The sequence below is a fragment of the Panthera onca genome, chromosome E2, assembly GCF_046562875.1.
Source record: "Panthera onca isolate mPanOnc1 chromosome E2, mPanOnc1 haplotype 2, whole genome shotgun sequence".
Taxonomy (NCBI): Eukaryota; Metazoa; Chordata; class Mammalia; order Carnivora; family Felidae; genus Panthera; species Panthera onca.
Window position 1 is genome coordinate 2,249,170 of NC_138353.1, and position 60,948 is coordinate 2,310,117.

The following is a 60,948-nucleotide window of genomic DNA, read 5'->3' on the forward strand; positions in this document are numbered from 1 at the left end:
GGCGCCCCTGGTGGCTCAGTCATTTAAGTGTGCAACTCTTGATTTCAGCTTAGGTCATGATCTTACGGTTTGTGAGCTTGAGCCCTGTGTCAGGTTCTGTGCTGACAGCACGGAGCCTTCTTGGGATTCTCTCCCCCTCACCCTCAAAATAAATGAATAAACTTAAAAATAAATAACAGTCAAGAGAATTCTGGAGAAGAGGAGTAATGGGAAGAGGATTAGCCCTTCCACATTATAAAATACCATAAATGCCCAAAGACAAGGCAAAGATTTCCCCAAACATGCTTTATACCATAAATTATTTCCACAATCTCCAATATTAGGATACCCAGTGAGATTTTATTCAGACTTCCCAAGCAGAAGTAGCTTGATAAAATGCTCACAGCTGACAAGTTAAGGACTCAAGACTGACATGTGAGGAGAAACAACAATAAATGCTAATCTAGACTGCTCCCAGGTTACTATAATCTGCCAAGCATAGGTTCTGGTAAACATCCCACGCTTTTGGTTGAGAACCCAAAGGAAGGACTACACCCCAGAATCGATGGTGAGCCAGAAATAACGCAGCTTTCAGAAGGACTGAGCCCCTGCCTCTCAGCATTTCAGCTCCTGCCTAGACTGAATTGTGCTTAGCAGAGCTGTGTGCCTGAAGCAAAAGTGAACCATCCCCGCCACGGAGAAGTGGCTCACTGTAGGACTCGTGTGGAAGGATACAGGATAACCTAGATATGCAGCGTCCAAGTCAGTGTTCAGCACACAAAAAATACCCCGCAACGACAGGGTGTGTCACCAGGACACAGGAGTCGCTAAAAGAGCTCCTAATGCCAAAGCTAGAATGATGTGAACAACAAAATAAAGTAGTATTGGATTACAACCTATGGTACAAAATAAATATGCGTGAGTCTACGCTGATACAAATAAGTGACTGCATAAATAAGTAGAGGAGAACAGACAAATGTCTGATACAGAAGGGTTCCAAATCATTTACTCAGATGCTCCACTCTCGAGAGAGAACACAATTTCCTGCTTCTTTTTTTTTTTTTTTTTAAGTTTATTTAGTTTTGAGAGAGAGAGACAGAGAGAGAGACACACAGCATGAGCGGGGGTAGGGCAGACAGAGAGGGAGGCACAGAATCCGAAGCAGGCTCCAGGCTCTGAGCTGTTAGCACAGAGCCTGATGTGGAGCTCAAACTCACAGACCACAAGATCATGACCTCAGCCGAAGTCAAGAGCCAAAGTCAACAGCCGGACGTTTAACCGACTGAGCCTCCCAGGAGCCCCCATAACTTCCCACTCCTTAGCTGTGGGGTGCGCATAGTGACTTCCTTCTGAAGAGTACAGTATGAAAAAGTGGAACAAAGAGTAACCTTACATTGGGGAAAACTGACAAACACTACCTCTACCAAGTAATCAGGGACAGTAATTCATCACATTGATGGCGTAAACCTTTGATATATGATGAAAATGGAACTTTACCTCTGTGATCTTCCTTCAAAAAATATATTACTACAGTCTAATCATGCAAAAAACAGCAGATATGAGAGACATTCTACAAAATACCTGAGTACCCCTCAAAACTGACAAGGTCAATGAAAAAAAGGAAAGTATGAGAAACTATCGCAGCTTTAGGAGATAGAACTACTAATGTAATGTGGTCTCCTGGGTAGCATCCCGGAACAGAAAAAAAATACATTAAATAAAAACAGAAAATCTGAACGAAGCATGAAGTTTAGTTAATAACAACATACCAATATTGGTTCATTAACTGTAACAAATGTACCATACTAACTAATGTAAGATGCTAATAACAGGGGAAGCTGACTGTGGTGTTTGGATGCTCCTAGTACTGTCTTCGCATTTTTTCTGTTATAAAAAATAAAGTTTACTTTTAAAATCTATTTCCAAAAAGTGAACACTATCAAGAGGAAGATGTCAAAGCTTCAAATTATCTCTAAGATTTTTTAATATACAAAGTCTAGCACTTAACCCCAAATAATGACACACATGAGACAAAATCAAGAGGAAAAAAATATGAAAACAGAGGGGCGCCTGGGTGGCTCAGTCAGTTAGGCGGCCGACTTCGGCTCAGGTCATGATCTCACGGTCCGTGGGTTCGAGCCCCGCGTTGGGCTCTGTGCTGGCAGCTCAGAGCCTGGAGCCTGCTTCAGATTCTGTGTCTCCCTCTCTCTCTGCCCCTCCCCTGTTCGTGCTTTGTCTCTCTCTCAAAAATACATAAACGTCAAAAAAAATATGAAAACAGAAAGAAACTCACAGGAGATCCAAATGACAGAATTATCTGACAAGTATGGCAAAAGAATTAATATTTCTAAGGAATTAATACAAAAGATGTTGAACTTGGGCAGAAAATGGGGAATTACATTAAACAATCAAATAGACATTCTAAAACTAAAAATGCAATAATGGAAGCTTAGATTTGAAGATGGATTAACAGGAGATTGAAGAGTTGAAGAGGCACACTGAGTTAGTGCCCTCTGGGAAAACTGGGAACCAGGCCCTTCAAGGCCGCTGTGAATCAGGGAATTTTCAAAAGAAAAGAGGCATTATTAAATCCTAAAGAATAAGACTGCCTTCCTCGGATGAGAAAGGAAGTAACTAACCTGGGATATGGCTTTCACTAGTTCAACAGTCATCTCTGCCTTCCCTTCCTGGCTTCTCTCTTGGAGAACGGCAGTGTCCCAGAGGACAGGGCTGGAGGGACAGAAAGGGGAGTGAGAAGGTGAGGCTTGCTCTGCACTCTCAGAATCATAAGCCTGAAAATTGTCTTCCTCTTCTTCCTCCCTGCTCTCTGTGATTCCTCCGCCCAAATAACCCGGAGATTCCAGGCACCCTGCGGCCACAGAGGACTGTAACTTACAAATGTCTCTCTTATGCTCAAGGCCCTAAATTTAATGTTTTTCCTAAAAGTTGCCTTCCTATTTTTTTGGCCTTATTTTTATAGGTAGAGGCAGACCTTTCCCTCGTTGTATCTCTGCTTCATGCTTTGACATGGTCTACAGTCTGAAAATCTGACTCCTAAACGCACCGGAGGCCCTCCACCCAAACCCCCACAGGCTTCGCCTGCCTCCCTCCATGGGACAATGGTCCCTTTAGCGTCCCATTCTGCCAGCTTCACTCTCACCTCCGCCCTCGGTCCCTTCGTGTGCCCTCCTTTTTGGCACCCAGAACTGAGGGTGTCTCCTTCTCCGGTCAGTCACCCCACCTATTGCTTTTTACTGGAATTCTTGAACGGGGAGCAGGGAATTCTGGTCTAGGAGTGTCACCTGAGCAACACACAACACCAAATCCCAACACACATCAAGAAGGTCGTGCTATCCACCTTCCCAGTAGTGTCCCCCTACACGTCAGTCACTCGGGGCCAGCTCTGAGCATACAGGGTGACGCGCCAACACGGACACGGGATCTCACCCACTTCCTGACCACAGAGGACAGAATCCCAAGAACCCACATCCCGAGGAAGGCACCTCAAGTGAGGTCACATACACCACGGTCCCAGAGAGGCCCTGCAAGCCTTCAGGGGACAATCGACGCTTCACGCGGTCTCCCCCCCTGCTCGCTTTGGTCTCACACACAACCACACCACTAGGTTTCCTCTCACACACAAACATGATGGTCTCTCCCACTCGAGGCTCGCTGGCGCACGTGCGCGCACACACACACACACACACACGCTCTCTCAGTGGACTCCTTCGAAGACTCCTGGGTTCCTGTCACATGCAGATACTGTTCAAGAACAAAATTCAACTGGGTGAAGTGTAAATTTCTAATTGGCTCCTTTCATCAATTCCAGAACAGGCTACACCGCGTCCTGCAAGTGGAGGGGAGCTCCGACCGGTTGTACAAAACCGGTGTTTCAATGGGAAGGAGGTGGGGCAGGACTTTATCAGAAAAAAAGGGAAAGGACTGTTTCAGGCGTGGGGGGAATGGCCGGGGGTCTCACACAGATGACCTCTTCTTCCTTTGTGGGAGGGAGAGGGCCCATGCGACAGACTGCCTCATTGGTACCGTCCAGAAAATTCTTGACTGGCCAGTTAAAACTCCATTTCGGGTAGGCTGAACCTGCAATTAGGTTGGGTATTAACCGCCCATCTGGGGACTCGGCCTAAGTGGTGCCAACTTGGGCCCGGGGCTTCCTTTTTAACACGACACAAACACACCCTGCTCTCCAGTTGTCACTGCGCCCCTCCCCCCGCATCTCACACACACTAAATACGGAATGCCCGCTCTCACACTCAGACACACACACACTCGTACCTCATAGGCCAAACACACATACTGCATGCAGTCTCACACACTCACACCAACATGCTCTTGGCACCTCATGCTTTCTCTCACACACACACCTCCCACCATCTCGGGCAGCTCACACTCACACTTTCCACCATCTCGGGCAGCTCACACTCACACTTTCCACCGTCTCTGGCAGCTCACACTCATCCCACTCAGCCTGTCCTCGAGGCTCGCACGAGAGCTCACTTTCCACACGCTCGCACCTCCCTTGTCTCACACACCCGCCAGCATACCCCTGTAGCGCCGGCCTCGCGGGTCCCGTGGGCCCCGCGCGCGCGCACACCCCGCCCCCCGGCCTCTCTGCGTCCCGCACACGCCCCCGCCCCGCAGTCTCGGCCTCCGCGCACCCGCCTCGCGGGCCTCTGGGAAATGTAGTCGGCACGGGGGATGCTCCGCAGCGGCGTCCGGACTTAGGCTCTGCCGTCGCGGTCAGGGCGGCGCGCCCCGCCTGCCCGGCCCCCGGCCTCCGGCTCCTGACCCGCCGGAACAGCCCACCGGTCTCCGCCCGGAAACCACCGGTCTCAGCCGAGGCGCCTCAGTGAGCAAACGCCCGGGCTCCGAGCGCGCAGGCGGCGAAACTCCCGAGGCTGGCGGGGCGAGGGGGCGGAGCCCGAGCAGCGGTGGAGGGGCGGGGCTTGGCGGAGGGGCGTGTCCTTCTACTCGGGGAGGAAGCAGAGCGCCGAGCGTACACGCCTCCTTCCAGCGCCTCCGTGCTCGGAGGGCGTGGCCCGGGGGGGTCAGGGCCCTGGCGGAGTTGGGCGAGAGAGTGCGCAGGCGCGCGGCGCGCGCTTTCCCCCTCCCCTCGCTTGGAGACCGGAAGCGTCCCTAGTTACCTGGTCACACGTGCTATCTTACCGCGTGGCAGCCGGTTCCCTGGCGCGTTCAGGGCAGCTTTGCTATGCGGCGCCTTGTCCGTGTGAGCGCGGGGTGGCTCCGGGCTTGGCCCGCGAGCCTGGCTCGTGGGGGCGTGGTTTTCTTCCTATGCTAAGTTTTGCCACGGAAGAACAGCGTCCGGGAACTCCGGCTGTGTCCTATCACCAGTGTGACGACGACGACGACAAATTAGTAAATGTCTCTCCTGCCAGGCGTGTCAGTCAGTATTCTTACTGTTCGGAAGCAGTCTCTGCAGCCAGACTGCCCCTGACAGTGGAAGCGGCCCCTGCAGTCGGGGGAGACTAAGAAAACTATAGAAGTCATGCAGGGGGACACATCAGGGGAAAAACAGGCAAAATTCCCTGGCCTCTTAATTAAGATCTGACTTTTAAGTGAATGAGCAAAATAAATGGTATATGCAAATGAATTAGGAAAATAAATAGTATATCGAATGGTGGGAAAGGCTATGGAGAAACAGCAGGGAAGGGGGATAGAGAGTGGAGGAAATTAGACTGTTTACTGTGGAGAAAAGAGGAGTGAAAAAGGAGGGAAGGTATCATCCATAATCCCACAACTCAGAACTACTGCGAACACAATTAACATTTGTAGCTTGTAGCTTAAAACATATTTTCCTTTCACACCCCGGTTGAGATCTCTGTACGTAAATAAACAATTTAGAAAAATGGGACCGTAATGGTACATAATTCCGGTAACATTTTCCTCCATTATATGGTGAACACCTTTCTATATCACAAAGCATTCTTCTTTAGTCCATTCTTTTTAGTTCAATTTTTAATAATTGCAATGTTAGAGGTGCCTGGGTGGCTCAGTCGGTTAGGCATCTGACTTTGGCTCAGGTCATGATCTTGTGGTTGGAAGGTTCGAACACTGGATCAGGCTGTGTGCTGACAGCTCAGAGCCTGGAGCCTGCTTTGGATTCTCTCTCTCTCTCTCTCTCTCTCTCTCGCTCAAAAATAAACATTAAAAAATAAATAAAATAATTGCAATGTTAAAATTATTGATTGCCACAAATAATTTGAGAAAAGTGCTCAAAATCTTGAATACTAAGCAAATTCTTAGTCTACTTCTAGCTCAAGTCTTGGCCAACTGACCCTCCTGTCAGTGTAGTGTGGATGCTTGATGAGTAAGTGTCATTCATTTCTGGGGTCAGAGATGCTCAGATTTGTGAGGATATATGAACCACAGAGAACTGCATACTGTTATTTGTTACTGGAGAACTACAGAAAGCATTAGGATGAGAAAACAATACATTCTACTACCCAACATCTTGGTCTACCCTCCAGAGATTCTGGCATCCGACTATCTGGACCAATTCTGCAGAAAAAAATATAAACTCTGCACAAAATAGGAAAAACAGTTACCTGAAAGCACCAGAGAGTTACCAAAGGAGGCAACAATTGAAAACATAATGACCACAATTTTCTCAATTTGATGGAAGCATAAAACTGCAGATTCAAAAAGTTGAGTGTGCTGGGGAATCCTGGGCAGAGAGGGGACTCAAAACTTTTACAGTTGGATTCAGAAGCCCTCGCATGTAGCCCCATGGCAGGAGGCAGTGCTGGGTGCTGAAAATGGGGGGGGGGGGGGGGGGGGGAGGGGAAGTCTCCTCATTGAGTCCTCCATCCAGACTACCCTCTCCTTCCCTTACTCCTCGCCCTTCTTCAACCTCCCATCAAAGAACAGCTAATCTCCTGGCAGCTTCTGCATTTCCGTGGGAAAAATAAAGTGCCCAAATTCAACTGATAGGATGTAAGCAATGTTTGCAAGGGGGATTAAAGCTAAAGTGATCTTGATTTAGCGTATAATGAGAAAATAGCGGGGCCCCTGGGTGGCGCAGTCGGTTAAGCGTCCGACTTCAGCCAGGTCGCGATCTCGCGGTCCGTGAGTTCGAGCCCCGCGTCAGGCTCTGGGCTGATGGCTCGGAGCCTGGAATCTGTTTCCGATTCTGTGTCTCCCTCTCTCTCTGCCCCTCCCCCGTTCATGCTCTGTCTCTCTCTGTCCCAAAAATAAATAAAAAACGTTGATCAGGAGGATTAAAAAAAAAAAAAAAGAAAATAGCAACATCTAGCCATCTAATGTCCTTTCATCATGCTTTGTGATTGCTATTGTACTTGTTAGTTTATATATTTACTCATTTGTCTGTTTATTGTCTCTCTTCCTAGTGTGTGTGTTCTACGAAGATAGTTCTGTTTGTTTTACTTCTGTTTAGAACACTTCCTAGCATAAAGTGGTACTCAATAAATAAAATAGGATGAATTTTTTAAACTGATGTGTTCTAACACAGGAAACAAAAGATGTTGGCAAGGATGTGAGAAAGGAACCCTCTAACACTCTCTGTTGGTGGGAATGCAAACTGGTGCAGCCACTCTGGAAAACAGTATGGAGGTTCCTCAAAAAGTAAAAAATACAATTACCCTACAGCCCAGTGAAGGATCCAAAAATACTGATTTGAAGACGCACATGCACTGTTGTGTATAGCAGCACTATCAACAATAGCCAAACTATGGAGAGAGCCCAAATGTCCATCGATTCACGAAGGGATAAAAAAGATGTGGTGTATATATACAATGGACTGTCACTCAACCATCTAAAAGAATGAAATCTTGCCATTTGCAAGAGCTAGAGTGTATTATGCTAAGCGAAATAAGTCAGTGATAGAAAGACAAATACCAGGGCGCCTGGGTGGCTTAGTCGGTTGAGGGTCCAACTTCAGCTCAGGTCATGATCTTGCAGTTCGTGAGTTTGAGCCCCGCATCGGGCTCTGTGCTGACAGCTCGGAGCCTGGAGCCTGCTTCCGATTCTATGTCTCCCTCTCTCTCTGCCCCTTCCCCGCTCATGCTTTGTCTCTGTCTCTCAAAAATGAATAAACATTAAAAAAAAAAAAAAAAAAAAAAAAGAAAGACAAATACCATATGATTTCACTCATGTGGAATTTAAGAAACGGAAACACGGGAAAATAAAAGGAGAGAAGGGTCAAACCATAAAACAGATTCTTAACTATAAGAGAACAAACAGGGTTGCTAGAGGGGAAGTGGGTGGGGGATGGGCTAAATAGGTAATGGGTATTACTTGAGATGAGCACTGGATGTTACATTTAAGTGATGAATCACTAAATTCTATTCCCAAAACCAGTATTACACTATATGTTCACTAACTATAATTTAAATAAAAACTTAAAAAAATAATAAAATAAAAATTGATGTGTTCTATGTGTATTCTAAGTGCCCACAAAGGACCAAAAGAGCTTGTCCGATGCGGAGATCACCCCATGTAGAGATGACTCCTGTCCCCTCCCGGGTGAGCTAAAGAAAACAAAATGAAATCCCTGGATGAAAGAAAAAAAACGGACGCATTAGAGAAGAGAATGTGCTGAGAGACTGTTTCGCAGTACAGCAGCGCCACCTGCCGGACAAGGCGCCAAATACAACAGCCCCATCTCCTGGGAGCTGAGCTTTCTCGCAGGGCGGCCTGGGGATTCCCCCCTTCCCCACGCCCCGTCCCCATTCCAAGGCCACTTAGACTGAATGGTTAGCAAGCGAGGGACGCAACAGGCTTTGCCGGCCAGAGGAAAATAGTCCATTCAAGAGTGGAGCCAACCTGGCCCTAGCGTTGTCTCAGTTTTATGTGAAGGAGTGGCAGACACCCTTTCAGGGAAGCTTTATCCTTCTCCCTAAAGATCCAGTACCTCAGGGGGGATTTTGAATCGCAGAGGTTCCCCCCCTCCCCGCCACCCGAAGTGCCTAGGTGCAATTCATTGATGGTCCAGCTAGGTGAAAGCGTATGGTATCTGTCAATGGTGGCATCTACCCAAACCTCTGCAGTAGGGTCAGGTGACAGAACAGGCCCGGAGGAAAGCCATCAGCCTTGCCTCGGACAAAACTCTAAGGACTAGCCCTCACAAAACATTAAGAATCTGGAGGAGCAGTGACCTACTTACTACCCAGGCAGGATATAAAAGAAAGGGCAACTAGTTCTACTGGTAATGTTACAGAATTTAAAAATCACAGCAGTTGAGGGGTGCCTGGGTGGCTCAGCCGATTAAGCGGCTGACTTTGGCTCAGGTCATGATCTCGCGGTTTATGAGTTCAAGCCCCAGGTCCAGGCTCCTTGCTGACAGCTCAGAGCCTGGAGCCTGCTTTAGATTTTGTCTGTCTGTCTCTCTCTCTCTGCACCTCCCCCACTCATGCTCTCTCTCAAAAATACACATTCAAAGAATGAATGAACAAATCAATGAATGAATGAACAAATAAAATAGTGAGAAGGGAAAGGGGTGGAGATATTTACAGGAGGACAGATACCAAATTGAGGCCCTTGCAGGTCATGTCAGAGACTTGAATCCTCTCCTGTGGTTGACAGAGAGCCACCAAAGGCTTCTGAATGGGGCACAGACACGATGACTTCTGCATTGTCCTGGTGGCAGGATGGAGCTGGGGGAAGAGGCAGGTAAGTCAGCCAGACAGCCAGCTCATTTCCTGGCACCCTCTGCCCTTTGTGTCCAGGGAAGACTGGCATGATTTGTCTACATTCAGTTCCACCATACACCATCAAGTTCACAATCTAAAACCAATCTCATGGTCAACATTTGCACGCAAGAAAATAAAAGGTGACAGTTCCCAGGCGAATGTTCAGAACTAGGCTACCTGGTGTAGAGTGCCCACTCATTGGTGCCCTGGCTCTCCCATAACGTAGAGAAACACATGCTCTTTCCCCTTCACAGCTGCATCTGCAGATTTTCCAAGGAAGGTGTGGCTTGCTGAGGTAGGCAAATGCAGAAGGTGTGATTTTTCTTCTCTTGTTTGGGGGCGGGGGGACTTAAGAGGTTTTTTTTAATGGTTTTAAAAAATATTTATTTTTGAGAGAGAGAGAACACGAGCAGGGGAGGGGCAGAGAGAGAGGAAGATAGAGAATCCGAAGCAGGCTCCTCACTGTCAGGGCAAAGCCTGATGTGGGACTTGAACCCACAAACCATTAGATCGTGACCTGAGCCAAAATCGGATGCTTATGCGACTGAGCCACCCTGGCGCCCCATTTTTTTAAATTGTGGTAAAATATACATGAAATTTACCACATTCGCCATTTTTAGGTGTGCAAAGCACATCAGTAGCATTAAGCACATGCACAAGCAGCACAACCAAGTGAAGTGTCTCCAAGGAATGCAAGGTGGTTTGGATACCTGAAAATCAAGCAACATAATTCACATTAAACAACTCAAAAAATTAAAAACCAGATGATCATTTCAATAGATGCAGAAAAGCTTTTTACAAAATTTAACATCCAACCCAAATAAAAACTGTGAGGAAACTAAGAAAGAAGGGAACTTAAACAACCTGATTAAAAAAAAACAATTTTCAAAACAAGCTAATTTAATATATAATGATAAAAAAAAAACTGGATGCTTTCCCCCCAAAATCAGGAGCAAAGATGTCCTCTCACTTCTACTTACTACTGTAGTAGAGGCTTCATCCAGTACAGTAGGAAAAATAAATAAGACATCCAGATGGGAAAGAAAAGAGTAAAATTGCCTTTATTTAAGAAGAGCAGATCACCATAGATTGAATAACCTAATGTACCAAAACAACACAAACCCAACGAGAACAACCGAGTTTAGTATGGTTGCGAGATACCAGATGGCTACACAAACATCCACTGTATTTCTATATACCAGCAATGGTCAGAAGCTGACATTTTAAGGCAAATAGAATAATAAATATGAAATATGTAGGGAATAATGTAGGGAAATATGTAGGGAATAATGTAGGGAATAATATGTAGGGAATAATGCCAGATCTATTAACTGAAAACTACAAAACAGCATTTAGAGAAATGAAAAGTCTGGCAACTTCTGTCTTGCACTCTTGGGTGCTCTGGTGTACCCGTGAGAAGTCCAGCTATTCTGTCCAGACCACAAGGGTTGGGGGGGGCAGTCAGGGGCAGGGGTTCTGGGGCTGCATGGCTGACAGCGGCAGCAGCAGCGGACAATGGAAACAGAGGCTCAATAGTCATGGTCCCAGCCACTCCAGCTTTGTGTCAGACGTGTTAAAGAAGAAGCCATCCTGGATGTTCGGTCCTGGCAGGGATCACATAGATGGGAGATCAGACACCTATCCCCCAGATACAATATGAATGCTTCACACACAGAATCAGGAGAAATGTATAAAAGAAACAAAAAATGGTCCTTGCCCTGGCTCCAATGATTTGGGGTGGACTTTTAAGAAGCAATAAATAATCAAGGCAACGTGATTCAGGAAACCACAGAAGGGTGCTATATCACCTCATCTACTTCCACTGTAAAAGTTTAGCAACCCCCCCCCCCAACCACACACACACAAAACACTTTCTTCTGCCATGTCAACCCAATGAACATCAAGTGCCCCATGGTGGCAGAAATACACATTTTTCCAAATGTTAAATTATTTTTAAAATAACTTATTATTATTTTTTAAAAACTTGGTTTAGGTACACCTGGATGTCTCAGTTGATTAAGCATCTGACTCCTGATCCTGGCTCAGGTCATGATCTCACAGTGTGTGAGTTCGAGCCCTGCATCAGGCTCTGTGCTGATAGTACAGAGCCTGCTTTGGATTCCCTCCATCTCTCTCTCTCTCTCTCTCTCTCTCTGGCACTATGTTTGGGCGCCATTTTTAGGATGCAGAACCATCAAGAAGTAACTTCTTGTTCTTTCATGTTGTATAATGTTTAACATTTTCCCATTTGAGGGGAGCTCTCCATTGTGTCTGAACTTGGTAGGATAAATGTCTTCCCTGTTAAAAGCAAAAGCCAGGAGATGATCTCTTGCCTATTCTCTGGCAGTTAGGACAGAAGCACTGTGATCTTGGTTTCAAGATACCTAACGTGAAGTGACACAGACCGAGGACCAGTAAAGTTTCACTTGTAAAGCACTATTGCTCATTACTGATGGCACAGTGTAGGCCTTGTGTGAGAGCAAGAGGCCAGAGCTGCCCAGATCATGGGGTAATGGCTTCACTTTCTGCTCTTGAACCAGATTTACTTTGGTTCCTCTCCATTTTCAGAAGGGGGTTCATTACTATTTCATCCATTCAACAAGAACTTGAGACACTGTGAATAAACTGCTTCTTAAGAGGATCAGTGTCATTGATGCCACTTGTTACCAAGATCTTGACGGACTGTCAAATAACTAGAATATTAACATTTCCAAGTCCAATTAGCTTTTGTTAATATTCCTCAACATGAATCCGCTGATGTTGAGTAAACTATGACTTACATCTAAAAGTCTTCCCACATTCATGGCAATCAAAGAGTTTTCCACCAGTATGAATCCTCTTATGCTGACAAAGATATGAAGAAGTATTAAAGGCCTTCCCACATGCAAGGCATCCAAAGGGCTTCACTCCATTCTGCATCCTATCCTGTGTAACAAGTGAAGAGTGGTTACTGAAAGTTTTCCCACATACCTGACTTTCACAGGGTCTTTCCCCTGTATGACTCCTCCTATGATTGACCAAATGGCACCTGTAGGTAAAGGCATTTCCAGATTCCTTACATTCATAGTGTTTCTTGCCAGTGTGAAGTCTCCTATGTAGAGTGAGTTGCATGATATGGCAAGAGGTCTTTTTTCATTCCATACACTGATATAGTTTTTCTCTGTTGCAGACTAGGAGTCTGGAGTTCTCTCTTGTCCAGCAAGAGAGTGGATGCAGAATTGAATACAAGAGAGGCTAATGTCTATATGGGGAGACAAGAGTCCTGAATAGGCGTCCTTTCTCTGTATTTATTAGGATCTTGAAGGCTTACATATGTAATGGACGTGCAGAAAGAAACAATAAAAACCAGTAATAATTAACTCATCAGTGTAAGAGATAAAGGGACTCGAGGGCATGCGGTGTTAGAGGTTAGGATTAAAGCATAACAACATCTCAGCACCATGCAGACAGCCGTTTCCTGAAGGCACTACATCTGGTTTTCTGACTTTTCTAAGGACTAAGATAAATGGAACATGCTATCCTGAGAATGGTAAGTTAGTCAAGATTCCATTACGGCCTATATATCATTAGCTGTCCTCAGACACTTTCATCCTGTTAAGGCGGCTTTCCGCCTGATGCCTTTTTAACCTATTTGTGTAAGTGTAGAGAATTCTTAAATCTATTTCCCACATTTCTGCATTATGAACTCTCTGATGCTCAATCAGGGAAGAGAGACATAGGAAGGACTTCTTACACTTACTACATTCGTAGGGTTTTTCTCCAGAATGAATTTTCTTATGTCTAGTGAGCTGTGCGCTTTGAGTGAAGACATCACTGCAGTCCTTACATTTGCAGGGTCTTTCCCCACTATGAATTCTCCGGTGATCAATCAGGGCTGAGGAGTGGTTGAAGGTCTTTCCACATTCATGGCACCCACGGGACCTTTCTCTAGCATGTGTACTCTGATGCTGAGTAAGATGAGTCATCTGGCTGAAGGTCTTCCTACATTCCTGACATTCGTATGGTCTCTCAGCTGTGTGGATTCTCTCGTGCTGGTTAAGGTGTGCCATCTGATCGAAGGTTTTACTACATTCATTACATGTATAGGGTCTCTCTCCTGTGTGGATCCTCTGATGTTGAACGAGAGTGGATCGACAGCTAAAGGACTTCCCACACTTACGACACTTGTGGCACTTGTGAAGAATTTTGATAAGCGATAAGGTGCGTATTGGTGCAGGAAGTTTTTGCATGTTCTTTACATGGGTTGTTCATTCTTTTCATCACTGTTTCATGTTGGAATGTATCTTCTTTAATAGTCTTCCTTAGAGATAATTCCTTGCTACTCCCCGCTGAAGTAGATAGTGAGCGCAAATTTCATACCTTTTATGAGAAGTGAATGGTCACAGAGGTTGCTGCTGACGCTCTGGGTGAACAACGGAAGGGTTATGTTCCAAATCCTGAAGGTCCAAATCCACGGAGGGAATGACAGACAAAGCTTCTCCATGAAGCAGGCTGTCTTGACCCATGGCAGTATCCACTTGCCATTGAGTAAGGGGTGTTCCCGTTACAGACCCAAGAGGACTGGAGAAAGAAAGTACAAATCTGTTCAGGGTTGCACTGTGGCTACCAATCTGGGTGTTCTCAACTCAGTCACTAGGAACAAGGAGGAGAAGGATACTCCTGGGCTCGCTGATACTACCATGCCTTGCCACCTGAGGCCTCAGAGAGCAAGCAGAATTGGCAAATTTTTCAATCTCTCTAAAGATGATGATGTTCAGGGCGCCTGGCTGGCTTGGTCGGAAGAACATGCGACTCTTGATGTCAGAGTCGTGAGTTCGAGCCCCACGTGGGGTGTAGAGATTGCTTATAAACAAACAAACTTAAATTTAAAAACATGTTAAATGTTTTATTTATTTTTGAGACAGAGGGAGACAGAGCATGAGCAGGGGAGGGGAAGAGAGAGAGGGAGACACAGAATCTGAAGCTGGTTCCAGGGTCCAAGCTGTCAGCACAGAGCCTAATGCGGGACTCGAACTCACAAACCACAAGACCGTGACCCGAGCTGAAGTTGGATGCTTAACCGACTGAGCCACCCAGGCATCCCCAAACAAACTTAAATTAAAAAAAAAAAAAAAAAGACGATGTTCACTAGTATGTTGTGAGAAAGCCCCTAAAAAAGAGGGGTAGAACCAAAGCGCCCAACATTCATCATCTTGTTACTCCACATGTCCTGCAACACGGATGTCGGTGCATCACTCTCAAGAAACGGCGTACTGAGGAAAGGTAAGGCAGAGGCTGCAGAATATGGTAAACTGTGACCAAGAGAATGAAAGAGGCCAAAGAAAACACCAGACTGCCGAGAGATGGACGCTGTCCTCGTGAGAACTTCTATCTCTGAGTCTCATTGAAAATGAGATTTTCTAGGGGCACCTGGGTGGCTCAGTTGGTTAAGCGTCCAACTTCAGCTCAGGTCATGATCTCACAGTTCAAGCCCTGTGGGTTCAAGTTTGTGGGTTCAAGCCCTGTGTAAGGCTCTGTGCTGACAGCTCAGAGCCTGCAGCCTGCTTCAGACGCTGTCTCCCTCTCTCTCTGCCTCTTGCCTGTTCACACACACACTCTTTCTCTCTCTCTCTCAAAAATACATAAACATTTTTAAAAAATGAGATCTTCTAAGAGTGACAAATAAATAACATCAGACATCACATCTCAAAAAAACAGGGGCGGCTGGGTGGCTCAGTCAGCTAAGCACTTCGGCTCAGGTCATGATCTCGCGGTTCATGAGTTTGAGCCCTGTCTCAGGCTCCATGCTGTCAGTGTGGAGCCTGCTTGGGATTCTCTCTCTCTCCATCTCTCTTTAAATAAATAAATAACCTTAAAAAGTAGATTTATGTGCATATGGATATGTATCTTAGAATATACCTTAGGATAGGATATCCCATCTGTCCCCTAATAGGGCCTAGAAACAATAACACCCAAGCAGTAATGAGCACACTCAACCCCCACTCAGCTCCACCCTTTGGTTTCTAAGTTCCATTCTAGAAAGAAAGAGAAAGAAAGAAAGAAAGAAAGAAAAAGAAAGAAAGAAAGAAAGAAAGAAAGAAAGAAAGAAAGAAAGAAAGAAATAGAAAGGCCAAAATAAATCCCAGGACACCATGGAGAAATAGAGACCCAAGGGGTGGGTCCGGGAAAGTACAAAATGTGCCTGAATCATCTTGTAGTGCTAGAAGGTAAGGAAGTGCTCATAAAATAATGGGGCATGTCTAAAACACACAGGAACCAACCCGATGGTACTCCCAATAGCTAAACCAGGGACAGCTTGGGCAAAACAAATGAGGGCTTCCTCTCAAGATACTTATTAATTCTAGGGACTAAAATAGTAACTTCACAGTGGAGAGATCTGTCAGACATCCCCTCAGCCATGTTATCAAAGCCAATCTTTCCCAGTTGACATCATGTACCACGTGACATGATGTTCTTAGGAGGACTCATGACTTCTGTGGTCTTCATTTCCAAAATGAATAACTTCAATCTAATCATGGGAAAACATCAGACCTACCTAAGTTGAAGGTCATTCTATAAAATAACTGGCCTTGACTCCTCAAAAAGTATCAAGGTCATGAAAGACAAAGATCTATGGCACTGTCATCAATTGGAGACTCGGAAGACACACCAACTAAATAAACGCAATATACATTGGATCCTTCAACAAAAAAAAGTACACGAGTGGGAAAACTGGCCAAATGAGAATAAGGTCAATAGATGAGCTAACATTATCTTATCAATGTCGATTTCATGTATGCAAGATGTTAACTTCAGGTGCAGCTGGATGAAGGGAACATGGGAGTTGTGTACCATTTTTGCAACTTTTCTCTAAGTTCAAAGCTATTTCACAATAACGTTTTTAAAAAGGGAAATGTTAAGAAATACAAAGACTGAGGAAATGTCAGATTAAAAGAGACTAAAGAGACACGATGCTTCAATACAGTATATGCCACCCAATTTTCTGGATTTTTTTTGTTTTTTTGTTTTGTTTTGTTTTTTATATATATAAAAGGCATCATGAGGATAACCAACCTCGGATTAGATGACAGAATTATATCGACGTGAACTTATGTTAATAACTTCACTTTTAATTTTGATAGCTGTGTAAGGAATTCACACTGGATAGATACTAAGGAGGGCACTTGTTGGGATGAGCACTGAGTGTTGTACGTAAGTGATGAGTCACTGAATTTTACCCCTGAAACCAATATTACACTATATGTTAACTCACTAGGATCTAAATGAAAACTTGAAATAACAACAACAAAAACCAAAAAGAAAAAAAGAAATTCACAATGAAATACTTAGGTTAAGTAGAGGAGCATCAAGTTGGCAACTTACTTTCAAATGTTTAAAAAAATAATACGAATATAGAGAAATATATGGATTAAGCAAAGGTAGTAAAAGGGTAACATTCAACGAACTGGAATGAAAGGATAAGGGAATTCTTTGCACTTTTCTTGTACCATTTTTTAAAATTTGAAGATGTGTCAAAAAGCAAAATTATCATCATCACCATAAATCATGTAACCCACCAATGACTGCACTGGGAAGCTTATTCAATTTTCTGATTGCCATCAGATAAAACTACTTTAGTCAGCTATGAAAAGTACAGCCTAGGAAACATAGTTAACAATATTGTAATAACCTTGCATAGTTAACACCGGATGGTAACTATACCTATTGTGGTAAAAGCGACATAACATACAGAATTGTTTAATCAGTATGTGGTACACCTGAAACTAATATAACACTGCATGTCAACCATAATTCAATTTTGAAATTTAAATTAAAGGAGTACTTTAGTCAGAGTTTGCTACTCTACTACTTCCGCCTGGTTCTATTTCTAGACCTCACAGAAAACAGCAGCAACTTAAATACTTCTTACCAGAGCCACAATTCCACACATCTCTGCAACCATCTCCTCTCCAGGCAAAAATACACAGGTTTTTCTACCCCTTCTCATGAGACAGTTTCCAGACCCTCAATCATCTTGGCTTCCCACCTTAGTGTATGTTCCAGTTTATCAAAATCCTTCAGAAAATGTTGCTCCCAGTATCAAATTCAATCCTTTGATGGTCTGTCATTACGGGATGCAGGAGGACTATGAAGTTTCAACTAAACACCACAGGGTGATGGAAAAGGCGGAATCCTGAGTCTGCCAGTTGTGGTGGGAACCCCAGCTGGCACGACTCCCACCCGGAATCACTCAGCTCAAACTGCAAGGAAAACAACTTCAGATTCACTGGGACAAAGTCATTTGCATCTCACCTTTTTACCATTTTAGTCCTTTCCTACTTTTTTTTTTTTTTAATTTTTTTTTTTTCCAACGTTTTTTATTTATTTTTGGGACAGAGAGAGACAGAGCATGAACGGGGGAGGGGCAGAGAGAGAGGGAGACACAGAATCTGAAACAGGCTCCAGGCTCCGAGCCATCAGCCCAGAGCCTGACGCGGGGCTCGAACTCACAGACCGCGAGATCGTGACCTGGCTGAAGTCGGACGCTTAACCGACTGCGCCACCCAGGCGCCCCAATCCTTTCCTACTTCTTGCCTTCACATCTTTTCCTCTTTGCTTCTATCCTTTATTTTTAAAAGAGGTGGTGCCATCAAAGTAAAAAAAAAAAAAAAAAAAAAAGGTATGGATGACAAAGTGATTCAGCCAGGTATTAAGTTTCCCATAGCAACTTTCCTTACAGAAATTAGGTACATGGAAGGGCACCTGGGTGGTTCGGTCGGTTGAGGGTCCGACTCTTGATTTCGGCTCTAGTCATGATTCCAGGGTTGTGGGATCGAGCCCCACATCAGGCAGCATGCTAAGCATGGAGCCTAAGGTTCTCTCTCTCTCTGCCTCTACCTCTCTCCCCTGCTCGTTCCCTCGAAAGAAAGAAAGAAACAAACAAACAAACAAACAAACATTAGGTACATGGAGTATTTCTAATTCATAAATAAGCCATCAACTTGATTAAAAAAACTTTTATGAAGGTATAAGGAATGTTCTAGAGGAAGAGCGCTGGACACTTTGGGCATAAATGGAAACAGGTCTGCCTACCCAGAGGCCACCCAGGAAAGCTAGACAGCAGGTAAGAAGATGAACTGCCGGAGAGTTTCTGGGCTGGAAAATAAAATCCTCATGTGAAAATAAAATCCTCAATACGTTGAGGAGCGAGAGGACCTGCAGTGTAACGGCACTTTTCTCAAGGTCATTATTCTTCCGTAGGGTTTTTGGACCAAGAGTAAGAAAGAGACATTTTACTACATGAACTTGTGATACTGCTAATGAAAGAATTTGAGAATGAAGTAAAATAGTTTTCAGCTATTAATACAAGGACACCTCACTAACAGGGAGCTGGGAGGCCAGCAGGGGGAGCCATCAAGCCCCACCACTCCTGGTCAATTGCAGGCCTAAAAGGAAAAGAGGGACCTTGCACTTGGATACTACTTTACAATCCCAACAGGTGGAAGGGTTTCCTCCTCCCCCAGCAACAGCCCAGCCAAAGAGAAGCCACTACACTTCCAACTCCAAGTGTATTCCCATGGACTTTTTGTTTATAACAGCCTTCCCAACTCTCCCCTTTCTCTATCAAGGTGCATTCCTCTCTTTCCTCTCCCTTCCTCACCTTTGTTCTCTGGACTTGCCTGTGGTTTTGCCCCTAACATAACTGAATTTTATTTTTAAGGGAGCGTTAGGCAAGTAATAAATCAGAATATCTGTTAAAATTAAACTAGCTTCATTAAAGAATGAGGCATTACCATACACGCCTAAGAGCCGTCCATATTTTAATAAAGCATTTTTAAAAATAAAAACCTCTGAAGTGAAATTAGAGAAAGACAAAAATCATGACTTCACTCATATGAGGACTTTAAGAGACAAAACAGATGAACATAAGGGAAGGGAAACAAAAATAATATTAAAAACAGGGAGGGGAACAAAACTGAAGATACTCATAAATATGGAGAACAAACTGAGGGTTGCTGGAGGGGTTGTGGGAGGGGGGATGGGCTAAATGGGTAAGGGGCACTAAGGAATCTACTCCAGAAATCATTGTTGCACTATATGCTAACTAATTTGGATGTAAATTTTAAAAAATAAAAAATAAAATAAAATAAAAATTTAAAAATCCTAAAAATAAATAAATAAAAATAAAAACCTCTGTCTCTGGAGACAGAACAGACAAGACAGGCCACACATAACCTCCTACACACTGATGACCACGGACTTTGATATTGTCAGCCCATGAAAGTCCGAAAAAGAACCAGGATCAACCTAAGTGGGGTCTAGGCCCAACAGGAAATTCAGGAGGGCTCCAGGGAAGAATCTGAACGAGCAAGGAGCTCTCTGCAAGTGCAATTCCGTGTGTGTTCTGTGGTTGCTCGGGGGGCCACAGCTTCACTCCTCTGTGCCCGCGCCAACCCCACACTGAACAGTAATAGCGGGAGTCTCGTAACCGAGATAAGCCCTCTGCATGTCCTCTTTTTAATCGGCACAGCTGCCATAAAACAGATTTCACTTTCTGCATCTGACAGATTTAAGTGCCAGGGTCGATTCTGAAAACCCAGATCTGGCGGACAGGACGGGGCAGAGGAGGGGAGAAGAGGGGAGGGGAGGAGAGAGGAGAGGAGGGGGAAGGGAAAGAAAAGAAAAGAAAAAAAAAAACCTCGTTGCACCATTGCACTTCCAACCAGGTCCCTGCTGACTTCGGGCTGGGCACCATTCGAGGTATTCAATCCTGGGACACGAGGAGCCGCTCAGGACGCAGCGTCCACTCTGCACGTGAGCAGAGGCTCCCAAAGCCGGGCTCCCAAAGAGCAAACGAGGTGCGAAAAGCCACACGGCCCCTCTGAGGCTCCACGAGCGGCCCAAGCGACACCCACACTGCCGCCTCAGGGGCCAGCCGGCGCACGAGCAGGCCGCCGGCACGCCAACGATGACACCTAGTCCCACACCCCTGCGGCGACCCCCAGAACCCGCTAGCAGGGGTGCTCCCCCAAGAGACCCTGCCCCACGCCGCCGGGGAGGCCCAGCTGCAACTCCAGAAAGCGTCAGCTACCCCAGGCAGCGGCCGCATGGTACTCCCTGCGCCTGCGCAGCACCCCCTCCCACGCGCCTTTGGGCACTAAGCCACGCCCCCCCCTCCAAATGACCGAACGCACGCGTGTTCCGTCACTCGCAACCACCTTCCCTCCCTTCGCACATCCCGGTGACCCAATGCGCTGAGGCCCCGCCTCCGCTGTCGGCAGTAAACTTGGGCGTCCTACTCTTCGAAAACTCCTGCACCCATTACTGCCCGAGACTCGGGGACAGGAGACCATTCTCTTTTGGACAGGAGGTTCTGGCTCTTTACTAACGCAGACACTACATCCGCCCCTCGCTACCGACACCACAGCCTCTAGCCGGCCAGGACCGCGGGGCCTTCAGGGCTCTGGGACTACGGTGGTGGAACTGCGCATGCACACACCCGAGGCCAAGTGGATGCCGGAAGCCACCGCGGCACGTGGGCGGTGCCGAACGGTGAAGGGATACTTCCGGTCTGTGTGCCTCCTGGGAGACCTTGGTCGGGTACCTGGCATTCTCTAACTCCGTGGTGTTGTTTTTCCAATTACGCGCGGTGGAAGGACACGTTTGAGGTGTGGGGCGGGACGGCCAGGGCTAAATCCGCTCATTGCATGTTCAATACAGTAAAATTTCCTGAGTGTTGACTTTCTGTGATACTGGCACAAGCAGATGGTGCGGTGGAGGTGTATCTGAAAAGGACCGTGCAGGGCAGTTACTGGTGCTTGAAACCATAGTGAATCATTGTCTGAGGATTTAATGCAGCGTCAGGCTGTCGGAAAGGACGACGAACCATATGCCGAGCATCCTCAGTTCATCCCTGGCTCATTCTACATAAACAGCTGAAGATGAAACCCGATGCCTTGGTCCTGTTGCAGGCTCTGATGGAGGCAGATGGGGAGAAATAACACATCTGCAGTCGAAGACACGGTTAAAAAACGGATTACAACTGAGTAAATATCTAATTGGCTTTATTGAATGATTCATGAATCTAGCAGCAAACTAGCAAGTAGGGGAGCCCTGGAGAGTGCCACAAAATGAAAGGTTTTTATAGGAAGGAGGTTGGATTGAGAAAGTTATTAGCAAAAACAAAAACAACGACAACAAAAAAGGGTTGTTCCAGGCAAGGTCATCTTCCGTTAGGGGGATGGACAGGGTCCTATTAGATGGATTATCTCTTCTTCCTTTGGGGGATGGAGAGGGCCCACATGACAGATTGCTATTGTAGTGGTGACCAGAAAGTTTCTGACAGGTAAACACTGTATTTCTGGGGGACTCCTGGGTGGCTCAGTGGGTTGCACATCTGACCCTTGATTTTGGCTCAGGTCATGATCTAATGGTTCATTAAATTGAGCCCTTGTCAGGCTCCTATCTGATAGCACTGATCCTGTTTGGGATTCTCCCCCTCTCTCTTTCTCTCTGCCTCTCCCCTGCTCACATTCTCTCTCTTTTCGCTCCCCCTCTCTCTCTATCTCAGAATAGATAAACTTTAGAAAAAAAAACACTATATTTCTCGGATTCGTTGAAAGTGCAGTTAGGATAGTTATTAAGCCCCGATTTGGTGACTTAGCCCAAGTGATGCCATTTTAGTGACACCATTTTGGGCCTGTGGTTTTCTTTTTAACAGCACTTTGTCTTCAACATTTGTTGCTACGTAACAAACTCTACCTAAAATGCAGTTGAGATATCTTTTAAGTCAAAGCTGAGTGAAAGGAGATAGTTTATTCCACATTTCCTAAGAAAACATTTAAGTTCCACATTGTGCATATATTTAGATGATTCTAAGTTGTTCTTATTTTTTGTGGTTAATAATTACTTTTAAATATCACATTCCAATTCTACATATGTCATCATACCATTCTTCAGTGGTTTTAAATCAAGTGATTTTAAAATATTTTCCCTTTTTAGTTAAGCTGCCTAAACTCTGGAAGAATAACCAAGCTTGGATAGGTATTTTCTCCTGAATTCCTGAAAAATTATCTTCTAGTTTAAAAAAAAAGTAACAGGGGCACCTGAGTGGCTCAGTCGGTTAAGTGTTTGACTTCAGCTCAGGTCATGATCTCGCGGTTCATGAGTTTGAGTCCCACGTCGGGCTCTGTGCTGACCGCTCAGAGCCTGGAGAGCCTGCTTTAGATTCTGTGTCTCCCTCTGTCTCTGCCCCTCTCTGCTCATGCTCTGTCTCTCTCTCTCTCAGAAATAAACATTAAATTAAAAAAAATTGTGTTTTTTTTAAATTGTATTTATTTATTTATTTTAAATTTATATCCAAATTAGTTAGCATATAGTGCAACAATGATTTCAGGAGTAGATTCCTTAGTGCTCCTTACCCATTTAGCCCATCCCCCTCCAATACCACCTCCTGTAACCCTCTGTTTGTTCTCCATATTTATGAGTCTCTTATGTTTTGTCCCCCTCCCTGTTTTTTATATTATTTTTGTTTCCCTTCCCTTATGTTCATCCATTTTGTCTCTTAAAGTCCTCATATGAGTGAAGTATATGATATTTGTCTTTCTCTGACTGACTAATTTCACTTAGCATAATACCCTCCAGTTCCATCCACATAGTTGCAAATGGCAAACTTTCATTCTTTTTGATTGCTGAGTAATTAATACTCCATTATATATATATATATATATATATATATATATATATATATATATATATAGACACACACACCACTTCTTCTTTATCCATTCATCCATCGATGGACATTTGGGCTCTTTCCATACTTTGGCTATTCTTGATAGCACTGCTATAAACATTGGGGTGCATATGCCCCTTCGAAACAGCATACCTGCATCCCTTGGCTAAATACCTAGTAGTGCAATTGCTGGGTGTAAGGTAGTTCTATTTTTAGTTTTTTTAGGAACCTCCATACTGTTTTCCACAGTGGCTGCGCCAGCTTGCATTCCCATTTTTATTAAAAAAAAATTTTTTTAACGTTTATTTATTTTTGAGACAGAGAGAGGCAGAGCATGAGCGGGAGAGGGTCAGAGAGAGGGAGACACAGAATCTGAAACAGGCTCCAGGCTCTGAGCTGTCAGCACAGAGCCCGACGCGGGGCTTGAACTCACGGACCGCAAAATCATGACCTGAGCCGAAGTCGGCCGCTTAACCGACTGAGCCACCCAGGTGCCCCTTGCATTCCCATTTTTAATTTTTAAAGTAGTAACAATTATATTACTGATTTTGAAATATTTACATGTTAAAGAGAAACAACTAGAATATTAATTTGGTAGTACTTATGATTTTTTAAATTTATATTCACAATTAACATGTAGATAAGTATTTGGTACTCAAACACTCAACATTTTTTTTTTGTAATTTGGGAGGTTGAGGACATATGTAAATTTTGGTTCCTGTTTATATGTTGAGATCATGCAAAGTTTAGAAAAGGAACTGATAATTGCGTCTTTTCAAACTTGTAAATTTGTATCATAGATATTCCCTCTACACTTAATAGTTGGGTAAGTCTTTCTTCTTAAAAACTGATAATAATGGGGCACCTGGGTGGCTCAGTCAGTTGAGCGTAGGACTCTTGATTTCAGCTCAGGTCATGCATGATCCCAGGGTTGAGGGATCGAGCCCCGTGTAAGGGGCTTAAAATTCTCTCTCTCACTCTCCCCCCCCCTCCCCCGCTCATGCTCTCTCTAAAATAAAAAAATAAAATAACTGATTTTTTTTAAACACTTAATTGCATTCCCTATAAAATCTGTCCTTTGCTAATCTTTAGTCAATTCTAGAAACATAGTTTTTCCTTTTTAGGAAGGAAAGTTAATTTAAAAATTTTAATTTATTGGCATAAAAATTGGTAAGTATTCAACCTTATTTCTTAATATCCTTTATGTGTGTTGCTGCATCCTCCTCATTTGTTTTGTTTTGTTTTTTGAGAGAGAGAGAGAGAGAGAGAGAGCATGAACAGGGGAGAGGGGCAGAGGGGGAGAGAGAGAATCTTAAGCAGGCTTCATGCTCCACACAAAGCCAAGTGCAGGGCTCAATCCCACGACCCTGGGATCATGACCTGATCCAAAATCAAGAGTCGGACCCTCAACCGACTGAGCCACCCAGGCGCCCCTACATCCTCATTTATAATAATAGTATTTTGGGGCGTCTAGGTGGCTCAGTTGGTTGAGGGTCCAATTCTTTTTTTTTTAATTTTTTTTAATGTTTATTTATTTTGAGAGAGAGTGTGAGCAGGGGAGGGGCAGAGAGAGAGAGGGAGACATAGAATCCAAAGCAGGCTCCAGGCTCCAAGCTGTCAACACAGAGCCTGATGCAGGGCTCAAACCCACGAACCGTGAGATCAAGACCTGAGCCAAAGTTGGACACTTAACCAACTGAGCTACCCAGGCGCCCCTGTTGAGGGTCCAACTCTTGATTTTGGCTCAGGTCATGATCTCATAGTTTGTGGGATCAAGGCCTGCGCTGGGCTCTGTGCTGACAGTGTGGAGCTGCTTAGTATTCTGTCTCCCCACCTCTCTATATCCCTCTCCTGCTTTCGCATGCTTTCTCTCTCTCTCTCTCTCTCTCTCTCTCTCTCTCAGCTTCAAAAATTGCACTGTTATGAGATTTGCTAAATGTTTATATTATCCTTTTAAAGAAATAGCTTCAAGGTTGACAAAACCTACTTATCTCGTAATTTCAAAACATTCTTTCATTGCTGAGTTATGTTCATTTTCTAGCTTCTCAAGAGGTCTCTGGTTTACTTATTCCAGTGTTTATAGTTTTCTGACCTATAAACACATTTAAAGTTATAACTTCTTTGAGTAGTAACAGGGCCACATCCCACAGGTTTTGTTATGTACTGCTCTTATTCACTTCAGAGTCTTCTTGTTTAACTGAAGCAGAAAATATTAGGTAACATAAAGGTGACTTTGTTAATGTCTAACTTATTACATTTTTACCTGAGTTATATCCCTGTATGATTTGTTACAAACTTCTGCACATCTTCCTCAACTTCTTTAATAGTTAAATGCTTAACTGTTGTTTGACATGCCTGGAGTTTTATTCACTTTGCATTTTTTTTTAATGTTTATTTTATTTTTTTTCGAGAGAGCACAACCTGGGGAGGGACAGAGAGAAAGAGAGAGAGGGAGACACAGAATCTGAAGCAGGCTCCAGGCTCTGAGCTGTCAGCACAGAGCCTGACGCAGGGCTCGAACCCACGAACCGTGAGATCATCACCTGAGCAGAAGTTGGACACTTAACGAACTGAGCCACCCAGGCGCCCTCAACTTTGCATTTTCTGATGCACAATAAATGGCAAGTTCTGAATGGGGGTTTTAAAACTTATATTCATGAGTATGAATCTTCTCATTAAAAGAGCTTTATGGCTAAAGAAATTCCCATATATGTGACATATAAAGCGTTACTTTCTCTTCTGCATCCTTTTCTGTAAATTAGGATTAGCTTACGGTAATGGGTTTTCAAAATTCTCCACTTGCATGGTTGTTTGCCAGCATGAATTGTACAATAATTAACAATCGATAGGTAGTATAGGGGAGCTCTTCTACGTTACCATATTAATATGGTCTGTAGTGATGACGTAACGATGTGCATCTGCTGATAAATGCAACATGAGCTGAAAGATAAAGCATTTCCATATTGGACAAGGTTATACATAATAATAAATTATTTGATGTTCTTTCAGGGACAAGACCAGTGAAATATTTCCTTCACTTATTTATAGGAAGTTTCTGTGGCATGAATTTTTTAAGACTGAGAAAGATGACCGTGTCTTGAAGGCCTTCCCACATTACTACATACATAACGAATAATGTTGAGTAAGTTGTGAACCCTGACTAAAGGTTTTCCCACATTCCTGACATTCATAGGGATTTTCACCAGTATGAATTTTCTAATGTCGAATAACTAGTGTTAAGCGACTAAAAGCTTTTCCACATTCAGTACAGTGAGACGGGTTCTCACCATTATGGGGTGCTAGTGCTCATTAAATTATGAAATTCGACCAAAAGCTTCCATTACATTTATTTGATTTCTCACTTAGTATAAATTTTCTGGTGATGATGAAGCTTTGAGCCCTGCCTAAAGGCCTTCCCACAAACCTTACGTTTATAAGGTGCCTCACCAGTATGGATCCTCTGATATTGAGGAAGATATGACTGATGACCGAAGGCCTTTCCACATTCATTACATTTTTATGGCTTCTCCCTGGTATATATTCTTTGACGTTCATGAAGTTGTGTGATACCTCTAAAGGTCTTCCACATTCCTTACAGTCATAGGGTTTTCTCCAGTATGAATTCTCTGATGTTGAATAATTAGTGACAAGTTTTTGCACATTCAGTATATTGATAGAATTTTCCCCTAGTATGAATTCTGTGATGTACATTAAGTTTTGAGAGCTGAATATAGCTTTTTTGATATTCCTTACATTCATAGGTTTTCTCACCAGTAGGAATTCTCTGGTGTTGGGTAAAGAGGGAAATAGGACTAAAGGCCCTTCCACATTCTTTACATTCACGGGGTCTTTCCCAGTGTGAGTTCTATGATGTTGAGGGGGATCAGAACGGTGATGAAGAAAGCCTTCCCATGTTGCTTGCATTCCTCAGATCGGTCAGCAGTATACATTTTCTGGTGACTTAGAAGGGATGTCTTCTGCCGAAACCCTTCTCTACATTCGTTACGCATAGGGCCTACTTCCAGGTGGAACTTTCTGATGCAGGTTATGGGAAGTTTGCTGTCTCACAGTAGATACTCTTCCTGGGTGATTATCACTTGACTGGAATTTCCTTCCTCATTTCTTTGATGTCTCTCAAATATGCCTTTATATTCCCAGTCATCCTAGAACATGGGGTCCTCAGGATCTTTGTTTATAAATTTTTCCATTTTCTCCCATGAGGATACATGATCTGAAAGATAATGAAAAAGTAGAGATGCTCATTTTAGTCCTTCCTCTTAGAGAGTTAGTGCTGCTTTAGTAGAAACTTTTTTATTTTTTTAATGTTTATTTACTTTTGAGAGAGAAAGAGAGACAGAGTGCAATCAGGGGAGGGGCAGAGAGAAAGGGAGACACAGAATCCAAAGCAGTCTCCATCCAGGCTCTGAGCTGTCAGCACAGAGCCCCACGCAGGGCTCGAACTCATGAACCATGAGATTGTGACCTGAGCTGAAGTCGGATGCTTAACCAACTGAGCCATCTAGGTGCCCCTAGTAGAAATTGTTTTAAACTGAAAATGATGTTTATGAAAAAAATGACTGTGCTTTACAGCTCCCAAATATGACTAAGCAATTAGATAAGTGAACAAGGAGAACAGGATATGTGGACATCCCCTAAGTGAAGTAAGTGAGGTAGTTATTCAGATAGATTTTTCAGTTTTTATCATTGCAGTTGCCCAAGGAGTTTGTTGAAATAAGGGTGTCTAAGGTGGGTCTCTTGCAAGTGACAATGAGACCCATTGCTGAAAACACTTCAGAGCTTCATGTTGCACAAGAGTGAAATCCTGAGTCCTCAACCTGTCAAATGTATTCAAGTTCATCTTAAGCTACTTGCCTTCCTCACTGTGTTCCACCCCCAGTTTCTCCTTGCACATGTGAGAATACATGGGGTTGCATTTGCTGATCTGTATGTAACACTGTGCCCAGTTTTTGCAAAGCTGGCTTCTTGTTAGAATTCAGATCTCATATTCAACATCACTTCTTTAGATGGCTGTCATTTGTCTTATTCTACATACTGTCACCCCTATGATTTCCCATTCGAGAATCTTACTGCAAAATAGAAAAAAGTTGTGATGGGTCGCCTGGGTAGTTCAGTCGCTTAATCTTCCAGCTCTTGGTTTTGGCTCAGGTCATGATCTCGTGGTCCATGGGATCAAGCCCCATGTCAGGCTCTGTGCTGTGCATGGAGCCTGCTTGGGATTCTCTCTCCCTCTCCCCCTGCCCCTCTTCTCCACTCAAACTCTCTCTCAAAATAAATAAATATACTTTATCAGAAAAATTTTTTAATGTTTATTTATTTTCGAGACACAGAGATAGGGTGCGAGAAGGGGAGGGGCAGAGAGAGAGGGAGACACAGAATCTGAAGCAGGCTCCAGGCTCTGACCTGTCAGCACAGAGCCTGACACAGGGCTTGAACCCACAGGCCACAAGATCATGACCTGAGCCAGTGCCAGACGCTTAACCGACTGAGCCACCCAGTTGCCCCCAAATAAATAAACTTTAAAAATTAAAAAATAAAATGCTTTTTTAAAAAAAAAGAAAAAAGCTGTGACGATATACATGGAAATACTTTATCTACCTCTTTACTGCCTTCTCCCCTCAACCAAACTTTAACCCAAATCTAATTTACTTACTGTTGTATAATAAACCTCAAATTCCGTGCCTGCCACACATATGATATCATATAACTCATGAATATTGAAAGAATGGACCATTAGGTTGAAGGAAGAAAATCAGGATAAGGATAAGGGGAAATAGCACAAAGGAGAAGGGAACCTACAATAGGTTATTATTTCATGCCTATAATTAAGTATTAGTAATATCAAAGTATAGTTTTCAAAAATTTTTCCAAATAAAAAATGAAGTTGTGTTAAAGATTTATTTAACTTATTAATAAGGAACCAAGATGATGGTAAAGGTGCTTCAAAGAAGAAGTCAATAATTGAATAAATACACACAAATACTCAAACGAGTTTGCTAATAGATTAAAAACTGGTTAATACCATACAGAGTATGAAAACCAGAACATTTGGATTTTTTTTTTTTTTTTTTTTTTGCCAGCCAGAAATGTCCAAGTTGACAAGCTAAGTTCATGAGTCTAGGTTCTTTTTTTTTTTTTTTTTTTTTTTTTTAAATGTTTATTTGTTCTTGAGAGAGAGAGGGAGAGAGAGGGGAGGAGGGGCAGAGAGAGAGAGGGAGACACAGAATCCCAAGCAGGATCCAGGCTCTGAGCTGTCAGCACAGAGTTTGATGCAGGGCTCAAACTCATGAACCGTGAGATCATTACCTGAGCTAAAGTTGGATACTTAACCGACTGAGCCACCCAGGCATCCCTCAAGAGTCTAGGTTCTAATCAATATTTAACAGTAAGTCAAACAAAGGTACAAATCCTCTAGAAAATGAAACAGCCCTTGGGTATACTTGTTAGGCAGTTTCCTAGTATGGAATTTAAAAAACATGGGTCTTGGGTACCAAAATCCCACATCTAGGAATCTACCCTGATGAAATACCTCCAACATTATGATAAACATGATACACATGATTATTCATTATGGCATGATCATAATTTTAAAATACTGGGAAGGGCGCCTGTGTGGCTCAGTCCGTTAAATGTCTGACTTGAGCTCAGGTCATGATCTCACCGTTCATGGGTTGGAGCCCCGCAACCAGCTCTGTGCTGACAACTCAGAGCCTGGAGTCTGCTTCGGATTTTGTGTCTCCTTCTCTCTCTGCCCCTCCCCCGCTCACACTGTCTCTCAAAAATGAATAAATGTAAAAAAAAAAAACAAAAAAAAAAACCTTTTTAATAAAAAATAAAATACTGGGAACAATCTAAACACCCATATATAGGAGAGTGGTTCAATAAACTGGCATATCTACAAAATGAAGTGTTACACAGTTGCATACAAGAATGAAAAAAATGTCCACGAAATTATAAGTAATTTCCAAGACATATTCTTAGGTGAAAAAAAGCTAGGTGCAAAAGTACACATAGAGTACGTGACTTTTTCTGTAAGAAAAGAAATATAAGAGAATATACGTGTATCTGCTCATTTTTACACAAGAAATCCTGGAAGGAAAAGAATGTAAAATGATGAGTTTGGTTAACTCTAGGGGTAGGTGGGGATAAGGTTGAAAAGAGGAGAATGAGAATAGGTAGCAGGAATGAGGGAGATGCCATACTTTTCTGAGTACACTCTTTTGTAAAGTTCTGACTTTTCAGAATGACAGTAATGTTTCACACAGTGTCCAAATAAATAACGAAAACAGTAATGAATGAACCTGCCTGTACTACAAATAAATACAGCCACGATGAAGGGGGTGGGGAAGAAAAGAACCAATTTTAGTATATTTAGAAAACAGTATTTTGATCACATACTGTAAGACTAAAGAGAAAAAAACTCATACATAAACGTTGTACTCTACTTAATACATGTGTTTCTCACAGGGGTATGATAAGAATTATTTAAAAATTGACTACATAGAATTTTAGGAAATGTTTAAGAAATGTCTGACAGCAGAAATTACAGGCTGGTCTAATCCTACATCTGAAGATGAATCAGAAGCAACCTTGGGACCCACGTTATTGCAGAGAGCCTGACTCAAATTGGAAAATTTGAACATGTTAAAAAAAATTTTTTTTTTAAAGCATGAAAGAAAGAATGTACAAAATCTGAATCTGGAAATACATATCAAAGGAAGAAAAATCATTGGGAGGTAACCAAAATAAACTATTTTTAGAACCATATTTTCAGATGGAAACAATGATCCAACTGTTTAAAAAGCGGTGGGGGAGGGGCGCCTGGGTGGCTAGGTCAGTTAAGTGTCTGACTTCGGCTCAGGTCATGATCTCATGGTTCGTGAGTTCGAGCCCCGCGTCAGGCTCTGTGCTGACAGTGTGGAGCCTGCTTGGGATTCTCACTCTTTCTGCCCCTCCCCCACTCATGCTCGGTCTCTCTCAAAATAAAGTATAAAAAGGGGGTGGGGGAGAAACTGGAAAGAAACAGCGTTCCCTGGGTAGGTAAAAAGTTGTACTTCAAAGAAGTCACCTTCCTCTTTGAGCGGGGAGAAGCATGGGGAGGGTGCAGGGGGTGGTATGTGTGAGTAGGAGAGAGGCCCCTCCAGGCGCTCACCCTGATGGGAGTAATGCTCTGCTCTGAACACTAGGGACTTTGAGGGGAACTTTCCAGGCATTGTCTCAAAGGTGCCGCGTCCTGCTAATCGTCTGAGCCATTACCTACAGTGCCACTGCCCTTCTTAATGATCCTTCACTCAGCTGGGCACAGGCTTCCTGTCACATCTCTTTGTGCCCCCAAGGGTTCTTTCCCTTGTGCCAATAAGGAGATCACATCTGGCCTGGAAATAGAAGAACCTGTGTACGCAAGAAGAAACGCAACAGAGTCACAAAGGGGGCATCCCAGAAGTCACACCCAGCTCCTGGTCATCAATGAGGAAAAGAAACCAGAAAATTCCAGAGAAGAGGAGGAAGTCACTTTTGGAATGGGGAAGAAGCTTCTTTGGGTGTTATCCTACAGAACTATCTGTCCCCATTCAGTACAATTGCATTGAGAACAGAGCAGAAACTCAACCATAGTCTTGAAGGCACCTCAGAATTCACACCCAAGGCAGCAGGTATTCCCGTGGGCAAATCCCAGCCTCCCAGGGGTGCTAACTTCTTACCTAGAGATGAAGTTGCTGAAGTTCTCCGGTGTCACGTCCCTGTACAAATCCTTCTTAGCAGGATCTGGCTGGCCCCACTCGTCCTGAGAAGACTACTGCCACATCCCTAAACATCACTGAGCCCTGAAACAACAAACTGAGGATGTGTGCCATCCAAGTGAGTATTTATGACCAGGAAAATAGGAGGATGGAAAAGGACACCACAGGGAGTGGGGAGACATACCCAGAGAATAAGCTGAGGCAGATGATCATGTAAGACAATTTTGGCAATTCAAGAGAAGGGTCCGTATGTTCTTGATATTTCTATGTAGAGCAGCACAACTTCCTTCGTAAAGGGAGATACAGCCATCAAAAGATACTCCAATGAACGAAAAGAAGTCAGTTCAATGTTTTGCCAATAAACTGTAGAAGTTGAATTCACATGTCTGAATTCTCTATTCCTTCTGTTCCGAAATCAAAGGAGTGAATATGGAAATATACTGATATTGTTTTCAGTGTTTGAGTGCTTTCATAATGTTTCAAGAAAACTCAAACTAGAGAAATGGCTCTCAGGGACAATATGGCACCCCCAGAAGACAGTGGGCAATGCCTGCAGACACTCTGGTTGGCGCCACTGGGATAGGGGGCGCTATTAGCACCTAGCGGGTAGAGACCAGAGATGCCGCTGACCGGTCACCTGTGCACAAGACAGCACAACGAACAACTATCAGCCTCAAATCGCCTTCGTGTTGAGCTTGGGAAATCCTGAAACATTTTTCTCATGGAATCATTCCAAAATAACTAACAGAATCTGTGCTAGGAATTATGGGATTTGTGTATTATTCTTAAATATATTGAAGAAGCAGCTTCATCACTGTCCAAATGTTTCCTTATTCGGTCAGACTCTTTAATACAGACTTATTATCAGCTGCACAATTTCCCATGACATTGCACTAAGTGACAAACCTTCTTTTATTTCTGGGCACTTGAGGTTGAACAAGATACCTTTTTTTTTTTAAGTTTATTTTTTAATTTTTATTTTGACAGCACAAGCAGGGGAGGGGCAGAGAGAAGGGGAGACAGAATCCCAAACAGGCTCCATACCATCAGCGCAGAACCCGATGTGGGGCTTGAACTCACGAACTGTGAGGTCATTACCTGAGCCAAGATCCAGTCAGACGCTTAACCTATTGAACCACCCAGTTGAACATCTAGTTGAACAAGATATCTTTAGGGACATTCTTAGCTCTGCCAATTTATGGTTTTCAACACCTCACACACTCTGACTAGTGTCACCTAGCTCATCCCCAGGCACACTCTTTCCTTGTTCCCGAGCACTAGAATGCTGATGGGCGATAAACCAGGCTCACACAGATGTGACCCGTTACCCACACGTGTGGCTCAGCATCACATCTGATCTTGGGTCAGGCATCCATCTGGGCTGGATGGAGGGACTGCTGGGCAATGCCTCAAATTCCCAATGCCAACCCCAATTCAAAAGGTCCTAGGGGCGCCTGGGTGGCGCAGTCGGTTAAGCGTCCGACTTCAGCCAGGTCACGATCTCGCGGTCCGTGAGTTCGAGCCCCGCGTCAGGCTCTGGGCTGATGGCTCGGAGCCTGGAGCCTGTTTCTGATTCTGTGTCTCCCTCTCTCTCTGCCCCTCCCCCGTTCATGCTCTGTCTCTCTCTGTCCCAAAAATAAAAAATAAAAAAATAAAAAAATAAAAAAAAAAAAAAAAAAAAAAAAAAAAAAAAGGTCCTGAACCTGAGACCTTCTGTCTTAGTCCATTCAGGCTGCTATAACAAAGTACCACTGGTCAACTTCCCATTACGTCCTCACGGGGTTGAAGAGGACCAGCGATTTTTCTAGAGCCTCTATTATAGGGACACTAATCCCATTCACCCTGACCTAATCACTTAATAAAGGTCCATCTCCAAATACCATAACATATGAATTGGGGGGATACATTCGGACCACAGCAGAGACCAACGAACACCACGGCCCATCTTGTCTAACTGGGAAACCCTGGTCTGTAGGTTACCATCAAAGCATTGTTATGTGTGGTTCCTTTAGTCCATGAAATCATATTTCACATAGGAGTCTTTCACGTTTCCCTGAAGCAATGCATTTCTGCAGAATTGAGTCCATAGGAGAGTCTACGTCATGTGGATACATGAACGCAGGTTCAGAGAGAGAGGGATTCTTAGTGATGGCTCAGGCCTTTTGATCTTTTCATGCATGGGTGAGACAGGAAATCCAAGGAAGTTGTCCTATATTCATACAAAATGAGCACAGTTTGAGGAAGGGGAAAGAAAGCATGACTCACCTGGGCCACGGCTTTCAGAACAGCAAGGGCCAATGAGTCATCCAGCCTCCTCTCCTGGGGAAGGGCGAGTCCTGAAAGGGCAAAACCAGGGAGGGAAGAAAAAACATGAGCGGTCAGCCTTGCCTTCCAGAAGGACAGGTTGCAATTCTCTTCCTCCCTCGTCTGGTGCCAGCCTTCTGGTGTTCATGAAAATTTTGGACAGACTTCTAGGACGTCCCTCCCCACCAAATCCTGCTCCTCCCATGTTGCATGCCCTGTATGATTATAATTAAGCTACTAATCAGCTGACTTTGAGTTACCAAAAGGAAGATTAGCTTAAATGAGGCTGACTTAATCAAACAAGCCCTTTAAAAGCAGAAGTCAGAAAGAGACATGCTCCTGCTGACCTCAAGGAAGAACCACTGATGGAGAGGTGTGGCCCCCGGGAGCTGTGAGTGACTCTGGTGGGCAGCCAGCAAGAACATGGGTACCCACGATTGTAAGGAAGTGAATTCTGCCAACAACCAGTAGCCTTGAGAGAGAACCCTCAGCTCCAGATAAGAACTTCAGTGTGGCCAACACGCTGACTGTAGCCTTGTGAAACGCTGAGCAAAGGATCCAGCTGAGTTATGCTCACTCCCATGGAATTGGGAGATGGTAAAGGATTGTTGTTCTAAGCCTCTGAGCTTGTGACGGTTGATCAAACAGAAATAGAAAACTAATACATTGAGGTCGATGGGGAGATTGGGGTCATATCTCAGCCATCCCCAACCCTAGTGGAAACATCTCCAGCCCTAGTGAGGAAACAGGGATGGGACGGCCTGCCCACTGCTGCTCTCCAAAATCCCAAGTTCCTGCTTCAGCAGGAAGGATGCATCCAGATGACCATGCATGCCCAACATGCTAATGGGGCTCCAACTGGGGAGCCCTAGATGGGGCTCCAAGGACCAGACACAACCTCATCAGAGCAGCATGCAGGACGAAGCTTGCCTCCCCCGGCAAAGGAGCAGGGCACAAGCCGAAACCACGGACAAGAACAAGGTAACTACATAAACTGAGAGAATATAAAATGAGCATGGATTAAAATACATGAAGAGATCAAGGAAGAAACAAGTCACACTGCTGAAAGGAAACCAAACCAAACCAACCAGAGGATGTTGAGAAAGAGCTAAATACAAATTCTAGAAAACCCTGTAAAAGTACAGTTCCTGTGGTTAATTTTAATTGGCTGGCACTTAGAGTTCATTGCCACATCGTCCTGGTTGGACTTCCTCTCATGAATAGGCTGGAAAAGTAATTTTCCTGCTCTGTGCACAAAGCACTCTGAACAGAAATAAGATTCCACCCTTTAGATGCCCTTGTGTGACATTTGGATGACAGAGGCAACATCTCCTCCTGCTGTGGCTACCAAAAGGTGGTGGCAGAGACAGCATGGCTGGGGTCTGAACTCTGCGGTCCACGCATTTGTGGTGACAGTGAGTGGTGGTTGCATCATCTTACTTTCTTTTTTTTTTTTAACGTTTTATTTACTTTCAAGAGAGAGAGAGAGACAGAGTGCAAGTGGGGGAGGGGCAGAGAGAGAGGGAGACACAGAATCTGAAGCAGGCTCCAGGTTCTGAGCTGTCAGCACAGAGCCTGACGTGGGGCTTGAACCCACAAACCCTGAGATCACGACCTGAGCTGAAGTTGGTTGCTTAACCGACTGAGCCACCCAGGCGCCCCACGTCACCTTACCTTCTGACCCTGGATTGCAGGTAAAGCAGCGTGTGCTTGAAGTTGGTGGTCCCAGAGGCAGCCCCCTGCAGCTCCACCTCTGGACCGTGGCTGAGGGAGCACATGTTTTGAAGGTTCAGTTTTGCCACATTTTGGGAGGCACTTCTGGAGACCTACCTTGCAAAGTCAGCTCTTGTGACCCTTCTAACAATTTTATAAGTGCCCACTTCCTGTATTTTATATGTTTAAATACGTTCATCTCATACCACCTCACACCTGTCAGAATGGCTAGGATGAACAACTCAGGCAACAAGAGATGTTGGCGAGGATGCAGAGAGAGAGGATCTCTTTTGCGCTGCTGGTGGGAATGCAAACTGGTGCAGCCACTCTGGAAAACAGTATGGCGGTTCCTCAAAAAACTAAAAATAGAACTACCCTATGACCCAGCAACTGCACTACTAGGTATTTATCCAAAGGATACAAAAATGCTGATTCGAAGGGGCACATGCACCCCGATGTTTACAGCAGCACTATCAACAATAGCCAAAGTATGGAAAGAGCCCAAATGTCCATCAGCTGATGAATGGATAAAGAAGATGTGACCATATATATATACACACACACACACACACACACACACATATATATATATATACACATATATATTATACATATATATACTATATATACATATATATAACATATAGATAGATAGATAGATAATGGAATGTTACCCAGCGATCAAAGAGAATGAAATCTTGCCATTTGCAACAGTGTAGATGGGAATAGAGTGTATTATACTAAGTGAAATAAGTTAGAGAAAGACAAATATTATATGATTTCACTCATATGTGGAATTTAAGAAACAAAACAGATGAACCTAGAAGGGAAGGAAAAATAAAAGATAAAAACAGAGACAAACCATAAGAGACTCTTAAATACAGAGAACAAACCGAGGATTGCTGATGGGGTGTTGGGTGGGGGGACGGGCTAAATGGGTGATGGGCATTAAGGAGGACACTTATTGGGATGCGCACTGTTATATGTAAGTGATAAATCACTAAATTCTATTCCTGGGATCATTATTATACTACATGTTAACTAACTTGGATTTAAATTAAAAAAAAAAATACCATCATCACACACACAATCTTAATACTGATCTTAAGAGATTAGAGGGGGATAAAAAACAAACCAGGATTTGAAGAGTAGAGAGGCCAGGTTATTCAAAGCAACCCTCCCACTGAAAACACATTTTTAAAATAAAATTCACCCCCAAAATCTTAAGAGCATCAAAGTTCTGAAAAAAAAAAAAATAGCCAAGACTTACCAGCCCAAATCTAAGGAAACTTGGGCTACAAAGTCAAGAGTACCAAAGATGCTTTTTCCTTGAGAATCCATCCTCAGCTCAGATGACCTCCTTGTCCTCGGGTAGGCAGAAAGGTGTCACAAGCCCAAGACTATCCAAGGTGGGATACCTAATGGAAGAGCCTCCTTACAGTGAGATGAAGTCACAAGGGACTACTTAGGGGAAACGTGAAACAAGTAAACCTTCCCCAGCCCTCCCCAGGAGGGCTGCCCTAGCACGGAGAAACGTAGTGGAGACAACGGGGGAGAAGGAACGTCTGTGCAGCTGTAACCACACGCCAGCCCCAACACGTCACCTGGTGTCTTAGTCCGTTAGCGCTGTTATAACAAAATACCACAGACTGGGTGGCTTATACACAACAGAAATCTGTGTCTCACAGTTCCAGAGGCCGGGAAGTCCAAGATCAAATGCTGACCTTCAGTGTCGGGAAGTAAATTCTACTGTTCAAGCCATCGTATTCTGGAGTCTCTCACAGAGCAGCTCAACCTGAGCTCCAAGACAAAAGTAAGGTCAGCTTGAGAGCTCTGTAAGCATTTAAGGAAAGAATTTAGGACGAAATTCTGAAAAGTCTTGCCAAACAGACGTGCGTTTTTTTCCCACAGTGGCTTCCCCCTTCCTCCCTCATCTAGGCTGCTGTCTCTTCATCATCAAAGGCTATTCTCTTGCACCGACAATCACACCTGGCTTAGAATTGCTGAGCCCTGCATATAGGAAAATGAGTCAGACCTGTATGCTATTGCTGTTCAAAACCTCCAACCCAGTCCCTTGAGAGGACATTGATGCAGAGAGGCAAAGAGAATGGCTTGAAGAATCAGGGAGGGAGAAATTATTCAGACCGGTCTATTTCCAGCGTTATAAGTCTGAAACTGTTGATTCCCAGAGTCAAACACTAGCAGTTCCCTGGAGAGTCATGATGGAGAAATTATGATGCTGCAGATGACAGTCAATGAATTTTGAGAGGAAGCTCTTCACCAACAATTTGAGACTCCTGTCACCCTCCAATTTGTCCACATCCCTCTGGGTAGATACGTGTGGGAGGACGGAGAGAGACAGGGATTAGCCACCCACACTCTGCTCAAAGATGGCCGCATCCTTGTGGCTATCCTGGTGTGAAAAACCAACATTTTTAGTTTTAAAAACTGAGGGACCACATGGCCCTGAGGGGAGAAGTATGTGAAGGGAAGGAGGCCACTGTAAAGAAACTGCAGATGGCCTTAACGTATTGAGTCCAATAATAGCAAACCAGTTAAATTACCTAAGGTCCATAGAATCATGGACTAAATACTTTAAAAAAGTATTTAGTGTCCATTGACAGATGAATGGATTGAGATGTAGTGTGTATATACAATGGAGTATTACTCAGCAATAAAAAAGAATGAAATCTTGCCATTTGCAGCTACGTAGATGGAACTGGAGGGTATTATGCTAAGTGAAATTAGTCAAAGAAAGACAAATATCATAAGACTTCACTCATATGTGGAATTTAAGATACAAGACAGATGAACATAAGGGAAGGGAAGCAAAAACAACATAAAAACAGGGAGGGGAACAAACCATAAGAGACTCTTAAATATAGAGAACAAACTGAGGGTTGCTGGAGGGGAGGTGAGGGGAGGGAAGTGATAAATGGGCAAGGGGCATTAAGGAGGACATTTGTTGAGATGAGCGCTGAGTGTTATATGCAGGGGATGAATCACAGGATTCTACTCCTAAAATCATTATTGCACTGTATGCTAGCAAACATGGATGTAAATTTAAAAAAATTTTAAATTTAAAAATTAAAAACAAAAGTATTTGGGGCACCTGGGTGGCTCAGTTGGTTAAGCAGCCAACTCTTAATTTTGGCCCAGGTTATGCTCTCACAGTTTGAGTCCAAGTCGGGCTCTGCACTGACAGAGCAGAGCCTGCTTGGGATTGTCTCTCTCTCTCTCTCTCTCTCTCTCTCTCTGCCCCCTCCCCCACTCATTCTTTCTTCTCTCTCTCAAAATCAATAAACGTTAAAAAATGAAAGTAATCTTTGCAAATTCTTTCTGACCAGATGCAATTTAAATACAAGGATTTCCTGAGAATACGTTCATTGTTGTGAATGTTTAATATTAGATCATGGACGTTTTTCCTTGTTCTGGAAAACTTCAAAAATATTTTTATTAACTGTATAGTATTCTACCACGTGGGCAGACATATTAGATTCTAAGATTTTCCCAGTCATTCTTGATTGGAGGGCACTCCTTTCCCACAAGATCTTACTTTTCCCAGACACCTGCTTTGGTTCCAAATTTTTCACAGGTGGCATAGGATGAGTCCAAACTCCAGCGAGGCCGCCTGGGCTTGGGAATGGTGGCTGCACCAACATCTATGATGTCATGAAGTAAGCGTCTTCTATCTCTGATACTGCTTTCTCTAAGGAATTTACCACCTTGATTCAACCTCGATGGGGCTGGAATACATAGAGGACCATTTCCCTGCAGGCACTGTGTTTGATGAAAGATTTTAGAGTGACACAGACCCAAGTGCAAACACCAAACTCAACCACTCACATCCTAGCTTTGTGTTTTTCGGCAAGTCACTTAACTTTTCTCCGTCTGCATTTTTTTCTCCAATAACGAAAATATAATTGGGCTGCAGGGTTACTGTGGGGAACTATGATTACTGATATTAAAAGAAGAGATGAATTAGTTATACCTTTGAAGAATCAAAGCCCAGAAATGTAGTCTTCTGAGAGAAGGGAAGGGGATAGAAGGACTTGTTTTTGAATCATGAGGATATACTGCTTATTCAAAAATGTTCAAGTTTTTTTTTTTTTTTTAAAAAGGAATAAAATAGAACAATTGAGAAGTACTAATTAATATTTAGAAGAAAATTTCCTTGGGCTAAGAAAAGACATGAGACTATCTCCCCAGCATATCCTACTTAAGGTCCTGAATTCTAAGGATGGAAACTCTTGCCAAATGCTAGGACAGAAGCAATTACTGTGGTAGGCAGAATTATGGCTCACCAGAGGCCCCTGTCCTAATCCCAGGAACCTGTGGATATGTTATGTTGGTAGCAAGGGGGAATTAAGTTGCAGATAGACTGAAGGTTGTCAATCAGCTGACCTTAAGATAAGATTATCTTGGATTGTCCACATGAGCCCAGTATAATCAGGAGGTTCCTTAAAGGTGAAAGAGGAGGCAAAAGAGTTGCAGTGTGAGACACAGCAAACTATTACTGGCATTGAAGACACAAAGGGGCCACACCAAGGAATGCAGGCAGCCTCTAGAAGCTAAAAGAGGCTAGGAAATGGTTTTTCCCACAGAGCCTCTGGAAGAGAACACATCCCATCAATACCTTAATTTTGGGGGCACCTGGGTGGCTCAGTTGGTTGCGCGTCTGATTTCGGCTCAGGTCATGATCTCACGGTCTGTGAGTTCACGCCCCGCGTCAGGCTCTGTGCTGACAACTCGGAGCCTGGAGCCTGCTTCGGATTCCGTGTGTCCCTCTCTCTCTGCCCCTCCCCCACTCATGTTCTCTGTCAAAAATAAACATTTTTTAAAAATTTAAAAATACCTTGATTTTGGCCCAAGAGATCTAATGACCTAACCTATTTCAGACTTCTGACCTCCTGATAATAAATGTGTTGTTTTAAACCAGTAAGTTTTTGATAATTTGTTATAGCAGCAAAAGGAAACAACTCTTTGAGAGAGAGAGAGAGAGAACTTGAGTGGGGTAGAAGGGCACAGGGATAAAGAGAATTGTTAAGTAGGCTCCATGCTTAGTAGAGCCCAATTTGGGGCTCAATCCCATGACCTGAGCTGGAATCAAAAGTCAGATGCTCAACTGACTGAACCACCCAGGCACCCCAGAAACAAAAATATCTACGTAAGCTAAGAAAATCATATTATTCAGAAAAAACCTATAATCCCAAGAATGTTCTACAAGCCAAAAATATAATTTGTGAGGGCCCAAGAAAGTTTTGGACATACAAGCATTCAGAGAATACAAATACTCAATAAAACAGCCTAACAAAACAGGATTTGAAATAAAACTGTTACAAGACAGCAAAAAAGATGAAAAGAAGCAGCCAGCAATGAATGTTACTCTCCCTGAGGATCTTTAAATTTAAATGGTTATCATGAGTGGGTCTGGCAGTAAGTAACGTTGAGCATCAAATAAATAAGAGAAAAACTAAAAGCTTTGGATTAGGTTCTTATTAGGTTAGTGAAATGGAGGGATTGTGAAATCGGCTTGCAGGAAAGAAAAAGCAAGAGTGGTCTCTTCTTGAAGGATAGTGGCAGAGAAAATTAACAATGGGTGAGAAGTGTTAACATTGCTCTCATTCTGTGGCACCTGGGACCCAAACAGGGTGGCTCAGTTGGTTGAGCTTCCGACTTTGGCTCAGGTCATGATCTCATGGTTCATGGGGTCGAGCTCTGTGTCGGGCTTTGTGCTGACCGCTCAGAGCCTGGAGCCTGCTTCTGCTTTTGTGTCTCCCTCTCTCTCTGCCCCTAACCCACTCGCATTCTGTCTCTGTCTCTCTCAAAAATAAATAAACATTAAAAAAATAAAAAAATACTGCTCTCATTCTGCCCAAATAATAATTAAGAATGGGGAGATGACCACTACCCTAAGTACAGTGTTAAGTTCCAATTTAGCAAAAGGAATGATCAGCCAACATGAGCAAAGGAAAGCCCAAAATAAATCGAACACACACTAAAATGAAAGGAATAAAGTTGAAATTACACCCAACACGAATTCCTTTACAGAAAAAAGACTCAGTTTCTTTTTTTAAGTTTTTAATTTATTTTGAGAGAGACAGAGACAGCACAAGTGGGGGAGGGGCAGAGAGGGAGAGAGAGGATCCCAAGCAGGCTTCAGGCTGCCAGTACAGAGCCCCATGCAGGGCTCAAACTCACAAAACTGTGAGATCATGTCCTAAGCCAAAATGAAGAATCAGACACTTAACCCACTGAGCCACCCAGGTTCCCTCATATTTCCAATTTTTAAAAATCAGCAATTTTTAAAATAAGAAATCACTAAAATGACAGGGGTTGAAAATAATGGGATGGGTGAAAATATACCAGGTAAACAAAGACAAATTATTATTAGTAATATTACATGGTATGGAAATAAAATGCTAAAAGGATTACAGTAGGCCAGGGTTGACAAACTTTTATTCTAAAGGGTCAGTCAATATAGGCTTTGTGGCCATAGTCTGTGTTGCAACCACTCAGTTCTGCTGTCGTAGTGTAAAAACAGTAGATAATATGGAAATAAATGAGCATGGCTGTGTTCCAATAAAGCTTTATTTATAAAACAGGTAGTGGGCCAGATCTGGTTTGTCAACCACTACACTTGGCAGGGTTAGGATATTATATAATGATAAAAGGTAGGATTCATAAATAGGGGTTAAGTTGTATGTTTTTATAGGTCAAGCAACATAAATTAAAAAGTAAAACTCTCTGGAAATTCAAGATCTTGGTTTAAAAAATTCAATTTTAGAAAATTCTGATCCAGTATACAAATTATATAAGAACATGGAGAGTTTTATCATTATAATCCACTGGCTTACACAGAATCTTGTACCTAAGAAAAGTAGAATATATATATTCTTTTGCAACGTGACAGAATATATACAAAAATCAATCCTAGAATTAGCCACAAAGAGAAATGTCAAATTCAAAAAAAGTACTTTCAGCCACGTTTACCCATCATAATAAAATAAAATTTGAAGTTATGTAATTTAGGACGCTTTTGGCCGCAAGTTTACAAAATACCCAAAAGTAAGTTCAGCAGTGAATGGTTGTTTCTTTTACACAAGGCTTCAGAGACGTTCCAGAATTGGCCTGATAGTTCAGTGTCATCAGGGCTCTGGGCCAGCTTCTCTGAGCTCCTCTGTTCTCTCCTCTTGGTTCCAACATGGCTACCACAGCTCCAGGCATTATGTCCTCATAGGAAAATGTTTAAAAGCAGATGAAAAGAGAGGGAGTCTTCCTAATGTTCCGGTCTCTTCTGAGTAAGGAAAATCTTTCCCAGAAGCCTCTACAGACCCCTGGAACATACTGGCCTTACCCTGGAACAAGAGCCACCCTGAGCTGCAAAAGAGGCTGAAAAGTTTGCATCTGTTAGCTTCAGAGTCTAAGACCAAGACACAGATGCTGCCAATAGGAAAGGGAACTGGGTATGGCCACTATGTAGGCAACTGACCCCTCTGTTCCACAGAAGTTATGAAAGATAATCTAAAACATGGGAATTGAGAAATATTATCCTAAGTGTAGTTTATTCCTGGGCCAGGAAGAAATAAAACTGAGAGTACTTTAAGATAACCACTTTCTAATTTCATTTTTTTTCTATTTTTTCTATTAATTTGTTTTTTCTTCACGTGGGTGTTTTGTATTCTCTTTTCTGGCTTCTCAAATAGTATGTTTAATATATTTGAGAATAATCGTTCAGGTTTTCACACTTTGCATGCATTTAAAGGCTATAAAAATTCTTCTAACTTTAGCCACATCCTCCAACTCCTAGAATATAAATCTCTCAATTGTCATTCTTTTCATTACCATTCATAATCATTTGCATCATTATTTCCTTATTAACCCAAGAGTAACGGGGCACCTGGCTGGCTCAGTCAGTAGAGCATGTGACTCGATCTCAGGGTCATGAGCTTGAGCCCCACATTCTATGTGGAGCCTACCTTAAAAAAAAAAAAAAAGAAGTGGAACCCAAGAGTAATTTGGCTTTTCTTTTTGATTTCCAAGCAAATGAAAACTTTTGGCTGATGTTAAAAAAAAAAAAAATGGCTATTGTTAAATTTGTTACAGTGTGGTTAGAAAATGTGGTTCTGGGAGTACCTGGGGGCTCAGTTAGTTAAGTGTCTGACTCTTGATTTTAGCCCAGGTCGTGATCTCACAGCTGTGAGATCAAGCCCCGCAAGAGGCTCTGCATTGGGCATGGAGCCTGCTTAAGATTCTCTCATTCACTCTCTCTTAATCCCTCTGCCCCTCTCCCACTCGCTCTCTCTTGAAAAAAAAAAAAAAAAAAAAAGGCAGAAAAGAAAGAAAATGTGATTCCAGAATGTGTTAGAGGCAAAACTTTTTCCAACCTTCCCTTGCTTTTTTGATAATCATGGAGTAAACAGTTTATATCCATAAATTTGTTCTTCATTACAAATCTTATGATTCAGGATAAAGGATGGCTTGAATGAAGGCATTCTCATCCGTATTACGCTCTTCAAGTCTTTCTCCAAAGTATAAGGGCTAAGCTGTGATGCCTAAGCTAATGGGCTCTCCCCACTGCTTCCATTTATATGGTTGCTTGCTAACATAAATTCTCTGATGATTAGTAAGGGGTAAGTGCTGATGGAAGGCTTTTCTACATTTAGTATATTCACTTGTGTTTCTCTATTGTGCATTCTCTGATGTTGAGCCGTCGCTGAATCATGGTGTATAGTCCTCCCACATTCCTTATATTCACAGGGCTTTTCCTCAGTATGAATTACCTGATGTTGTATCAGTTGTGAGCAATGACTGAAGGCCTTCCCACATTTCTTACATTCATATGGCTTCTCACCCGTATGAATTCTATAATGTACCGTGAGATGTGAGACCCGTTTGAAAGCCCTACCGCATACCCTACATTGGTAGGGTTTCTCTCCAGTGTGAATTCTCTGATGTTGCTTAAGTTGTGAGCTCACCCTAAAGGCCTTCCCACATGCCTTGCATTCATAGGGTTTCTCACCAGTGTGGATTCTCTGATGACGAATAAGAGTTGAGCCTTGATTAAAGGCCTTCCCGCATTCCTTACATTCATAGAGTTTCTTGCCTGTATGAACAGTCTGATGTTGAATCAACTGAGACCGATGACTAAAGGTCTTCCCACATTCCCTGCATGCATAGGGTTTTTCACCAGTATGGATTCTATAATGTACTTTAAGATGTGAGATCCTATTGAAGGCCTTGCCACAGTCCTTACATTGATAGGGTTTCTCACCAGTATGAATTCGTTGATGTTCAATCAGCTGTGAGCTTCGACTGAAGGCCTTTGCACAATCCTTACATTCATAAGGTTTCTCACCAGTATGAACTCTCTGATGTTGTATAAAATTTGAACCAGAATTGAAAGCCTTTCCACATTCATTACATTCATAGGGTTTCTTGCCAGAGTGAATATTCTCATGTTGTATTAATCGTGAGCCATATTTAAAGGCCTTGCCACATTCCTTACATTTATAGGGTTTCTCATTAGTATGAATTCCTTGATGATTAATAAGGAAGTCTTCCTGCCAGAAATCTTTTCTACAGTCATCATATCCATAGGGCTTTTGTCCAGTATGAATTTTCTGATAAAAAGGAAATGATGGTGCTTGTTGGTTGAAAGTAGACGTTTCTTCATCATTGACTATCACTGGACTCAGATGTCCATCTGAATTTCCCTGTTGTCTGCATTCCCAATCATCTTGGAACCTCGAGCACGCAAGACCGTAACTTGCAAGGCTTTCCATTATCTCCCACTGTGGTGACTGTACCTCATAAATATGCTGCTTTGGAGAGGATACCTTAGTATCATACCTGGAGTCCAATTCTGGGGGGGAGGAAAAAAAAAAGCATGTGTTTTTTTCCCTTTTCCAGAAAAAGGAACTTCTATAGTAAAACCAGAAAATCCAGACTCATGATTATACTTATAAGCTCTTGAACGTGGCTAGGCAATTAGAAAACAGATATGCAAAACAGAAAGAGAGGAAATACCATAAATTGAGATGAAGTAGTCAGAAGGAGGTTATAAGAATAGCTCTAAAATGTTAGTGTGGATCAGAATCACCTCTGAACCATGTTTTTTTTTTTTTTTTTTTTAAATGTTTATTTATTTTTGAGAGAGAGAGAGACAGAGCAAGTGGGGGAGGGGCAGAGAGAGAAGGAAACAGAATCTGAAGCAGACTCCAGCTCTGAGTTGTCAGCACAGAGCCCAACGTGGGGCTCGAACTCATGAACAGCGAGATCATGACCTGAGCCAAAGTCGGACGCTTAACTGACTGAGCCACCCAGGCACCCGATCTCTGAACCATGTTTTTTAAAAAAGATGAATGTTTCAGGGTGCCTGGGTGGCTCAGTCGGTTAAGTGTCCGACTTTGGCTCAGGCCACGATCTCGAGGTTCATGGGTTTGAGCCCTGCTTCAGATATGTGTCTGCAGCCTGCTTCAGATATGTGTCTCCCTCTCTCTCTCTGCCCCTCCCCTGCTCACTCTCTTTCCCTCTCTCTCAAAAATAAACATTAAAAAAGAAAAGGATGTTTCTGTGGAACCTTAGAAACATAAACTAGAGTGACAAAGAAATCACTGGTTGCCTGGGGTTGGGTGTATGAGCAATTGTGAGGGAAATTGCACAAGGGAGCTTTTCAGGGTGAGGAAAATGTTCTCTAGCCTGTGCTGACGGTTACACAAGTATACACATGTGTCCATACTCACCAAACAGTATACTTCAAATGCATGCCATTGTACTGAATGTAAATTATACCTCAATAAAGTGGATTTTAAAAAACGATGGGGAGGGGTGCCTGGATCTTCATCTGGCCGGAGGGGACACGATGATGCATCTGCCTGGCAGGGGAGGTGGCAGGATGGGGGGCTGGTTGCACATGTCCACTGAAAGTTATAGTAACACAGCTATGGTCTTCTGCTGTGATGCTTTCTACCTCTGAAGTTCAGCTGAACACACGGCTTAGACCTAGTGTCTACTAAACCCGTCTCTTCTGGACCTTTACAGTGCCTAAATGTGACCCTGGAAAAAGGAAGGTCTTGTTCCTTGTTTAGAGGATCAGGCCCCAATTGAATGGAGGTGGCTTCTTCCAGAGCAACATTCTTTGCTGCTGATTCAAACTGTGAGGAAAAGTCGAATGATGTAGTAGATCCTCATTTTACCCGTCACATGACTTCAGCTGCAGTGGCCTGTTTTACTATACTCACAGCAACCAATCCCATTTGGCTAAGAAAGAACTGGTTACAGCTTGATACAAGGAACTATGAAAAACAAATGGGTACTTTTTAATGTGCTCATAAAGTGTAGCAGACACATGCCCAAAGAAGACTTTATAGGAGGAGGTCAGCCTCGGGTAGTGGCATTTCACAGAACTTTATTCATTTGGTTATTTGTAGAAGTATTAAGCAAAAACTACTAGAATAAAAGATTACTTTGATAATGGAAGATGATGAAGAGTCTGTGAAAGAAATACCAAATTTTGTGGGAATGATGCTGCTGTTCTCTCAAAAACTTGTGCTATGAGGCACCTGGGTCGCTCAGTTGGTTAAGCATCTTGACATCAGCTCAGGTCATGATCTCACAGTTCGTGGGTTCGAGCCTTGCTTCGGGCTCTGTGCTGACAGCTCAGATCCTGAAGCCGCTACAGACTCTGTCTCCCTCTCTCTCTCAAAAATAAATAAACATTACCAAAAAAAAACACAACAAAAAAAAACTTGTGCTATAACCATACAGCATTCATGTAAAATTGTAAGAACAAGACTAGGTGAAGAGGGCACCAAGTACGTATAGATATTTTTTCCAGACACCATGTGTGGTTGTTCAGAAGAAAGGTTTTGGGTCTCTTCACTGTGGTCTAACAACTCTAGTGAGACAGATTCCAAATACCGTCATTATGATGGCGACCTATGAACTGGTGGCTGACCTACTCAACAGTTAGCAACATCTGACTGCCATCCTATAAAGGACAATCAAAAGGTTGCAGTGGAACATGGAAAACTGAAGCCAGCTTGGTAGAAAGAGAAGACTAGTTTGGGAACATGTAACTATGCCCAAATGTGAGTTTGGTTTTAGGATTAAAGTAATGACACATTACTTGCTTTTTGGGCAATGTGGAAAGAACTTTGGCTGCCTCTAAGGACACGCCATTAAAAGCACTCTCTCAAAAAACCAAAAAACAAAAAGCAAATGCAGCCCTTGGGTGGCTCAGTCAATTATGTGTCCAACTCTTTGATTTTGGCTCAAGTCATGATCTCACAGTTTGTGAGATAGAGCCCCACACCGGGCTCCATGCTGACAGTGTAGAACCTGCTTGGGATTCTCTCTCCCCCTCTCTCTGCCCCTCCCCTGCTTGTGCACTCACCTCTCTCTCAAAATAAAAAAAATAAACTTAAAAAGAACTGCAAAATAGCAACAATAATATGAGATCTTCTGTATCAATTTCATGTTTTCGTGAGCAGCCTGGCAGAGTATTTTAAAGTTTAACCAATGGAACAGGACAGACAGGCCAGAAATAAACCCCCATGCATAAGATTAAATGATCCTTGATAAGGGTGCCAAGACCTCATGATGAGAAAAAGACAGTCTCTTTAACAAATGGTTCTGATGAAATTGGATACCCACATAGGGGAAAAACCTCATGACATTGCATTTGGCAATGATTTCTTAGATAGAGTACTAAAAGCCCAGGCAAAAATAGACAAAAATAGACAAAAGCAAAAATAGACAAATGGGACTACATCAAACTTAAAAACTTTCACTATGAAAGGAAACAATCAAAAAAGTAAAAGGCAACCTTCAGACAGAAGAAAATATTTGCAAATCACATATCTGATAAGGGGTTAATATCCAGCATATATAAAGAACTCTTCCAATTCAACAACAAAACTATCCTATTAAAAAACTGGCAAAGGACTTGAACAGACATTTCCCCAAAGATATACAATTGAGCAAGCATTTGAAAACATGTTCAACATCACTAATCATCAGAGAAACACAAATCAAAACTATAATGAGATATTGCCTCAAAGCCATTAGGATGGCCACTATCAAAACAAAACTAAACGAAAATAACAAGTGTTGACGAGGATGTGGAGAAACTGGAATCCTTGTGCCCTGTTGGTGGGAATGTAAAATGGTGTGATCACTATAGAAAACAGTATGGAGATTCCTAAAAAAATTAAAGTGGTGCCTGGATGGCTCAGTCGATTAAGTGTTGGACTCTTGATCTCAGCTCAGGTCATGATCTTGTGGTTTGTGAGCTTGAGACCAACATCTGGCTCCCTGCTGGCAATGCGGAGCCAGCTTCAGATCCTCTGTCCCCCTCTTTCTGCCCCTCCCCTGCTCGTGCGTGCACATGCATGACCTCGCTCTCTCTCTCCCCCTCAAAAATAAACATTAAAAATAAAAAAGAAAACAGAGAAGGGTGGAAGACCACAGGGTGATAAAAATATGAGGGAACTAGATAATCGTGATATTGCACAACACTGTGAACGTACCAAATGCCAATGTACTACACACTTTACAATGGTTAAAAAGGTGAATTTTGTTATGTATATCTTACCATGATTTTTTTTTTTTTAAATTAAAAAGAGAAGGGGCAAAAAAAAAAAAAAAAAAAAAAAGAGAAGGGGCACCTTGGTGGCTCAGTTGATTAAGCGTCCAGCTCTTGATTTTGGCTCAGGTCATGATCTCACAGTTCATGGGTTCAAGCACCACATCAGACTCTGTGCTGACAATACACAGAGCCTGCTTGGGATTCCCTGTCTCTCCTCTCTCTGCCCTCCCCCTGCTCTTTCTCTCTCTCTCTCCCTCTCACAAAATAAATTAATTAATTAAAAAAAAAAAGAGCATTGGGTGTCTGAGTTGGCTCAGTCGGCTGAGCGTCCAATGCTGACTCGGGTCATGATCTCACGGCTTGTGAGTTCAAGCCCCATGTTGGGCTCTGTGCTGACTGCTCAGAGCCTGGAGCCTGCTTCGGATTCTGTGTCTCCCTCTCTCTCTCAAAAACAAACATTAAAAAATTTTTTTAAAAAAGAGCACTTTCCAGAAAAAATATAAATTACCACAATTGACTCAAGAAATGCAACAGGTGAATGTTTAGATTCAGTATTCAGAACTAGGAAATCTATTCATATAATCCAGACTTGACAGATTAAAAAAGAAAACTTAATATGAAAAGGTGGATGCTTCTTTAATTAAATATCTCTATCTCATTCTTGAATCTAATATTATGCTTCATGAGAAGCCACTTACAATATTCCTATTAAGGTTAAGAACAAGATTAGGACATAAACTACCCCCATTAACATTGTTCTGGGGGTACTACGTAATCAGCATCTTCGTCAGGCAAAAGAAAACCCAAGTGGTATAAAAATGCAAAAACATTATCACCATTTGCAGATGATATGATTGACTACTTGGAAAATGCGAGTATTACATGAAAGCTATTATAAATAATGAGAAAATCCAGTATGTTGGGTTAATTACAAAATTAATCTGAAGACATGAATGGCTTTTGCCTTATATAAAACAACCAGTTGAACTGTAATAGGGATGCAAGGCCCCCATTTCCAGTAACAGCAATAAATACATAATACCTAGGAATAAATATAATAAGAAATGGACAAGACCCATATAAATAAAACTCTACAACAACCAGGAAATGGACATAAATGAAGGGAAAAGCCTATCATTGTTCTTAGATAGATAAAATTGATTTAAAAAATCAGTTTTCTCCTCAATTAATCTAGAAATTTACTGTGATCTCAGTAAGAATAATTACATGGTTATTTTTTAAACCAGATATTCTAATTCTAAAGTTCAAATGGAAAAACAAATGAGTATAGTCAGGAAAATTCTGAAAAATAAGAATGAGGAGGAACTATCCACCAGATTTTTAAAACCTTCAGTAATTAAAACAATATGGTATCGGTCACGTAGTTAGACAAAGAGATTAACGAGACAGAAACGAAAGTCCACAAATAGATCCAGAGGTAACAGAGCAGATGATAAAGGTGGCTAGGGAAATTAGTGGTGAAAAGATAAAATCAGTTAACAAATGCTGTTTGAATAACTGGGTAACAACCTGGGAAATAACGTGAAATCACATCTTGCACGAAGAATAAACGCCACAGGAATCATTAAGAGCACCATAAATATACTAGGAAAAAAAAAAATCACAAGAGACTCATTTTATAATGTCAAAGGGGGAGGTCTTCTTTAAACATGATGTAAACCCACACACCTAAGAAGTAAATAAAACTCAGCACATCAATCAAACATATGCTGTCAAACTAAAATGACAAAACAAAAGCAAAACTGACATTATGGGTGTAGTTGGCAGAATAACGGCCTCCCAAAGATCCCCATGTCCTAATCCCCAGAACCTGTGAATATGTTCACACATACAGCTGCACACATCGTCTCTCCTGATGCTCACTCCACACTTGACCTCACTCACTCCCCGAGGCCAACTACCACTTCAACGTGGACGAATCTTCCACATCTGAAGTCACTCTAGCTGCTGTGTGAACAAAACACTTCAGGGGACAAAAATACAAGCAGAGGGATGGGGAGGAGGCTACTGCAATAGTCTAAGCCAGAGATGACGGTGGTGTGGGTGAAGTGGTAGCAGTGGTGTTGGCGAGAAGTGGTTAAATTCTGGACATATTTCAAGGTAGAGCTAACAGGATTTGCTGACAGTCTGGATAGGTATGCGAGAGAGAAAATCCAAGAATGCTTCAAGAGTTTCTTACTTGACCAAGTACAAGAATTGAGTACCCTATTGCTAAAGTGTGGAAGAAAGAGAGAAGAGCGGATTGTTAGGATCAAGGACTCCTCACTGGAAAGTTAAATTCATAGCGCCCCATGAACACTGAAGTGGACATGATGAGAAGGCAGTTGGATAAGTATGTGGAGTTTAAAGGAGAAGTTGAAGACGATGGAAATGTTCTGTATCTGCACTGCGTCCCGTAGACACAAGCCAGCCAGAGTGGCTATTGGATATTTGAAATGGGGCAAGTGTAACTGAGATACTGATTTTTTAAATGTGTTTAACTGCAATGAATTTGAATTACAATGTCCACATGGGGCTCCACGATGGACAACATAGGTATGAATGGTATTTAAAGCACAGTAATGGAAAAAAATGTATAATAAAGCAAAGTAATGGAGAAGGTTCTGAGGAATGAAAATAAACAGGGAAGAAGAAACCCAAGTCTGAGCCCCAGGTGCTCCAACATTTAAAGAAAGCGAGAAGATTCACCAAAGGAGGCTGAGGACGCTTCAACCAGGTAGGCAAGGACAAGAGGCAGTGATGACCCGGATACACAGAGATGTCTCAGGAAGAAAGGAACCACCTGACAGGCTAGAACAGATGGTAACTCGGACCTGGCCTCTGAGTCGGTCACCTCGAAGGGAAAATTTTCCAACTCCAAGCTCCTGCTTCCTCGCGCCCCCGCTAGATGGGTATATGCAGCGGCTTCTTTCCTCCCACGCAGGCTTCACTCACCTGGGCACAGGCCTCCTGCTGCTGCTTTCTCCACCATCCAGGGCTCCTTGCCTTGCTCCAGGAAGGAGATCACATCAGGTTTGGAGATGGCGAGACCTGGATGGGAGAGAAAACATGCCACCCAGTTATGGCGTGGGGCCCCCAGAATTCAGATCCAGGATCTGGTCATCGAGCAGGAGAGACCAGAGGAGGCCTGACAGTCCCCTGCAGGTTGGGGAAGATACAGTGTCGGCCCACGGAGCTGTTTTTTGACCACTGAAAAGGTACCCGGAAATTGATAAGGAAGGAACGGATAACATCCAAACTAATACACCAGGTCCCCTTACCCAGTGAGACCAGGTTGCTGTACGTCTCCAACATCACGTCTCTGTACAAATCCCTCTGAGCAGGTGCCAGTCGTTCCCATTCTTCTTGGGAGAACACTACGGCCACATCCCTGAACAAGTCTGACTCCTGAAACAACAGGCAGGTTTGTTATCTGCAAACTTCAAGGAAATGTTTCTTGATGGGATGAGAGGAGACAGAGGCAGTCTCTGCAGGAATGGGGTGCTCAGGTGAAAAGGAGGCTGGGGTACGAGGCCTCCAATGTGAGCAGGTGACAAGAGAGGGTGGGCATGAGGAAAACAGTGTTGAAATGTTGTTGAACATTCTTTTTACTACAAACCAAAGCTCTGGCCACAGATCTGGGAGGAAAATTAAAAGCCAGCTAAGTGGAGTCTTCCCCAGTGTGACAAACTTTATAAAATAGCATGCTGCCCACTCTGTCCTTGGCATATAAAAATTCTCAACTAAAGACCTGTAATTTCAACTTCTATGCAGCAACAACAAACCAAACCAACAATGTCTGATAGACTTACCCCCAAATGTTTTACTGAAGAAACGTTTCTATCTTAGAAAATAGGATATTTGTATAAATTGAGAATTAGTTGAAGATACAGGTTCATCATGATGTCAACATATCAAAGCATTCTTCCTTAGGAGAAAACTCTTAAACTAAGATTATTTTCATTAGCTGTACAATTTTCTACCAAGTGAAAAAATGACTCATCCGTTCTCTTATTTTGGAGGCAGAGGTTGGATCAGATCTCTGAAGGCTCTTCGAAGCTCAGACTACCTAGATTCCGAAAAATTCATCCATCGGGCTGGTTATCTCACAACCCCCACATCTGCACTTCTCTTGGTCTTAAGGTGAAGAAGCTGTTGAAGAATGATCCACATTCAAATGCTCTGTTCAACCTTAAAGTGGACCTCACTTCTGGTGTCTAACCTCTCAGATTCCCGGCGAAGCCTAAGTTACACACCCAGTCATCAATCCCTCCCAAAGCAGGAGATCGTGCCTCACCCTGAAATTGAAACCAACCAAGACCAGTTCCCATGCTTTTCCATGTCAGTTATCACAAGTATCCATCTCTATTTCATCCACTCTTGGTTCTCATTTTATACAAGGAAATGGATCCCTGCTCTATCTAGCCTCCCGGCACAATATCACACTATCACATGTGGAATGCTGTACAGAACGAATCCGTGGGCAGTAGTCAGAGTAGAGGGGGCAGTGGGAGAGGGTACTAGCTACCTGGTCTTTTTAGTCCCTAAAATGGGAACCTCTGAAAACCAGATTCTTGGATAAAATCCAGGTGGGAAGCTTTAAGATAAAGAAAGCAAATATTTACACAACTTTAAGACTCACAAGGGACATGACTTTTAGAATGTCATGGGCTGACTGGTCCTCCTCCTGGTTCCTCTCTTGGGGAAGGGCAGAGTCCTGAGATGGCAGAGCTGGGGGAGGAAAGAACAAACATGAGAGGCCAAGCTTGCCTTACAGCTCCCAGAATGCCGTGGTTACAAGTCCCTGCCTTCTTACGCCCCACTCCCCACAAGAATTGGAGTTGGATCACAGTGGCCCTTACCCAACTCCAGGAAAGCTGTTGCCACGTGACAGGGAACCAGTGGCCCTTTCTCTCCGATTTCCCCTAAATATCCAGAGAATTCCACCTTGTTACTGATGCAAATCTGTGGCAGGGAGCTCAGTCCTGGTCCAGTGACTAAGGCCACATGGTGTCCCAAGGACAAGAAAGACTGTTCTCAGACCAGGGAGCACAGCCTACCTCATCAGCATCAGCCCAGCCCACAATGAAGCCTTCCCAGAAACAGACCATCTAACTCTCTCATGCCCACCTTCAGAGGTCTCCCTGGCTCTTTACCCAACTTCCAAATTCACCAAGAACCTTACAGCCCTACCTAAGGCCTAGTGGACATCACTTTGTGGACCTTGCCTTGAGTCAATAAAAGGGGTGTGGGTGCAGTGGGCAAATCATTACCATCACATACATAGGCCTCTGTACAGAGACACAGCAGCGAGCAAAGCTGTGTGCACAGTATTTACTGAAAAACAGAACAAAAATTAGTACCTAGCAGTCCACAAGTAGGCAAGTTGTTGAATCACTTTTGGCCCAGCCGTATGATGGAACACCAAATAACTATCAAAACTGATGGGGGGGGGGCAACATTAACTTACAAGGGAAGACATTCACAAGCAATCTCTTTATACAACATGAGAACATTCCGGAAAAGAGGTCAAACCCACCCTCCTACTGGCACATGGGCTTACAAAAACAACTGGAATAAAAACATCCAAGTATTAAGAATCATGTCATTTAACCACTTTGTGAGTTCATCATTAAACCAGTACTATTGTCGAAAGGAACTTAGAACAATGCCTTGCATGTTACAAATATTTAATTCTAAGTAATGTGTACATGAAACAATTGGTAACATGTCATAGGAGTTTTTTTTTTTTTAATTATGACCACTGTTTTAGCATTATCTGTAATAGCTTTGTAATATTTTATTACAAGAGTGGCCCATGATTGACCCAACCGTTTCCCCACTGTTGGACAAGGACCATTTTACAAGATCATCTAAAATGTTCTCAAATTTCAGTCTCCGCTTCTAAACTAGTGGTGTTAAATCTTTTGAAGTTTTGCAATTCTTTGAGAATCTTATCAAACAAGACTCCATCCCAAATTTAAAAAAAAGGGGGGGCGGGGCACGAGTAAGAATGACTGTAAAACATCCACCAGCATTTCCAGGAAGTCAGGTCCCCTTCACACCCACCTAAGTGGTCCACAGATGGGGGCTATGAGCCGGGACGCGGAAAGGGGGCGCTCGCTGGGGGGGGGGGGGGGGGGGGGGGTAGGGGTGCGCCGCGGAGGCCGATGGGAAATGTAGTCCAGATCCCGGAAAGCCGCAGACCGACGCGGGGGCGAGACGTTCCGGTTCTTCCCAGGCCCGAGAGCCGCCTGGCCGTGGCGCCCGCTCCCGCACGGACCCCGGAGAGCCTGGCAAGCTCCAGAGCCCCTCACCTGCCTCCTCTTCGAATCCAGGTGCCACCGTGGCCGCGCTCCCCGCAGGCCCGGGTGCGCTTCCTCCTCGGTATCGGCGGACCCGCCGCCTGAAGCCGGAAGATGGCGCAGGCGCACAACGCCCCGCGGACGCTGCCTCGCGAGTGGGCCAACGCCGCAGTCTCTTCTGGGAAACGTAGTTTCTGGGAGCAGAGGCACAGCCAGGCCTCAAAGCCGGATCTCGCGATGTTTCGGGGTGGGCGTGGCTCCGGTGTGCCCGCGTGTGTGGCGGGACTTGCGGGACTCGAGGAAGAGTGCTCAAGTCTCCGCGTGGCTGCGGGCGGGTTTGCGCATCAGGTGCTTAGTGTGTGTGCCGTCGCGTCTTGCGTGGCCGTTGCGGTGTGTGTCGTGTGGTTCGGACCTGTCGTTGGGTCTGACTGGGACCGTGCCACTCCGGGAACACGCTCGTGTGTGACCGTCAAAGTGTCTCATTCGTTACATCATCGTTTCCGCGCGGAGCGGACACTTTACCAGAAGTTTCGGAAGGAGAAAAACTCCCGAGTTTATCCGGTAACTAACTTTAAACGTCATTACATATGTTGAAATAAATGTAGGTTATGAAGGAGAGTGCGGAATAAGCAAAAACGTTTTTTAAGTTTATTTTATTTTTTTAAGTTTTTAATGTCTTTTTTTTTGAGAGAGAGGCACACACAGAGTGTGAGCGGGGGAGGGGCGGAGAGAGAGGGAGACACGGAATCCAAAGCAGGCTCCAGGCTCCAGGCTCCGAGCTGTCAGCACAGAGCCCGATGTGGGACTGGAACCCAGGAACCGTGACATCATGACCTGAGCCGAAGTCGGAGGCTCAACGGACTGAGCCACCCAGGTGCCCCTGTTTTTTATTTTTATTTGTAATCTCTACAGCCAACTCAGGAGGCTTGAGCACAAGACCCCAACATCAAGCGTCGCATGCTCTTCCCACTGAGCCAGATGGATGCCCAGCAGAAATGTTTTAAACAAGATGACAAGGAGTTTCCGCTTGTGGGGGACAGCTCTAGGCCGAGTCCCCCAGAACCACAGGCAGTTGGACCTCTGTGTGCAAAAGTCTGAAAAGCTCCTAGACCTTACGCATCCCCAAACGGCGTGGTCCAGTGTGGTCGAGCTTCCCATGCCCTGGATGCTGGTCGGGCGGTGTGAGGCCTGATCCCTGAGTGAGGAAGCCTTACTCTGCCCACGCGGTACAGTTGTCCTTGAGCTGGCCTGGAGTCCAGAGCTCCTGTCTCTTCAACTGGTCTTGTTTCCCTCACACCATGTAATCTGTCATCTTCTTTTGAATCATTTCATCTGACATTTGCCCGTGTCTGCATTGTTGCACATCTCAAGGACGTCTGCGCCTCCAAGTTAACTTAGAAATTTAACTTAAACCCGATAAAAATGCCAATACTGTTTTTCCCCTTGGAAATAGATAAGTTGATAAAAATGTCCAAATAAAAAAAAAAAAAAGAATGCCTAGGAATAGGAATGTTCTGAAAAAGAAAAGCCGAGAAGGTGTGCTAAACCTGCCAGATAGTAAAACATTCTAAAAAGTTTCCATAATTTATTTTTTTAATGTTTATTTTTATTTTTGAGGGAGAGAGAGAGAGAGGGAAACAGAATCCGAAGCAGGCTCCAGGCTCCGCGCTATCAGCACAGAGCCCAACACAGGGCTTGAACTCACAAACCGTGAGATCATGACCTGAGCTGAAGTCAGACACTCAACCGACTGAGCCACCCACGCGCCCCAAAAATGGACTTTTTAATAAATAACCTTGGGGAATAACTGGATAGTCATTTAGAAAAAACTAAAATTGGGTTCATACTTCAAATCATGCAAGAGAATAAACTCGAACAAATTGCTCAGAGGTCTAAATTCATACAAGTACCAGAAACGTACAGAGTTGAATTCCACTGCAGCCTGGATATGTGAAAAGACTTTCTAGCAATGATACAAAAATCCAGACTTAAGACTGCTACCTTTGAGAACGTAAAACTAAAGCACTTTTGTGTGGCAAAATACACCATAAGCAAAGGTTAAAGACAAATGACAGGCAGAGAATGTTTACAACCTTGTATATATATATCAGATAATATATAAAGATGAAAAACTGCAAGCAATTTCTGAACTCAATTTAGAAGATTTGTTTTTGTCGTAACATAGGTGTAGTGATTTGGAAACTATTTTATATGTACCATAGAATTAAATGAATGAATAAATGTATTGATGGGAGCCAGTGTTTTACTGTGGGACAAGAGAGATCTAGAAGATGATGGAAGGTGAGAAAGAAACTGTGATGTTCAACTGGTATAAACTCATGATGAAAACTGTGGGTGTATGGGGCACGTGGGCGATTCAGTGCATTGAGCGTCTGACTCTAGATTTTGGCTCAGGTTGTGATCTCACGGTTCATGAGATGAAGCCTCGAGTGAGGCTCTGCGCTGACATCCGGGAGCCTACTTGGGATTCTCTCTCTCCCTCGCTCTCAGCTCCTCCCCCACAGGTATGCGCGCACAAATGTCTCTCTGTCTCTGTCTCTCTCTCTCTCTCAAGTATTCTTTTAAACTAAGAAAACTATGTATGAGTAAAGTATGGATATTAGTTAATAATAATATATCAATGTTGGCTCGATAACTAACAAAAGCATCATACTAAAGTAAAGTGTTAACAGTAGGTACAGGGCATTTGGGAACTTTGAACTATCTGCAGTTTTTCTGTAACTCAAAAACTTCTAAAATAAAAAAGCTTAAACTTCTTCATTAAAGTCTTACTATTTCTTCTGGAAAAAAAAAATGTGTTTGTGTATTTTCTATTTGGTGAATGGGCCTGGAAGCAATGATGCCCTGTAGCAATGAGCATAAACCTAATGCCCAGACCTTGGTTTCTAAATATCATTCTCCAGAAAAAAGAAACCAAAGCTTCCTGGAGAAGTATCTGATCTCAGGACTGGGGCAGGGAACGTACACAATGAGTATAGGATATCTTCTTGTGCCAAAAAACATAGGGAAATGCTCAAAAAGCAGGGAGGATTGTCTGCTTTGAACTATGATAGTGTAATTGCATTACACCTGCCATCGCATTCTAAACAAGAAGCTAGATAATGTGTAGGAAACAAGTCTTTTCAGATGTTGGACAGCAAGTAGTGCAAGTCTTGGATCCCTGAGAGAAGGGAAATAAGTGAGATTCTATCATCGCAGTGGCTTTCCCTTGGAAGACACACTATACACCGCAGAGCAGAGAGGAGGAACCAAGGCAGAGCACTGATTTGCTAAGTTGACACAAACAACAGTTTTGGGGAAATGAAGTGACTGGAATTCATGGGGGCAGAGTGTGGAAGAGGAGTGGAGTTGGTATTTCCACCAAACAAGACCTACGTACCTATGGGCGAGGCCATGCTACCTCCGCCCTCTGAATTTTGGATGAGCCAATATGGTGAAACCTTGGAGAATGCATATTCGGAGACAGACATTTGCTTCATGATACCGCAGAGGTCACAAGCCCTCATGGAAACAGAACCAAAGACAGAGAGTCTGGGCTGGGATCTGGAAGAGATAGGGTGTGAGGGTTTGCAGAGAAGAAGGTCACTGGGCCATTCCAGACATATCCAAGAAATGACCACAGAGAATAGAATTAACATCAGGACCTTTGGACAGGCCTGTAGAGTGGGTGGGTTGGCTGGACCTCCTGTGGCTGTGAGCATTAGGCAGAGAGATGACCTACCTGGGAACACATTTGAGCCGGGCCACAAAGCCCTAATGCGCTGAAGGCAAGGAGTCCCGGGTCCCCAAGTACGGGCGGGTAGAATGGCCAGCTGGTGCGGCCTGACTGGACTTAGATCTCAGGCAGACAAAGGGGGCCGCCTTCTCTACTTGTCCCGACTTGTGGGATCAGGACTACATTTCCTATAAGTGACTGTGGCTCCAGGCCCACCATCTACCCCTCCCACTGGATGTGCACCTCAGGCCTGATCTAGGAATAGAATGGTACTAGAGGGGCATGGGAGAAGGGATTGGATTCTGTATATATGTTAAAGGTGGAGCTAACGGGATTCACAGATTTACTGGGTGGAGTAGCAAGAGACTGGGAGTAGTGAAGGATAACTCCAGGGAATCCTGAGATAAGTAACTGGAAGAACAAACATCACCAACCGAGAGAGGAAAACACGCACGGAGAGGAGCACATCTTTGGGGGTGAGATTGGGTGTTTGGTTTCGAATGCAATAGTTTGACGTGTTTGTTAGACATACAAGTGGCAACGTGGAGGATCATTTTAGGGGCAGAGTCTGGGCTAGAATCTTAAGTTAGGAAATATTTTTATCGTGTAGCTAATTTATATTGTGATGTACTGAGGCAAATCAATGTTTTTCATTTATCCTCTCTACCTTTTTTTTTTTGCTCAAAAGTTGTTTTCCTACCCTAAATTCTGAATGTTCATCTTTATTTTTCCGTAGAACTCTATGAGGATATTAAAAAATATCCTGTAATTTGTTATACCATAGAGAGTGATGAATCAATGCTATCTGTAATACTTGTACTTTGGAGATTTATTAAAGTTTCCCTCATCTATAAATGATTGATTGTAAATATTACATGGTTATTTTAAAAGAATGACTGGGGCGCCTGGGTGGTTCAGCTGGTTAAGCGTCCGACTTTGGCTCAGGTCATGATCTCACTGTTTGTGGGTTCGAGCCCCACATCCAGCTCTGTGCTGACAGCTCGGAGCCTGGAGCCTGCTTCAGATTCTGTGTCTTCCTCTCTTTCTCTGCCCCACCCACCCCCCGTCTCAAAAATAAACATTTACAAAAAAATTTTTTAAATAAAAGAATGACTATTTTTTTCCCCTATACATAGTACTTCTCTTTCATATCTCTTTGTTTAA

The 60,948-nt window shown here is 43.4% G+C and overlaps 2 protein-coding genes, 2 long non-coding RNA genes and 1 pseudogene across 8 annotated transcripts in view; 2 read left to right on the forward strand and 3 right to left on the reverse strand.

The window, feature by feature from the left end:
• The window catches only part of ZNF471 (zinc finger protein 471), a 16,708-nt gene extending 11,799 nt beyond the window's left edge, over positions 1–4,909 (reverse strand). Inside the window, exons 1-2 of one of the 3 annotated variants that reach the window (XM_060652365.3) lie at positions 4,656–4,909; positions 2,619–2,709 (exon numbers count right to left, since the gene is read on the reverse strand). In XM_060652365.3, the coding sequence (XP_060508348.2) occupies positions 2,619–2,651 (33 nt within the window). In that variant the 5' untranslated portion in view covers positions 2,652–2,709; positions 4,656–4,909. Of the gene's footprint in view, positions 1–2,618 lie in introns of all 3 variants that reach the window. The other 2 variants (XM_060652361.3, XM_081791439.1) reach the window with 2 other exon arrangements.
• Positions 4,910–26,005: 21,096 nt separating this feature from the next.
• Positions 26,006–32,539, reverse strand: LOC144614594 (uncharacterized). Of its 2 annotated transcripts, none has more exons than XR_013552446.1 (4): positions 32,320–32,539; positions 32,097–32,219; positions 31,654–31,788; positions 26,006–27,610 (listed from the first exon to the last, which is right to left on the reverse strand). It is a non-coding gene; the product is annotated as an uncharacterized LOC144614594 (long non-coding RNA). The 2 variants fall into 2 exon arrangements; XR_013552445.1 differs by having other exon boundaries at positions 32,097–32,232.
• Positions 32,540–42,725: 10,186 nt separating this feature from the next.
• ZNF582 (zinc finger protein 582) lies at positions 42,726–56,163 on the reverse strand. 2 transcript variants are annotated; one of them, XM_078438676.1, is made up of 5 exons: positions 56,061–56,163; positions 54,386–54,474; positions 53,025–53,151; positions 52,699–52,794; positions 42,726–46,017 (listed from the first exon to the last, which is right to left on the reverse strand). In XM_078438676.1, exons 2-5 carry the CDS (start codon positions 54,392–54,394, stop codon positions 44,708–44,710), a joined length of 1,542 nt encoding a protein of 513 aa, XP_078294802.1. In that variant the 5' UTR covers positions 54,395–54,474; positions 56,061–56,163; the 3' UTR covers positions 42,726–44,707. The 2 variants fall into 2 exon arrangements, with proteins under 2 accessions (XP_078294802.1, XP_078294803.1); XM_078438677.1 differs by lacking the exon at positions 42,726–46,017 and adding an exon at positions 47,458–51,348.
• LOC132691289 (solute carrier family 25 member 36 pseudogene) lies at positions 46,915–47,711 on the forward strand (annotated as a pseudogene).
• A 185-nt stretch (positions 56,164–56,348) lies between the features above and the next one.
• Positions 56,349–60,642, forward strand: LOC132691264 (uncharacterized). Its single transcript, XR_009615671.2, has 2 exons — positions 56,349–56,609; positions 59,268–60,642. It is a non-coding gene; the product is annotated as an uncharacterized LOC132691264 (long non-coding RNA).
• The last annotated feature ends 306 nt before the right edge of the window (positions 60,643–60,948 follow it).

Coding starts and splice junctions, on each gene's coding strand:
- ZNF582 (XM_078438676.1), bottom strand. Junction 52,795..53,024: donor CAGCAACCTGGTCTCACTGG/GTAAGGGGACCT, acceptor TCTCCCATCCAG/GTCTCGCCATCTCCAAACCT. Junction 46,018..52,698: donor AGCAGGAGGCCTGTGCCCAG/GTGAGTGAAGCC, acceptor CCTCCCCCCCAG/AATTGGACTCCAGGTATGAT.